The sequence below is a fragment of the Mus pahari genome, chromosome 13 (assembly GCF_900095145.1).
Source record: "Mus pahari chromosome 13, PAHARI_EIJ_v1.1, whole genome shotgun sequence".
Classification (NCBI taxonomy): domain Eukaryota; kingdom Metazoa; phylum Chordata; class Mammalia; order Rodentia; family Muridae; genus Mus; species Mus pahari.
Window position 1 is genome coordinate 27,926,243 of NC_034602.1, and position 69,857 is coordinate 27,996,099.

At 49.9% G+C, this 69,857-nt stretch overlaps 2 protein-coding genes and 2 pseudogenes across 23 annotated transcripts in view; 3 read left to right on the plus strand and 1 right to left on the minus strand.

Moving 5' to 3' along the window:
* The first annotated feature begins 6,642 nt into the window (after positions 1-6,642).
* On the plus strand, positions 6,643-45,540 carry Sh3bp2 (SH3 domain binding protein 2). 3 transcript variants are annotated; one of them, XM_021210404.1, is made up of 13 exons: positions 6,643-6,754; positions 33,100-33,239; positions 34,302-34,404; positions 37,093-37,210; positions 37,599-37,669; positions 38,534-38,622; positions 38,912-38,980; positions 40,621-41,269; positions 41,952-42,060; positions 42,297-42,352; positions 42,633-42,714; positions 43,714-43,773; positions 44,278-45,540. In XM_021210404.1, the coding sequence occupies exons 2-13, from the start codon at positions 33,104-33,106 to the stop codon at positions 44,413-44,415; spliced, it is 1,680 nt and encodes a 559-aa protein (XP_021066063.1). In that variant the 5' UTR covers positions 6,643-6,754; positions 33,100-33,103; the 3' UTR covers positions 44,416-45,540. The 3 variants fall into 3 exon arrangements, with proteins under 3 accessions (XP_021066063.1, XP_021066062.1, XP_021066061.1); XM_021210403.2 differs by lacking the exon at positions 6,643-6,754 and adding an exon at positions 24,758-24,916; XM_021210402.1 differs by lacking the exon at positions 6,643-6,754 and adding an exon at positions 31,636-31,846.
* On the plus strand, positions 11,564-11,706 carry LOC115065303 (annotated as a pseudogene).
* Positions 29,760-29,965, minus strand: LOC110330385 (annotated as a pseudogene). The gene has a single exon (XR_002380958.1). The product of XR_002380958.1 is annotated as a DNA-directed RNA polymerases I, II, and III subunit RPABC4 pseudogene (transcript).
* A 9,486-nt stretch (positions 45,541-55,026) lies between the features above and the next one.
* The window catches only part of Add1 (adducin 1), a 64,771-nt gene continuing 49,940 nt past the window's right edge, over positions 55,027-69,857 (plus strand). For 7 of the 19 annotated variants that reach the window (XM_021210701.2, XM_029545357.1, XM_029545360.1 and 4 more), the window contains exon 1: positions 55,027-55,147. The gene's annotated coding sequence lies outside the window, so the exon portion shown is untranslated. The remainder of the gene's footprint in view (positions 55,148-69,857) is intronic. The other 12 variants (XM_029545354.1, XM_029545364.1, XM_029545365.1 and 9 more) reach the window with 3 other exon arrangements.

Here is a 69,857-nt window from a genome sequence, read left to right on the forward strand (position 1 = left end):
GCCGTCCTAAAAGTCACTGTGTAGCCCAGACCGGCAATCCTCCTGCCCCAGCATCCCAAGCATGGTGATTACAGGCTTTCATGGTCAGGCTTGGCTGAAATGATGGAACTTGGTCTGAACCCACCTCAGGCTCAATCATCTTTGTGGGTCTGCAGAGGGAGTCCAGAAGTTACAGCGCCCGTTTTTGTTTTTTTGTTTGTTTGTTTGTTTTTCGAGACAGGGTTTCTCTGTCTCTGTTTCTGAACTCAGAAATCTGCCTGCCTCTGACTCCCAAGTGCTGGGATTAAAGGCATACAGCGCCCCTTTCTTAAGATGGTAAATAAGGAAAATCTATTTTCAGCCTTTGCACACTGGAAAGGGGACATCATATTGCCTGCCTCTCACCTGGGTACTTACTACCACAGGATAGGGCAGGTTCAGTCTCGCCTCTAGTGAGCCCCTTCTCCATCTCCTGCTGGCCTTCTGGGCATGTGTGGAAACTTTCTTTTGTGATGGGAAAGTCACAGCCCTGGGCAGGAGGTCCTTTGCAGGAAAATGTCTGGGTAGAGCATGAGTCTGGCTACTTGTCACAGCTGTTACTCTTCCAGTCCTACCTCTGTGAAGGGAGGTTGGTGAGGGGTGCGGGACCAACAGGGATTTTCTGGGTAACGCCTATCTGGCCTCCTATGTGTCTGGGGCCCGTCTGGGGGCATAGGAGGGCTCCAGTACAGGTATCAAGGAATGGACACAGTAGGGATCAAGGTATTGAGGGGTCAACACTAAGTCCCAAGGTTATGTAGCATCTGGGGTGCGTAAGGTTGCATCTGGGAGTCTTGGGTCTGGCCAGCATGGTTTGGGCTTCTCATGGGTGGAAATGGGGACCAATGTCTAAGAGTAGAGGGGAGAGGAAATGGTCAGGCTGTGCTGAAAATTGGGTGGTACCCATCTGGACCCAGTGCCAGGCCTGGAGGGGCTCGTGGCTCTGGAACTTTGTGGGTGGTCCCCACACTCACTTCTCCTAGGCAGATCTACCTAGGCAGGGTCTGGGGCTGGTCTAGGAGCCAGTCCTCAAGTCTCCTGGGCCAGGCTTACTTATTTCCCCTTTCCCCCCCCCCACCAATGGTTTTGGAGAACGTTTTTATTGTCACAGGGCCACTTTTCACCCCATGTCTCAGTGTCCAGTGTTGACAGGAGAAAGGCTGGCCATCCCTCTTAACAGAGGATTGGGTGATTGGTGGCACCTTCAGGAGATAATGGGGAACCACATTACTGTGAAAGTCCACAGCTTCCCTGCCCAAACCTGTGGTCTTCTCTTCGCAGACCCCATTACTGTCCTGGAGGTTATGTGGATGAAAGAGGGCAGGAAGAGACAGGAGGCGGGGTGGTGGGGAGGGCAGAGGGCAGAGCAGCCTGTGTGTACAAACACCGCCTCCATCACACCACCCAGGCCGGAAGTGGGTCCCAGAATAGAACAGGCTGCTTTCAAGTTCCAAATCGGGCTCCGGGGGCTGAAAGCATGTTTGGGTGCAAAAATAGAAATATCAGTACCTGTGAGGCCAGGGTCTGCCACCCACGCAGCTTGTGTGTGTGTGTGTGTGTGTGTGTGTGTGTGTGTTTTAAATAGAATTTTCTACTAAGGTTGGTTTGACAGTGTTCTAAATCGAAAACTGATCCAAATAAACTGTTCAGTTGGCAAAGCCAGAGCCAAGCTGGGCTTTATCACCAAACCAGGCAGCCACGTGCAGGTCCATGGAAGAGTCCTGGGGGGGTGCTCATCCACCTAGCTGTAGCTTTGGCCCCATCCTCCCTCTGTCCTCCAGGACAACATCTTCTCCAAGAAAGCTCTTCCAGGTCTGGTCCAGCTTGGTCCTGCTGTCCTCAGGAAGCCTCCTCCGACATCATCAGCTCACACCTGCTCTCTGGCTGGCCAGGAGGCCTGGCCTGGCTGGACAGGAAAGGTAGCGGAGAAGCCTGGCCAGATGCTCACAGTGGAGCAGGTCTGGTAGAGCCCTACCCTGCAGGGTGTGGTGAAAGCTGAAAGCGACAACTGGGTGATGCATGGCACAGCAACCTGAAAAGGCCTCCTAGGCAGAGATGCTCAGCTGACTCTCCCAGAGTGCTTGTAGAACTGGCACAGTAGTAGAGAACAAGAGCCATGGCTTGGAGTATGGCCCAGACCTGTATTGGGGATCTGTGTGTACCCCTTCTACAGCCTGGCCTTAAAAGTCCCTTCAGCTTCTCTCCACTCCCTACCCTCTGCTTCTCCCTCTGCCTTGATTCTGACTCACACCAGCAAAGGAGAGAACTTTCTGTCTCCCCTTGAGCAAGTCCAGTGTCAGAGAGTCACAGAACCTGCCCCCGGATAGAGGACGACCTAGAACCCAAGAAGAGAGGAAGACCTAGAACCCAAGAGGGCAAGATGTTAGGCCAGTCTCCCAGCAGAGGACCCAGCCTTGTTCTCACAGCCTGCAAGACGCCTACATTTGCCAGACATTTGAGGCCAACTCTTCTCCTGCCCCCCCCCCCACCTCTTTGCAGTTTGATTCCAGCCTGAGCTAAGTCATCTGAAAGGTTTCCAGGCCTTACCCATCCCTTCCCTACCCACTCTCAATGCTTTGGTCCCATAGCTTCCTGATGTCCCCCATAGGAGTGGTCAGTAGCCTTCAGCTTTGGTCCTACCCAGAAACAGGCCTGCCAAGGGGAAGCGGCCTTGGCCATACTTGGGAAGAGAAAAAAGGCAGGCAGTTCAGCATTTCCTAGGACAGAGGACCTGATTGGGAAGGCAGTCCCTTTCCCGGAGAACTCCACCTGTTGGCTTTTTATTTTCCTTCACCAGCCATTTACTTAGCATCTACTTTGTTCCAGGAAACGGATGAGCCCTGCGGTAAGCCAGGTCTTGCTCCAGTAAGATGGTATTCTAAAGGGAGTCTGGATGTGTCAGATGTTGGGGTTCAAAGGACAGTGGAAGAGGAAGGAACATAAGGAGAGTGGACAATCTTTAAAAGAAAAGGAGGGTTAGGGAGATGGCCCAGTCCATGAAGTGGACCCCAGCTTTGGGGGACAGGCTGAAACGGGGAACCCTGGGACTTGCTGGCTAGCCAAGCTAAGTTGGTGAGATCTATGTTCACTGAGAGATCATGTCTCATAAAATATGGCAAACTTCCGAGGAAAGCACTTGACATTGACCTCTGGCCTCTACATGCAGGCGTGTGTCCACGTACACACACAAACACACATACACAAAGAAGTGAAGAAAGAACTCTCTTTTTTTCAATTAAAGAATGTTTATTACTATGTGCATGTGTGCACGTTGCAGGAAGGGCACGTGCTATGGTATGCTCACAGAGGTCAAAATCCAAAGGATAGCTTTATGGGGTTGGTTCTCTCTTGCCATCTTTGCATGAGTTCTAGAGATCAAACTAAAGTTGTCGAGCTTGCATGGTAAACACCTTTACCCACCAAGACATCTCTCAACCTGTGGACTGCGACACCTTAGGGTTGTCAAATGACCCTTTCATAGGGATAGCCTAAGGCATCAGAAAACACACGCGTAAATTATGATTCATGTCAGAAACAAGATTACAGTTATGAAGTAGTAAGAAAAACAATTCGATGGTTGGGGGTCATCACAACATGAGGAACTGTGTTAAAGGATCGAAGTGTTAGGAAGATTGAGAACCACTGCTCTAGTCCAAGGAAAGAACCTTCTAGCAAGGAAATGGTGAGGCTGAGGACAGACAGACAGAAGTGAAGGCTTAGGTCTGTGTAAGAATCTGGGGGTGGGGGGAGAGCAAGGAGGGAACCACAGGATGGGAGGCCCTGAGACAGAAGTGTGCCTGGAACACGGGAAGAGCAAGCGGGCAGTGTGACCACTCAGAGCGAGGGCAGTGAACAGAGGTCCCAGGAGGGCCAGCGGGGTTGGGCAAGCTTGGGCTCACCTGTGGATAAGGTCTTTGCTCTGCGGAGATGACAGGCTATGGGAAATTCTGAGAAGAGATCATAACAGATTCCCTAGTGAGGGGCAGGCCAGAGGAAGGAGCAGGACGATCGATGGTTGGCAAAGGTAGTGTCCTGGTCATGAGCCGGTAGGACCTCCAGATAGACAGAAGCACAGACAGGACGTGGGATGGGAGAGGAGGGGGCAAAAGTGACCCTCGGGCTTTGCAAAGGGAGAAAGAGGTTCTGGGATAAGGGGACACAGGGAGAGCTGCTAAGGGGGCCTCAGGTGGCCAGGAAGAAGACGGCCTGGCAAGCCTGATTGCATAGGAGGACTGGCTCACTACACGTATGCTTTGCAGAGACCTGCTTTCCCTTCTTGTGCTTGCTGAGGGGCTTTGCATCCCTTCTGCTCGCCGGAAGCATGGGCTCTGTCCCGCACATCTTCTCCCTCTTGTCAGCTCCAGGTGGGAGCTCTGAGTGCCCAGGTCCTCGGCCTCACCACAGCTACATTTCAGGGGATGGTAGTCTCCTAGTCCATTCCATCTTCACTGAACGTGATATGTGGAAGCCAGCCCTGCCTCTTCCTTCAGTTAGGTTCCTGCAGGTGGCACCAATGTCTGGCTTTGCTCTACTTCCCTCCCACTCTGTCCCTCCCCTCAGCTTTGGGGACCAGAGATGCAAAGTGACATGATAGCATCTGTGTCCATTTTCCATTAGCCATAAGGATCGGAATTTGCCTTGAATCAGTGTCCCCAGGGCCCTCAATGAGGCCATGCATTTAATTAACTGAACTTGATGCAAGGGATAGATGTGTCTAGCCCTGTGCAACCCTGAGCCAAGTCCTAGGAGTAAGGCGGCTGTGTGAGGTGCTGATGGGGCCAATCAACAGTGAACAGAGGAGAAGCTGAAAGTATAGAATTCTGGGCCAAACGGCCTAGTGCTGTGCACCTGGTACTCTCCACAGGAGAAGATGGAGCAGCCTGGGCAAGCAAAGCATAGACAACTTAGGCGGCCAAAGATGGGGACGTGATGGGTACCCCAGAGGGCAGGAATCTCAGCCAGTTGGCACCTGTCTCGTCAGCCTCTGGGATCTATGAGAGCTAAACTGTGGGCAAGTGGTGTTGCCCTGGGAGCAGAGACAACCCTGAGGACTGAAGGGCTAGGATTCTGGGCTCCCTGCTCTTCTCCTCATTGCCTTCCCCAGCGGAGAGCCCAGTGTCCTGTTGGCTGAAGTGTCTCCCATGTCTTTTACTGCCTCCTTTCCCAAGCCCCAGGTTTTCTGGTCTTTTCCTAGTGGGCACCAACCTCTCTCTCTATGGACTCAATGCTTGTCCATCCTAATTTCCTGGCCTTGAGCCAGTTAACCTCTCTGCCTGCAGGGATGCATCACATCAAAGAGCTAAACCAAGACGCTAAACAAGGGTCCTTTGGATCTGGACAGCCCTGGAACGGACATGGACAAAGACGTGACTAACTCACACTTGTGTAGCTACAGCCTGGATGTCTGGAGTCCCTCCAGTAGCTCAGCATGAGTGACTCCTCAGTCCCCCAGCCTCAGCCTGGTCTGGAACATCCATGGGAGCGCCTATCTCTGCAGTCGTTGGGCTCCTCCACCTGGGAAGTTCCCTCCAGAATCTAACCTGTCCTTAGCCCATAGTTTCCTAGGTCCAGTAACTTGAAGTCCCCATGGGGATAATTCTCTTTCTGAAAATTCCACTCTTGTTCCGCTAGCCTGGCTCCACTCCAGGCTCATATCCCTGCCTGGCCCCAGGACTCTCTTAAGAAGCCATCTCCTCCTGGGAAGGCACCCCTCCCCAGGTCTCTGCCCCTTACATGTGGTCCCCCAGGCCTACAGATGGGCTTTGCCAAACTCTTAAATGGCTGTGCACAGGAAGCCTTGTGTCCTTGGCAACCCAGCGCTAGACTTGAATTTCCAGCCCTTGTTCCATAGGCAATATTTTCTTTATATGTAGCTGAGAACTCTCTAGTAAGACTCCAGAGGTTCCCGGCAAACCCTTCTTGACTGTGAGGGGTTAATGACCAGGTGACCTGGTGTCCTTACCTGGTGCCTAGATTGGAGCCAGCCCCACCCAGTAACAGGCAGACACGTGGCTATCTCAGATTAAAAAACAGACATTTTCTCCATGGAGGTCCCCAGGTCGAAGGTGGTTTGTGTGTGTGTGTGTGTGTGTGTGTGTGTGTGTAAGAGAGCAAGAGCGAGAGCAAGAGCGAGAGCGAGCGAGCGAGCGAGCGAGCGAGCGAGAGAGAGAGAGAGAGAGAGAGAGAGACAGAGACAGAGACAGAGACAGAGACAGAGACAGAGACAGAGACAGAGAGATTGCTTCCTCAGACACCTGCCTACATCTAGTGACCACCTAACCGCTTGCTAATTACAAACCCTACACCTTAGCCCACCAACCAATCTCTGACCAACTAGAAAAGGTGTGTTAGCCGGGCAGTGGTGGCAGCACTCGGGAGGCAGAGGCAGGCGGATTTCTGAGTTCGAGGCCAGCCTGGTCTACAGAGTGAGTTCCAGGACAGCCAGGGCTACACAGAGAAACCCTGTCTCGAAAAACCAAAGGAAAAGAAAAGAAAACAAGATAAGAAAAGGTGTGTTAAGCTGCCAGAGCAGGAGAGGGAACCGGTGGAGAAGCCAGGCCAGGGGTGGGGCGGAGTGGCAGTGCGAGGGTGGGGACCTGAACCTGGGAGGCGGGGCCAGATTGGAGGCGGGGCCTGCACTGGAGTGCCTAGCTGCCAGTCCAGCTGGCGGCAAAGCAGAGCAACAGAGCAAGGATCCGCCTCCCGGACGCAGGGTCCCTGGGCTGGGAACCGGCGGGTAAGGCACTGCATGGGTTTCGGAACGGGTCGTGGACATGCGCGGCACAGTCGTGTCTCAGAGACCTGCCTGGGTCCCTTGAACCTGTGTCCCGCTGTGAGGTGGGAGTGGATTCTCAGGGCGGACGGCGGCGGCAGTCTGAGCTCAGGGCTGGGCGTTCAGTCTAGGAGATAGGGCTGGTTTCGCGTGTGTCCTGTGTCCCTCCGGTTCCTCCGGCTCCTCTGGCACCCGTTGCTAGGCCCAGGTTACAGGGCATATCTAGTGGGGTTTCCAAAGACTTGGGAGGTGAATTTTTGCTTCCATTCCCTCCAAACTTCAGAGGCTCCATGAAGTTTAAGCGAAAAGCCACCTGTTAGTGCTGATTCACACTGACGCGTGAATGACTGAGTGGGTGTAGAGTTTGGAGATTTTTGAGGAGGAGTGAGTCTCTGAGAAGATAGAATAGTGTTCAGAGAGTTGTAGATTAGCGGATATGTGGGTTTCCACCTCCACCCTTCTGTGGACCTTGGCTGTTAACAGATTGAGAGTCCTGTTGGAGCCAACTCCCTCTGCCACCTCCCGTGACCCTGCGCAGCTCCTGTTCTCTCTCTGCCTTTCTGTTCATTCCTTGACACTGGTAGTTCTGTGCCTTTTGTCAGGTGACTCCATGAGAGCTCCAGAGAAGCCACCCCCGCTGGGCACAGCGTGGGACTTAGTGGGTTACTACATGTGACTATTAAGGATGCTAAATCCCACCTGAAGGGGCTCTGAATATCACCTGCTGGATCAACGGTGAAATGCACAGAATTGTTTCACAACAGAATGGGTTCAGGAGCTAGGCGCTGGGCTAGGAGCGAGAACATAGACTCAGGCTTCCGTCCCTCTAGACCACTGCGTTCTTTTCCTGGTAGGGAAGCCCAGCCTAGGGACCCAGATTTAGCTCTCCACTCCTGAGGCTTGGGAGGGCTCCAAGGAGGTGTCAACCTCAGGTCTGTCCACCTCCTTTCCCATGCCCCCTCTGCCTCTCTGGGACCTGGCTCTGGGTTCTGGGTGGAGACACACTCTGGCAGAGGGGGCAAACTAAAGGGAAGACAAAAACTGATGGGCAAATTCATCTGGCAGGAGAGGAGTAGAAAGGGAGACTAGCCTTTTGGGGGAGGCTGAAGTAGGAGAGACAGAAGGGAAGAGGGTAGACTCCAGGACTGCCTTCGCCCTTCCTTTTCACATGGATAGAGGAAGTGGGGGTGCTGAGTCAGCCCCCAGTATCCTTTTGTCCCCATATGGATGCATGTGCATATGTAGGCCTACAGAAATCCAAGAGGTCCAGAGAGTCAAAATGCCCTACTTTAGTCATAGAAGGGCAGATGGAAGGGCACAAATGCAGGCAGGCTGGGGGCTTGGGTTCAAATCCAACGACATGATATTCATCAGGCGTTTCTTCCTGCTGACCCTCCATTACATCTGTAACATGAGGATTGGCAAACACTTTCTACCCAGGGGTGGTTATAAGTGCCCACAGACTGTTAGTGGTGAGTAGCTGATAGTCGAATGCTGGGGGTGCTTCCTCTGTGTGCATCCTGCTCAGACAGGGACAACAGGCCATTTTGTCTTGTGGTTGAGGCGGGGTAAGGCCAGGCCTGGAGAGGCCTGGGGCATAGGGCAGGCTTCCAGGTTCCTGCCTGCATTGGTCCTGTCGGCAAACACCTGTGTCCACAAAGACTGACCAGTGTGAGTTCCGTCCTCAAAGCTCCATTGTGGGGACCAAGGGTCAGAGATTCTGGCAGACCCTACCGTGCCATCATCTGGCCGGTTCATGCCCTTCCAGATTCCCTGGGCACAGACATATATGGCTCTTTTATAACACTGCTTGGCAGAGGAAGTGGGCAGCCTGAGCAGAGGAGATGGGGAACCTGGAGCCTAGGAAAGGCAAGATTTGTGGGAAAGGGATTCTCTGGGCTAGGCATGGAACGGTTAGGTAGGGACAGACAGACCAGGGAAGGTGGCAAATCATTGATCAAAATGCCCTTTGTGGGGCTGGTGAGATGGCTCAGAGGTTAAGAGCACTGCTCTTCCAGAGGTCCTGAGTTCAATTTCCAAAGTGCCCTTTGTATGCCAGATGTAAAAGCATGGGGGAGTCTGGAGAGTGAGAAAGGGGGCCCTTTGTACCTCAGAGAGTAGAATACCCCAGTGTGCCTCTGCAGTCCTCCAGTAGTGCTATTTGGGCATTCAGGGGCTGGAGATGGTCCCGAGTGTGCAGTGTATAGGAGTTGTGGGGATTTTCCATGCCCACTTCCACCCCCTCACTGCCCTGTAGCCCAGAGAAAGGCTGATGGTTCAGGGTCCTGAGGCTCCCAGCCAATTACACTTCTTATTGTTTTAATGATTTATTCATTTTATTTACACCGGTGATTTGTCTGGATGTCGGCGTGAGGGTGTCAATTCTCCTGGAACTGGAGTTACAGACAGTTGTGAGCTCTCATGTGAGTGCCAGAAATTGAACCCGAGTCCTCTGGAAGAGCAGTCAGTGCACTTTGTTTTGTTTTGTTTTTGTTTTTTGTTTTTTCAAGACAGGGTTTCTCTGTGTAACCCTGGCTGTCCTGGAACTCACTCTGTAGACCAGGCTGGCCCTTGAATTCAGAAATCTGCCTGCCTCTGCCTCCCGAGTGCTGGGATTAAAGGCATGCACCACCACACCCGGCACAGCCAGTGCTCTTAACTGCTGAGCCATCTCTCCAACCCCAAATTACACTTCTTGACTCTCACTTTTCTGTTCTGTAAAGGAAAATGCAGGTGTAGGGCCACATGGCTGGACTTGGGCTTGATATCAGTGCCCCACCCCCACCCATGAACTCCAGGGACAGCAGGAGACAGAAAGCCGGCTGGGCTTTGGGATGGGGGCATGTTCTTCCCTCGGCTTTTTGTCTTCTTCGCCAGCGCTGACTCCCGAGGTTCTAGTTGGACTCCCCATTGCTCCATGAAGCAATCACTGCCTGCAGGATTTAGAGACAACTCCTTGGTCCACATGAGCTGGCCATAGAGGTCCCAGAAATACCTGAGTGATTTTTGCTAGCTGGCTTCCAGGAACAGCATTGGCTTGGTCACTTTGCTCAGTGACCCCAGGAAGTCAGTAGGCCTTACGGGCAAACAGGCACCCTGATAACGTAGACGCTCGTGCCCTACAGCCAGACTCTGATTCTGAGAATTGCTGTCTACTTCCCCTGAATCATGCTTGCTGCGCACCCACTGGGCATGGTGGAATGGCCTACAGCCAAACACCCTTGCTTTAGGCTGCTGAGTCGGGTGCAGGGCTTTTGCCTGCTTGAGCCTGCAGAAGGTGTGGTTCTTGGCCTGGGATCTGCCAGGCTGGTAATATGCACGACATGACCAGAGCTGAGCTCTCTCTCCCACGGCCCAGGGTTAAGCCAGCGCAGGCTGCTTTCCTAGGGTTCTGAGAGCAGAGGCCAACCAGGAAAGGCACAGAGCTTGTCACAAGAACCAAGACAAAAAGCCACACTCTGGGCCTTGTCCAACTTGAGGTCTTGGGCTTCAGCACCTTCCCTATGAAATGGGATCAGATCAAGATTAGCTAATGGGATTTAAATGACATTAAATGAAACTCCCTCAGACTTCAAGCACCAGCAGATGAGAGCACTCACCTGAGATTTCTCTCAAGGAAGTCTCCCCAGGCCTGAGCTGGGGATTCCTGCTCTTGTCCCTGAACAGACAACATGTCTAATTTGGGGGTTTCTATGACCTGGACCTCTGGATGCTATACTCTGTTCTGTGGTTTTAGAAGAGCACCTGTCTCCATCCCTGGGCTTCCTTCTATGGCCCTACTCACCTTGCTAAGATAGGTAAGGGGACGACCAAGCACTCACAGCTGCCTACTTATAACCAGGATGGGAAGAGGCTGGCCTGGGGACCTAGAATGCTGGGGTGGGTTTTAGCTTTACTTCATCGCTTTGAAAGCCTAGACCAGCACTCACACTTCACTTGGGGGCTGGAAGGGGAGCTGAGGATTTCCACTCCACATCATTCCCTGCGTCTATGACATTGGCAGACTCAACTTCAGTAAGCTGGTTATCTGGACCAGTACCCATTCCACGCAAGCTGTATGCTGTGTGTGCCAGGCCCAAAGCCAAGCCTGGACCCTAGGACTGGTCAGGCCCACGGGCTGGAGGGAAAGGATTGCTGACAGATGCTGTAACTCAGTGTCAGGCCCATCCCACAACACTCTCTGAGAAGGAATTTTTGTTCAAGACATAATGATCCTGCTTAGTGATCAGGGGTCCCTTCTTGGCTGCGGGCCTCTTCATAGCTCAGTATGCACAGCGGCCTATCTGTCCACCTCTCTGATCAGGAACTCATGCAGCCTTGCAAGTGTTGGCCTTGCAGTGAGAACTACAGGGCCTCCCTGCGTAGGGAGGTTCCTGCAGGCTGGGTGGGTTGGGCATTGCTGGCAGAGGTGGTGGGGGACTCTGCCAGGCTTTGAAGTTGGTTTGCCACTTTCCTCTCCGCTGAGCACCGGAGACAAACACGGCCGGGAACATGTTGCTGGGCTGGCGGTTTCCATTCAGACAGTAGTGGGTTGTTGTGCTGGGGCCTCTCATGAAACTCTCTAGGTTTCTGTCACAGCCCCTCCCATCTGCCGCTCAGCAGCAGGGGCCCAGCCTCTCCTGAACCTGGTCTCATTGGCTTCAGCGAGCAGGAAGGAAGACAGGGAATTTTTTTTTCTGGTTAAAAAAAAAATAATAGTTGCCACATGTGGCCCTGTCCTAAAATGAAATAGTGCTTTTCTCTGTGATTGCTCCTGTTGAAAGATGAACGTTGATACTTACCTTGCAGGGAGATATCATGGTTATGAAGGTGGTTTTCCCAGGGCAAGGTTTATCCTTCAGATGTGCTGACCCCTGCAGCTTCCTGGTGGCAGAGTCCTGAGTTGACAGAGTAAGGAGTGTGCCCTAGGGACACTGAGTAGGGCGAGGTACTGAGTAGGGCGAGGTACAGCAGAAACAGCTCTGGCCCCAAATGCTGCTGCTGCTTCTCCTGTTTGAATCCAGGAAGGGGGGAGCCCCTTTCTGGAAGAGTGAAGTGGTTGACATTGACCTTTCCCCGCTGACGACTAGGTAAAGGGTGTGGAGGGCTGGTCCTGGCAGGCAGATCAGTGGCCAGCGGCATGGGTCTGACCATGGCAGAGCAGGGAAGGGAGCAAGTCTCCTGATGCCACTATGTTCTGTTGTCAGAAGCCTCTAGGGACACACACACAGCTTCCTGCGCCTGGGTTGGCGCAGAGGCCTCCTACAGATGAGCTGTATGAGTGGGACACTTTATACCCTCTCTGTGAAAGGGCAGACATGGAAGGTCTAGCCTCATCACATACACATAGAAGGTATGTGATGGCGAGGGGAAACCCAGCCACTGCTAGCACTGGGATATAGAGTGGTAACTCAGTGGAAACTGGATCTACGCGGGGCCCGAGGACCTCCATAGTGGAGTCAGGCACTCTAGAGTTGCCCCCTGACCAGGGCTAATGGCACTAAGAGTTAGGCCTCAGCCTGAAGCTGGAGTTGCCGCTATCTCTGACCTGCACCCACTTGTCTCTGGTCTTTGAGCTCTGCCTCAGGCTGGCCTCCCTTCTCTGTGAATTCCTGCCAAAACCTCCTATCGCTTGTCTGTCCAATTCTACCAGGAGGGTGAATGTGCTGCTCCAGGAAACCTCGTTCCAGCTTTTGAGCCTGGAACATGCCAGGGCTGGGACTTCTGCCCAGGGTGGAACCATAGGGCAGGGACCCTCTAGAATAACCTGCCTTCCAGACTTCTCTAGAACTGAGCCCCGTCCCTTTCAGAACCAAGGCTATAGTTGCTCAGGAAGGTGGGGCCTGGCCCTGGTCCTGCCAGCTATGGAGTCTGCTGTTGGGCCCACTACACTTAAAGTAGGAACAGAGGTCAGCACTGAGTTCCCCAGCTCACTGCTCGGTTTCAGGAAAGTTTGATCTCTTATATCAACCTTCCTATTTTCTCAAAAAAAAAAAAAAAAAAATGTGACCAGGAGGGTGAAGCGCTGTGGCTCATGATGGCTGTGCCCACTCCAAAGACAGGAAGTTGCTTAGGAAGGAAGAGGGTTGAGAAAGGACATTCCCCTACCCCCACCTCTGGGTTCTGCATCAGACACCCCTTCCACAATCAGGGTTCTTCCCACTGGGTATCAAGGGAGCCGCTGTTTTGGGGTTGGGGGCTGGAGAGACAGGAAGAGATTCACAGGCCTCCGCCTACTCAAGATATCCAAGAATGGTACACAAGGTACCATGTGGAGTCGGAGCAGGGAAAGATTGCTGGTCAGAGGCACGGAGAAAGGAATGGTCCTGGCCAACTGGGGTCCTGTGAGCACAGAGGCTGTGTTCTGTGATGTGTGTGTGTGTGTGTGTGTGTGTGTGTGTGTGTGTGTGTGATTACACGTGTGTATGTTTTTGTACAGGGGACTTCATGTGCACGTATGTCAGGCAGTGAGTGGTGGTGCATACCTTTAATCCCAGCACTTGGGAGGCAAAGGCAGGCAGATCTATGAGTTTGAGGTTAACTTGGTCTACCGAGTGAGTTTCAGAACAACCAGGACTTCTCAGAAAAACCCAGTTTCAAAAAACCAACCAACCAATCAACCAGAACATTCATGTACACATATGTATACATACATGTAGAAGACCAAGGTTGATGTTGGGTATCTTTCTCAATTGTTTTCCACTGTATTTTTGAGGTAGGTTCTCTCACTGAACCTGGAACTTGCCAATTTGGGTAAATTGGCTGGCAACAGGGCTCGTTAATCCCCCTGTCTCTGCCCACCCTTCAGTACTGGAATTGAGGATGTACACTGCCTTACCCGGTTTATGTGGGCGATTAGGGATCAGAACTCACGTCCTCCTGCTTGGGTGGTAAGTGCCTTATGGTCCTTTGGTTTCTGTTTTTAAGGATCACTCTGATGTGGGCATGAGATGGTACATGCCTCTAGTTCTAGCACTTGGGAGGGAGAAGCAGGTTGCTGACCACAAGCCTGAGACCAATCTGGTTTACACAGCAAGTTGTAGGTTAACTGGGGCTACACAGTAAGACCCTGTCTTGGAAGGGTGAAGAGGTAAAAATAAAAGCTCTCTTTGAGGTCTGAAGATATCTCAGCACCTCCACCCTGCAGCAGTGTCCCCTGAAGAAGTTGGTGAGGAGTAGGTATAAAAAGACAGGCCTATGGAGGCCGATGGAGGGGTTGGGGTCAAGCAACTAGGAAGGGGTAAAGCTCTACAGAGGGACCCACAGATAGAGAACAAAACTGGAAAGAACTGGGTCTAGTGGTTCCGGCTCGGCCCAGCCCCCTCTCCACACAGCCCATGTCTCTCTGCTGGGGTTCCCTTTTTTTTTTATATTTATTTATTTATTTATTATATGTAAGTACACTGTAGCTGTCAGAAGAGGGGGTCAGATTTCGTTACAGGTGGTTGTGAGCCACCATGTGGTTGCTGGGATTTGAACTCAGGACCTTTGGAAGAGCAGTCGGCGCTCTTAACCGCTGAGCCATCTCACCAGCCCGCTGGGGTTCCCTTTATCGCTGATGACAGCTGTATCTCCAGAGGGAGGAGCCAGCCTTGTTAACCTGAGGCTGCATCTGCAGCACTGACAGAGCTGTGCTACAGCCCCTGTGGGCCATCTGTAGCCAGAGAGAGAGGCTGACTCGTAGAAGCATAGACCAGGCTCCGCTGACCACCAGAAGCCACATTACCTGTGGGAGTCTCCAAAGGGTAGGTGACAAGGCCAGGTGCTGCCACACTAGGCATGGGAACAGGGAGTCTGTCCAGATAGGAAAGCACCGGATCTGGAATTAACCTAGATCTGAGGCTGTGGTGGTCAAGGCCTCTGAAGGAGGGCTGGACTTGGAGAACCAGACTCAAGGAATAATGAAACATATACAGCCACCAGAGGCTGCCGTCTTCAGAAGCCTCCGTGCCCCTGCTGCCTGAGGGCCTTAAGGATATTGTCTCACAGCCTGATCCTGGGGTACCTGACTGGAAGGCCAGGAGTAAGTTTGTGGGTACTCGTGGAACGAGGTGGTCAGGGAACAGTGTGAGAAGGGCCCAGGATGTCATGGTACCGGATGAAGACCTTGAACCCCGAGGCTGAGTTCTTCCAGTCACCTTTAAAAGCTGCCTCATGCTGTGGCTGAGGCAGGCTGTCTCAAAACAGGAGGCGAGGTATAGGAGGCCTGGCCTTGGAAAGGGTTGAGCCATTAGATGGGTAGAGAGGATTCTCCCCTTGCCCCTGATTGGCCTCTTCTGGCTGACAAAGTCTAAACCAGACTTTTGAAAGAAGGCCAGGCCTGGGCCTCCAAACAATGGGGTAGTGTGAGGGTGCCTGGGAATGTTCAGGTCAGCTGGGTACTCTGTGGGACCATGCTGAAGGGTGAGGACAGGAGCCAGCTAGAGGCCGTGAGTCATGGTGTCCACCACCAGGCCTTTGAGGCCCTGGGTTCCCGGCTGAGGAGGAACAACCAGCTCTCAGTTCCGCAAGCCAGGGTCTGGCCTGCACCTCCTTCCTGCTTTTGGTCCCTCTCCACAGTTCTTCCTGTGTGTCCCCTAGTTCCTTCCCCCTGGTCCGTCTTTTTCTCTCCCTCACTGTCCAACCTGAGACCTGGGCCTGGCTACAGCAGGTCTCCACAGCCTCTTGCCTACTGAGGCCCCAGCAGAAGCCCAGACGGCCACCTGTGCTATCTTTGATGGCCTGTGGTTCACCCCAAGAGGAACCCAGTGGAAGGGCAAGGTGTTGCCTAAAGGGAGACCTAAAATTGTATAAAGTATGCCGCAGGGATTCAGACTAGTGTCTCAAGTTCAGGACCATCTGGGCGACATAGCAAGACCTTGCATCACCAAAAGGGGGTTTGGGGGTACACCTGAGTGGTAGAACACTTGCCCAGTGTGTGTGCACGCACGCGTATGTGTAACCACACTACTGTAGAAAACACATAGCAAAACTTAAACAATAAAAGGTAACAAAATCCAAAAGACTAAGAGATAAAATAAACCCAGAGAATAAAAATTAAACAACAGTTTGGAGCAACTTAAAAATAGCAATATTTAGCTGGGCGTGGTGGTGAATGCCTTTAATCCCAGCACTTGGGAGGCAGAGGCAGGCGGATTTCTGAGTTCGAGGCCAGCCTGGTCTACAGAGTAAGTTCCAGGACAGCCAGGGCTATACTGAGAAAAAAAAAAAAAAGCAATATTTGGTGGTGGGAAAGGGGGGAGAGCCATTGGATTAAAACAGAGCTGAGGGTAACATGGAGGGTGGGCAGAGGGGGCAGGTCAGCTGATTCAGTCTGAATGGGCCCTACCTATGGCAGGGTAGACAGGGGTCAGAACATTCACAGGAAACCATGGCTAAGAATGAAGGCCAGGTTTGGTGACTCTGGACCCTGGAGTTCACTGGGTGAAGTGCTGGGTAGTGCCCAGGCTGGGGTGAGGTGCTGGGTAGTGCCCAGGCTGGGGTGAGGTGCTGGGTAGTGCCCAGGCTGGGGTGAGGTGCTGGGNGTGAGGTGCTGGGTAGTGCCCAGGCTGGGGTGAGGTGCTGGGTAGTGCCCAGGCTGAACAGATTCAGGAAGCTTGATTTTGTGTGGCTCAAGGAAGCCAGCGTGATGTGAAAAATCCCCAAGTGTTGAGTCATAGAGGCTGGAACAGCCAAGGCCATCAACAACCACAGGGATCAGGGCTGGTGTCTGACCCTGGCAGACCCCAGCAGACAGCTGCCGTGGAAGGTCTGGTACAGTGGCCCCGGGCCAGCACTGGGACACTTCAGGTGCTTACTCAGTGTGCCAAGGCTGACCCCTGACCTCTACACATGGCTCTGGCAAGGATTGCCTGCCTCACTTCATCCCCGCCCTCCCTTGCCTGCGTGAACTTCACAACCACATACAATAAGCCCAGTGTGTTCCCTCGGTGTGTCTGTGCCCTTGTGCTGGGATCCCAGCTCAGCAGGGTACCCTTACCCCAAGGACTCTGGCACCAAGATGAGGCCCAGTGCCTGCGACAGTCTTTGTGAGTCGTTTGATTTAGTCCTTAGAATCCCATTCTCAGGAAGAGACGTGGCCTGCCGCAGTGCAAGGGGACAGAGTTGGGACTGGTGCATAGGCCTGCATGGGGCCCAGGCCCGGGCCCAGGCCCAGGCCCAGGTCCAGGCCCAGGCCCAGGTGCTCAGCCCTTGCCTGCTCCAGCTGAGCACTGTCCCCGTAGCACCTCTGTCTGGCACGTCTAAAGGTGTGTGCACCTTCTCCTGTCCTGACTCCAAGGCCTTCACGAAAGCTTTCCTCTATCCGAGGCGCTGTCTGTGCAACCCTCTGGTCTGGCTAGCTCACATGAAACGCTGCTTCCCAATGCCGGTTGATGTGTCACTGTGTCTGGTGGGATGGATGTCACAAGGATGTGAGTCAGAGGTGGCCACTTCCACAGGTTATTAATAGGCAGCCCCACATTCAGGATGATGCCAGCCTTGATCCTGGTCTTCAGGTTGTGGGATGTGCCCATAGACAGCAAAGCTCTGACTGCCTCCCTTTGCCCCTAGCACTTGGGTGCCAGAGTACCGCTGGCTGTGAGAGATGGGGCCTTCAGCTCTTCAGTACCACAGGTCTGCTTCACTGCAGACCGCGGTGAAGCAGATGCCTGTCCCTCTGTCCTGAGTCCCAATGGCTCCTTGGACTAACCAGTTTTTGAGGAGCAAACAGGTCTGGGCTTCTGCTTATTTGCCAGAGTTTTCTGGTATGTGCATCTGGTCCCTGGCCTCCTACCTGGAACCCCGCCTTGTTTCCAGAAACTGGGACCCAGCACTGCTGTCCTCAGGGAGGGTGGACTTTCTGCCTTTGGGGGAGTACAACTGTCTTTCCAGGGATGGGCCCCAAGGCTGCTCTGAGCCAAGCTTAAGGGGAAATGCCTTCCAGGACCCTGGGACTGTGAGGCTACCTCAATGACTCCATGGAAGGGACAGAGTTGGCGCAGGTGACTATGAGCTACCAAGTTTGTAGCCTTGGCACACGGAAAGATTCCTTGGTCTCCCTGGTCCAGCTGTAGGCAGGATCCTCTCTGGATTCCTGACTCCATAGCGGCTGCATCATGTGCCTATGATGTAGGTGTCCCCAGGAGGGGCTCGTGGATGGGAGCTCTATCTTCTCAGCTGCTGGATGTTGGAGAGGTAGAGCAGGCTAGACCTGGGAAGGCCCCGCCTTTGCTTGCATTCTTTATCCAACCAGTGCTCAACGTTGACCTCAGAGGAGACAGTGTTCCACAGTTATTAGTAGATTTTGCCCCGACTCTATTCCTATGGACTTCAGAGAATCAGGAGAAGCTCGGGGGCAAAGGGTGAATGTATGCTGCCCACCAGCTTGCTGCTCTTGTTTTATCATCACAGATACTGTGAGGAAAAGCTCACCCTGGGATGGCTCAGTGCCTGCTCCAGAGTGCATAGCTTCAAGGACATCTTTCATGTAAACAGAACCCCCTTTCCCCTCTTAGGTGAAGAAGGTGGATAAATGTGACTAGCCCAGTGGTTCTCAACCTTCCTAATGCTGAGACCCTTAAATACAGTTCCTCGTGCTTTGGTGACCTCCAACCATAAAACAATTTTCATTGCAACTTCATAGCTATAATTTTGCTATTGTTATGAATCCTATTGTAATTATCTTATATGTAGGATATCTGATGGGTGACCACTGCAAAAGGGGTCATTTGATCCCCAAACAGGGCTGTGGCTCATGGTTGAGAACCACTGTCAAGATGGTTTCATTTGGCAAGAGAGCACCATGAACTGAGTGCCATGGGGTATTGAGGTACCAGCTATTGGGAATATAGACAAAGCCTATAAGAAGAATCTGTTGCCTATGTCACACTGGACACTGCAGGCACATACCAGGACATACAGGGGATGGACTTAGAGAGATCCCTGTGCCCAAGAGCTGATGCTGGGGAGGATCTAGGTAATGGGAGGAATACAAAGGGAGCCAGACTCTGTGAGGGACTAGAAAGTGTCCTTCAGAAGGAACAGTGGTCTGCACATGGGGCCTTGGAAAGCAGGGAAGGTAGAGTTAATTCCACTGTGTGGCAGCCGGGCAGTGGTGGCTCATGCCTTTAATCCCAGCACTCGGGAGGTAGAGGCAGGCAGATTTCTGAGTTTGAGGCCAGCCTGGTCTACAGAGTGAGTTCCAGGACAGCCAAGCTATACAGAGAAACCCTGTCTCGAAAACAAACAAACAAACAAACAAACAAACAAAACAACAACAAAAATTCCGCTGTGTGTAACTAGGATGCATTTTGGTGTGTTTGGATCAAATTCAGACACTGTGGGGATGCACTTCAGCCAAAGGTTGTGGGTATGATGGAGTGCCTTGCCAGACCTATGGAAGTGTAATGGAAAAGTGTTGCCTGATGTCAAGCAAGAGAATTTCCAAAGCATTCTCTGTCACTTCCTCAATTCTCAGTGTGACTAAAAAAGGCTTTGCCAGTGGAAACTGCGTATCCTGGAGTAAGCCGGTCACCTCACTAGATGGCCCACACAGCGAGAGCTGTGGGATCTATTTCTCAGATGAAGAAACTGAGGCTGAGAGTGAGTTACAAGTCTGGGGATGGGGAAGCCAGGCCTGAACCCAGTGAATCTGTTGTCTAACCACTGAACCAATCCGTTCAGAGGTCACTCGGGTGGAGAGAGGCTCATTAGATGAGGAACTTGGTATGGAGTGCCAGTCTTAGGGGGCAGCGCCAAGTGTTTAGTGCTAAGGCCTGGATCGTTGGAATGCCCAGGCTACCTGCACTGGGTGGGGGAGGGGAGTAGTGGACTCCTCTGAAATCAAGCTGGGCAGGACCATGAAAGGTGCAGGCTGCAGTTGTGGGTGAGGTGCCGGGAACTCGGGGGTGGACCTGGTCTATTACGTCAGCACTCTAGAAAGATTTTTTTTTTCTCAAGTAATTAAAAGGTGGAAATTTGTCAGTGTTTGTGATGAACTGAAGTGTGAATCCTGAACCGCCTCTGCTGGCTTGTGGTTTGGGGCAGGAGAGCCATCGCATCAGGCCTGTCTCATTCTCCCCAGCCCCACCCACCGACAGAACCCTTCCCCAGGCGTCCTCCTTGAAGTCAGTGTGCTGCCCCCTTCTGGCTAGTGCGGATACTGCACCAAGTGTGGGATCGCCTGGAGCCCTGGAGCTCGAATTGCCAGCTTGCCCTGAGCACAGGAGTCATGCCACCATGCAACTCAGGCACACTTACTAGGAATAATGATGATATGGGACCTGGGAAAGGAGGGCCCTGCTCAGACATCCCAGGACGGGAAGACAGCGTGAGCGTCCTTGTTGCTATGCTTTGTGGTAGCAGCCTAGCACCCTGGCTCAGTCTTGTAGCTGGTATCACCCCGTCAGTATCCTAGAGCGTCAGTGAGAAATGGCTACAGCCAACATGGACATCAAGTCTACGAAAGACTCTTACACTCATCGGTTTAGTTCTGAGTCACACATTCTGGACTCAGGGATGTCCTGGGTGTAGCCATTCTAGAGATGCAGCCTGTGTACGGCCCAGGCCTACCTTCTAGTTCTTCATCATCTATCTCTTGGGCCCCTGGGGATTTAGTGGTGACATTGGTGGGGAGGGCTGAGCTGCTGATGCGATTCCCGAGAATGGGCAAGGTTCTAGATAGTTCTAGCCTCAAAGGAAGTGGCTTCCAGTTTCAAAATGTAGGTGTTGGGAATGGCCAGGCCCTGGGGCAGGAAGCAGTGGTCTTGCCACATGCCCTCAGCCAGAGAGCTGGTGTAGCCTTTGCTGTGTTGATGAAACAGCTTGATGGAGCCAAAGAAGAACAGGAATGGGGGAGAGATAGACACCAACAGTTTTGGTGGACTTGAACCAGGTATGGTACCCATACATGGGAAGCCAGCTTAGGGTCACCCCTTTGGGACAGCGTTACAGAGCTAGCCACTCCTTGATAGGGTGTGTCAGGGAGTAGGTCAGATTGAAATGGAAGGCAGCTGGAGGATCCCATCAAGAACTTGGGTGAGGCTCCATTCAGGACTACCTCCTGTATCTTAGCTGAAAACAACAGAAGCTTAGCCTTCACAGTTCAGCACTTATGGGTCCCAAGCCAAGGTAGAGGCAAGGCTACATTTCTTGCTTGCTTGCTTGCTTGCCTGTCTGTCTGCCTGCCTGCCTGCCTGCCTGCCTTCTTTCCTTTCCTTCCATCCCAAATGCTGCACCCCCACAAAGGCCCTCCATCCATCCCTCTCCCCTTCTCCTCTGAGCGGGTGGAGTGCCCCTGGTTATCTCCCAACCCTGACGCATCAAATCTTTGCAGGGTTAGGCACATCCTCTCCCACCACAGCCAGGCAAAGCTGTCCGTGTGCCAGGGACCTTGTCTCAAGGCTGGTAGAGGGAGCCTTCCCGGTTTGCTGTGGCTCCTGGTGTTTGGGAGGCCTCACTCCAGTCTCTTGTCTTTACATGGATTCCTAGGTCATCCTTCTTTTTAAAAGGCATGTCTCACTCTGTAACCCTGGCTGGCTTCAAACTCACAGAGACCCACCTGCCTCTGCCTCCCAAATGCTAGGATAGAAGGCATGAGCTACCATGCCCAACTACTGTATCATCTTAAGGGAGGTTTGTCATTGGCCAATCCAAGATAGGAACCTTAAATTACATGTAAGACCCTCTTCCAACCTAGGTTATGTCTACAGGTTACAGGGAGCTGTCATTGAGACCAGGGTACCATATGACACAGAGGAGCACCATGCTCTCTAGACCACCCACTCCGCCGCCCAGGACAGACTTCCTGGGAATCCTTGAAGCACTTCCTCATTGTGCAGTGGCAGAATGGAGCTCAGAAAGGGGAGAGGGCTCCAGATCAGGGAGGGTCAGATGGGTGGGCCTTAGACTGGCAGGGAAATGGACGTAAGTCCCGTAGGAGTGGCTGATATAAAACATCTTATTTTGAGAGGTCGAGGTTACCCTTGGGTGGTTCTCCCACCCTTACCAGGGCTTAGCAGCCATCCCAAGCCTGGAATATTCTTCTCCTTGCCCTTGGCACACTCAGTGCCTGAGCTGTGCAGACAGGTGGTCAGCAGACACCAGAGTGCTAGAAGTGGGTTTCAATCCAATACCACTGATCCCTGGCTGTGGGTCATATCTGTGCCACCCTCCAAATCTCTGTAGGGCACTGATGGCAGCAGGGCCACTCTCTTCTCAGGCTTGAGGTGCTGGGGCATGGCCAGCACTTGAGCCCTTTGGATAATGTCAGGTGCTCATCTCACTCCTGTACAGGCTGAGGCATTCCAGGATGTGAATGAAAGAAAGTTCTTTGTTATTTTAATTCTGATTAATCTTGGACCTCTGCTTAGCTTTGCCGGCTATCTCTCACCTTCTCTGGTAAGTGCCTTGAGTCTGGTCTGATGGAGGTGAGGGTTCCCAAGTTTGGGAACTTAAGGCACCAGTGCAGGGTAGAAGTCAAGGCAGCCCAGTGCTGGTAAGGATAGGCTCAGTATACACCTTCCTGCTTGGATTCTGGTGTTACCTCACATTGTAGCACAAGGTGAAGGTGGTGGAGTGACCCTCATGGAGGGGTCTTGAATGTCCTCTGTTTTCAAGTACATGACTGGTAGTGTTATTACCTGACTAGCCGAGTAGGCACTTGGAGAAATTGAGGCCTGTGGAGGTCACATACTTCAGAACTCTTAAAGGCTGGGATTTAACACTGGTCTGCCTCTTGCAGAGAACCCTTTGTTGGGGCTCTGACTCCCCTATAGACTTACAGGTCAGAGCCTGGGGTTGGAGACCTGGTTAGGGTAGTCAGGGTGGATGTGGCTCACTAGGAGTGTGAGAACAAGAATTGGGTATAGGTTTGGTGCATGCCTCTGCTGTAGGTTGGATCTAGCCTTTCATTTGTCTGGTAAAGGGTAACCTATCTTTAGAGAGCTGGCTGGCTCATCTCCTGCTGGGATTCAATCATCTCTGTCCCTAGAGACCCTGGCTTCTCATTGCTTGAGGAGTTCTCTGAGCTCCCCCATGCTGTTCACCCTGAGCCCTCCCTAGTGTGACTCCTTCAGCCTATTTCTGTTCTAGAAATCAGAACTAGGGTTCTTCTCCAGGAAATCTCCCTGAACTTCACACGTCCTCCGGAGCCCACAGCTCCTGGGTGCCCGGTGTCCTCTGGAAAGCACTCCATTGGTTTGTACTCAGTGCTGCATGCTTCGGGGCTCCTCAGCTGCCCCCTTAGCTCAGCCCTGCTAAATGGAAAGGAGGACAGTGAGAAGGACATCTGTACCCCCACATCCTATTCACACCTTGCCCCCAGCTTTCTGCAGCAGGTGGGGACTTGCCTCAGCGGGCAGAGCCTAGTGGCTTAGGGAGGCTGGGTATCCGTGCCTACCCTAAGGAGGCCCAGACAGCAGAGATGAAGCTGTCTACTCTTTAGGAGAGAGCCAGCGCTCTTTAGCCCACTGGCCACCTTGATGGCCCGGAGATCTTGGCTTCAGAGCTGAGGCTGCCGACATAGGGAAGGCGGGAGCTCTTTCATCAGCAAGCTGCCCGTTTTGAGTGGTTGACACACAGGCCTGTGCCTGTGAATGGTTGGGTACTTGCACAACCAGTCATGAGGTTGATCTTCAGGGCTATTGGCGTCAGAGGCACAGACAGAAAGGTGAACCCCTGGAGCCGGGGAGAAGGGCGCTCTCATAAAACCTCTTGGGCAAAGTAGAGAGGCTACAACTCTTGGGAACCCCGTAGTCTTTGACCTCAGTCCTGCCATGAGGTTGGCCCTCAGTCTCAGAGACCCCCCTTTCCATCCACCTCTTCCTATCCTGGAATTGGGGCTCAGACAAGGAGGAGCAGGGTACTCAGTGGCTGGGGTCGGAACTCCTGCTTCACCACTTAGTGGTTTCCGGGCTAGAGCAGGTGAAGACACTGGGCGTGTGGGAGCAGAAATGCCTGGAAGGGGCTTACTCTAAGTGAGCCACTGGAACAACAGCAGCGTGCTTGTCCCCGAGGCTGCGTGGACAGAAAGGCTGCTTTCCAGAAAGCCAGATGTTAGCTGAGCTGAGGTGGAGAGGTGACTCAAAGAGTCCTTGTAGGAAGAGACTGATGTCTGGGCTCAAGCTCCTTCCTGGGTCGCTCAGTTTCTTGGTGTCAAAGGGCACAGAAATACCCATCTTGAAAGTCACAGTGCAAGGCACAGTTCTGAGTACGTGCTTTGTAGGGAAGAGCCTGCTGGTGCGGGAATGAGCTCCCAATGGGAGCTATCAGCACCGTCTTCCTCGGGCCAGACACCCTAGTCTGTGAGGGGCTGTCTTAGTCAGGGTTTCTATTCCTGCACAAACATCAGGACCAAGCAAGTTGGGGAGGAAAGGGTTTATTCGGCTTATACTTCCATACTGTTGTTCATCACCAAGGAAGTCAGGACTGGAACTCAAGCAGGGTAGGAAGCAGGAGCTGATGCAGAGGCCATGGAGGGCTATTCTTTACTGACTTGCTTCCCCTGGCTTGCTCAGCCTGCTCTCTTATAGAACCCAAGTCTACCAGCCCAGGGATGGCACCACCCACAAGGGAACCTCACTGCTTGATCACTAATTGAGAAAGTTCCTTGCAGCTGGATCTCGTGGAGGCATTTCCCCAACTGAGGCTCCTTTCTCTGTGATAACTCCAGCTGTGTCAAGTTGACACACACTAGCCAGCACAAGAGCTTCATGGTCTGACAGCTGAGTTGGCCTTGAGCCTCTGGCCAGGAAGTTCCACAGGAAGCTATCTCTGTCACCACACAGCTGGCCCCAGAACTGAGTAACCTCAGCGGCCAGAACCCAGCAGGCTGCTGGAGTAGTGCGCTGGGCCCCAGGTGGCTTTTAAGACTTTGCTGTGGGGAAGTTAGGAAACGCCTTCTCCTTGGGACTGCCCAGTAACAGGAAGTCCCAAACTGGAAGGAAACCCTGTTGGCCCCAGCTTCCCCCACTCCGTGAAGCCTCCCGTGCTGCTCTGCAGGCTAGGCAGTGCTGGGAACAGCCAGGGCCTTGAGGATCTCATGTCTGGGGGATGCAGGTTGCAGTCCCTCCCCATAGCCCCTGGGCTGAATAGCCTTTCTGGATTTAAGGACACCTGTCCCCAGCAGGTCACAGGAAGTTGTACCATGTGTTGGGTCAGTGCCATGAGGTAAGTCGAACAGCTGGATTTGGGGTTCTGGATATGACTCTGGCCTAGCCACTGCAGGACTTGGAGCGGGGGAGGGGAAAGGGAAGACCATAGCCCTGACCAGGGTAGGGGTAGGGACTGATTGGGACTCAGGCCTGTGAGAAGCAATAAAGTCCGAGGAGATTGGCCTCTATCAACTTAGCCCTTATAGCTGAATGGTCCAAACGGAGCCCAAAGAGGAAACTGGCCATTAAAACCCTCTTAAGACTCCATTATATGTCACCCAACAGCAACTGTGGGGAGGTGGAAGACAGCTTGCCAGAGTAAAAGGCCAGGTCTATGAGCCCATCCTACTATAAGCCCTGTCTGGGGTGGTCTTGGGGTTAGGTTCTGTGTCTACACATGCGTGTGTGTGTGTGTGTGTGTGTGTGTGTGTGTGTGTGTGCATGTGCGCTTGAGAGGATTTGAGAAGTCTTGGTTGCTTGTTATGAGAGTGCTATGCTCAAGGTTCTCACATAAAGTGGATAATCCAAGGCCACAGAAACCTGACAGTGGGGGGCTGTCCTTGTGAAACTGACAGGGCCGCAGCCCCTGTGGCTGTCCTCCGGCCCCCCAAGTTATCTGGTATGGCTGGTCTTTGGACCTTTCTAGAATTTTGGTTTTGATTCTCTAACAACGATTCTGGGAAGAGGAAGGAAGAAAGAGAAACTAAGAGGGAAGAGCTTGTGAGGCCGTGTGAGCTGGGGCAGCCCCGGGGGTAAGGCCGTGCGCTGCGTGGGGAAGGGTAGAGTGCTCTGTCTTCCTGGATGAATACTGGGCGTGCGGCTTTGGATGAGTTGTCGGCTTCTTTGACTCTGGATATCTTCATTGGTGACGCGGGGATGGCCCTGGTTGGCATGTCAGGGTGTTGTGATGATGTGCGTTGGTCCCTGAAGAGCATAGAGTCTGGCCTATGGGGAGTGGCCAGTGCAAGTCCTGAGCCCTTCTGAGCCTCAGTGTCCTCGCCTGTAAAGTGCAAAGCAAAGCCTGAGTTCACGCACCCTGTCAAGGCTGATGAGCTGTCAGGCCGTGGGGCGGGGCCAGGCTAGCTTCTAGGGGCCACTCATGAAGGGTCTTAGGAGACTGTAAGTGTGTCTTTGTGTGTAGATGAGTGTGAATATCTAGGTGATTTCCATATATGTTTGGTATGACTGTGTCAGCAAGCACATGTGTAAGTATGTGTGTGAACACATGAGTATGCTTTTTAAAAAATGCCATTTTAAGCACTCGGGAGGCAGAGGCAAGTAGATCTCTGAGTTCGAGGCCAGCTTGGACTACAAAGTGAGTTCCAGGACAGCCAGGGCTATACAGAGAAACCCTGTCTCGAAAAACAAAAACAAAACAAAACAAAAGTCATTTTAATTATGTGTGTATACGTATGTATGTATGTATATATGTATGTATGTGTATGTATGTGATAACATATGCACATGAGTAAAGTTGCCCACAGGTCTAGAAGAAAACCATATCAGATCCCCTGGATCTTGAGTTACAGGCAATTGTGTGCTACTGATGTGAGTGCTGGGAACCAAAGGGACCCTCTGCAAGAGCAGCATCCACTTCTAACTGCGGAACCATCTCTACAGCTTCAAAAGCATGTGCATGAACACATGAATAAGTATGTGTGCGTGTGTGATTATTGTGTCTGGATGTGTGGTTCAGTTCCTACGAGAACAAAAATGTCTTAGTTACTTTCCAGTTACTTTCCAGTTGCGGGGACAAAAACCATGATCAAGGCAACTCATGAAAGAAAGTCCTTAATCTGGACTTTAATCAGTCCAGAGGGTTAGAATCTGTGACCATCACGCAGGAAGCGCGGTAGCAGGTAGACAGGCGTGGCATTGAAGCAATACCCGAGAGCTTACATCTGATCTACAAGCACAAGGCAGAAAGGACTAATTGGGAATGTTGTGGGGGTTTTGAAACTTCAAAGCTCACACCCAGTGACACACCTCCTAGAACAAAGCCACACCTCTTAATCCTTCTCAAACAGTTCTACTAACGGGGGACCAAGCGTTCAAATATATGAGCAATTGGGAGCCATTCTCATTCAAACCCCCACAATGAGTATATGTGCATGTGTATGTGTAATATGAGGGTTAAGTTGAGATCATGTATACATGTGTGTACATGAGAACATATGTATGCACAAGTGCCCCAGTGGTGGTACCTGGTTTCTTTTTCCCTGGGCTGGAACCCCCACCCCCGCCTTACCCTTCAGCTTCACAAAGAACAGCCCAGCTTGATCACAGGAATAAGTGTGCTTCACATAGGCGGGGACATATCTGCAGGTGTCAGGGGCTCTCAGAGCTTCACAGGCCACGCCCTGAACTCATGGATAGGCTCATATATGCATGTATACATGCACACGCATCAATGTGCACACACGTATGTATGTTGTGTGAATGTAACACCTGTGATGTTAACCAGGTGTGCAGAGCCACCACGAATGTATGGACCCTTGCATACATTTGCAGGTGGTGACCTCTCACCCCTGCAGGTCCATAGAGCCCCAGGGCAGGCACAAGCCACAGAGCTTGTCCTGGCTGCCTTTGTGGCACAGAGTGGTTTTTATTGAGTGGCCCAGTCCGTATCCTCTAGCAGCCTCTGGAAACAGTGTTACCTGAATCAAGACCAGTTATGAGAGAAGGGGAGGGAGGAAGATGTACACAGAAGCAGAGAGACTTGACTTGGAGAATGTGTGGCCGGTGTCCAGCCTTCCTGGTGTGCATGCAAGCACAGACATAAACTTACAGGCTCAAATGCATGTCCACATACACACATGCAAACAATGGTCTCACACCTTCTACGCGGTCTCATGGGCTCTAGCCACAACCACTGACTTGCAAAGGCCTGGTGTGGGGCCGGGGAGTGGCCTGCAGCTACAAGCAAAAGGATCTACAAAACACATTGAGAGCCTGGCAAATGAGTTCTGACCCTGCTACCTCAGCCTCTTACCGAGGGAGGGGATTTGTTGCGAGGCTATCAGGGGACCGGGCTCTTCCATGCCTCCTCTGCTGATAGGGACTCAGTGGAAGATGAGGGCCAAGTGGGGTTTGCACTTATGTCTCCATACTCTCCCTCAAATCTCTCATCCGCAGTGGCTTAGCCCACCGAGGTTGCCGTTCCTACAGAGAAGGGAGCTGGGCATCCCTGCTCCATGAACTGTCAGTTCCCCGGTATGGGTGAGTTGAACTGTGCTATCAGGTCACCGGGTCCGGGGTGGTGCTGTGGGTACTGAGGTGGCTAGTCTTGTCACTGAGCGGCTAAGAGTCTTCATTCTGTGCCCAGGCATGCCAGGAGTTCTTGAGTTTCTCTCCAGCTTTCCCAGACACAGGTGGCGCTGGAGTCTGCAGGCTGGGCTAAAACTCTCCGGGAACTCTTATCACAACATGGTAGTCACACACCCCCGCCCCCAGGTGGCACATTCTCTTTCTGCTTCCAGCCAGGATGGGCATTGGGTCCCTGAGCAGGGTCACCTGGTGTCAGGCAGGGCCTATGGGGAGAGGGGTTGTGATTCCGGTTCTGAAGTGCGAACGTTCCTAGGAGAGATGAGGTAGAGCATCACTTGGCTCTCATGACACCCTCTCCACCAAGGTGTTCACTGGCCGCCCGCCCACAAGCTTTCACCCTGCCCACCGTAGGGTGGTAGCTAGGCCTCCTCCTGCTGGCCGCTGAGTGGAAACAAGATGGGGCTGAGACTGCTTAATTCTTGCACTCAGTCCCACCCAAGCATGGAGCCAGGAGGAGGTAGGCTACATCTTCCCTTGCAGCAGCTCCAGACATCAGAACAGGGCTCTGTTTCTGCTCCCTTCCACAATCTTCAGTCCAACTACCCACCAGGAGCCACCGTCTAGTTTACTTGGGGTATTCTGGATTCCCACTCTGTGCTGGGCTTGCGGGTAAGTACGTTTGGGGGAGTGATAACCTACTATGGCCAGTGTCAGGGGGAAGGAAGGCTGTGTCACTAGCCCCAGGCTGGGGTCATGGGACCAGCCACCAGTCCTGGGTACTCAGAGGAGGGAATACTGAATCTCATTTGTACCCAGACTTGTTGCTAGCACATCCTTCCACCTTGCAAAACCCACTTATTAGTCCTGATAATTTATGACCTCCTTGGGATTTATGCTACATAAAGCCATCTAATCATTGCTTAGGCTTTTTTGTTTTTGTTTTTGTTTTTGCTTTTTTCTTATCTGGACACTTGATTTATTTGTGTCTGCACACCAAATGTATGTAGTGCTTGTAGAGACCAGAAGAGGGCATCGAATCCCCTGGAACTGGAGCTGCAGACAGATGTGAGATTCCAGTGGGTGCTGGATCCTCTGCAAGAATAGTCAGGCTCCTAACCACTGAGCTGCCTGTCCAGCCTGACATTCAATTTCTTTTTATTATATAGTTGCCTTGACCACACTGTCCGTACAATGTTGAAAAGAAGCAGTGGGATCAGACTTCCTTACCTTGTTCCTGCCTTTCAGGAAACTGAAAATGTTCGGCATTTTACTTCCGGTTGTAATAGCTGTAGGCTTTTCTTAGATGCCCTTCGTTAGGTTCAGAGAGTTCCCTTCTGTTTCTCTCTCTCTCTCTTTCTCTCTCTCCCTCCCTCCCTTCCTTTCTTCTTTCCTTCCTTTCTTTCTTTTTAGATTTATTTATTGAACCAAAATTTCCTTTATACAAAGTATTAAAATACAATTGCATTTCTAAAATGAAATCATAGGTATACAGTTGTAGTCCTAAAGTAAATTAAGTTAAACACTATACATTAAAGAGAAATGTCAATGAGGCAAAAGTATGAATGAAGACACTTCTGAACTCCCCCATTCCATCAAGCATCAAAACCCACCAATCTTTTAGTCCTTTTCTTGTACAGTATCCTGTATCCACATCCTCTGCATCTGATTGGATTCCTGGACTTTATCTCATTTTCCGTGTGACACTCTCCACAAATATATATCATTGGCTGCTGCTTTGGTGGTTGAACATCTTTCTGGGCGTCCATTGTTAGTGCCTCCACAGCTGGAAGAAGCGCCCCTTCTCTTAGATTTATTTATTATTGCATTTTTTTAAATGTGGTGTTGGATTCAGTTTGCTAGCATCTTGTGGAGAATGTTTATGCCTATGGCCAGAAGGGGATTTGGGGCTGGGGATACGGCTCAGTTGGTAGACTCCTGTCTAGTTTCAGTCCTCAACACTGCTTAAGGCAGACGTGGTCATCCTCGCACTTAGGCTATGGAGGCAGGGAAATCAGAAGTTCAAGTTCATCCTCAGCCAGCTAGCTAGTTCAAGGCCAGCCAGAGCTACATAAGATTCTGTCATAAAAAAGATACACAAACAGAAAACCTCAGAGATGTATTGCTCTGTAGCTTTCGTGTCTGTGACAGCTTTATCTGGGTTTGGGTATTGGGGTGATATTGGCCTCATTAGCTTTGCTCTGTGAGTTTGTATATGGTTAGTGCTCTTGGAATCTAACATTTAATCGCTAAATTACTTTACTTGCAACAGCAGGCAGTGGAAACAACCTGGACTAAGGTGAATTCTTATGGGCTTGGGTTAGCAGAGTCTGTGCACAGAGACCCAGAAGGTGGGGGCAGAGCAAAGCACATATAAAAGGTCGAAAGTAGGGGTGGGGCTGGATTAGGAAGTGCTAGAGTGTTGCCAGGTGTGATAGTGTACAGCAGCAATACTAGTACTTGGAAGGCTGAGGCAGGAGGATTTCCAAGGTAGAGGAAAGCCAGGACTACAGAGTGAGACCCTCTTTAATGCCCTCCGGCAGGATTGTGTTCATAGCATTTAGAATAAAGATGTAATGGGGATGGTGTGTTGGCTGGAAGGTGAGGAAGGGAAATTGGGGGAGGCAGAGAGAGGGAGAGGTGTGGCCTGCTCAGAAGCAGTGGAGGGGGGGATCTGAAGTGCGGAGTGGCTGGAAGAAGGAGGCAGCTTAGTATTCTGGGTAAGATGCTCCTCCAGAAACCAACACCTCAGGCAGGCAGACTCTTGGAGTGAAAAAGCTGTAGGAACTTCAAGGCTGCATATAGTAGGAAGGGGCCTGGAGAGCTTGCCTAATACAGAGGCTTGGGTACCAGGGAGAAGAGTCTAGAATGGCCAGTGGATGGGAGTGAAGCCTGAGGACTATACCCGAGCTCTCTGAAGGGCAAGTGTGCTGCCTTCTGCCACAGATAGTCCATCCTGGGGCAGCCTGTGTGATGATGGGAGATGGAGGAGGGAGGGTGCCTAGGGGTTCAAGGGGGCTTTACCACCCTTAGGCAGCCAGGAACACTCTTATGGGACTGGTACTCACAGAAGCCCAAGTAGGTAAGAGCTGCCAAGGGCTGGATCACTTCTTGGAGGAATGCTGTCCCGAGGGAGACCTATGGAGTGGACATCAACAAGGTGACATGATGAGGTACTAGCATAGGAAGTAGGGTGCCATAGAAGCTCATATCCAAGGTGCAAACTGGTGGAGATCCACAGGCAGGGACTTCGGGATCCTCAGATGTTGGGAATATGAGCGTGACTTCCTCGTTCGCATCGGTGGCTTCCTTGTTTGTCTAGATGGCTCTTAATTCTGGATTATATAGGCACACGTTCCCAAGTTTCCACTTCTAGTAGCCCACCACCCTCAGTGCAGTGGGTGGAGAAACTGACGTGCGGAGGGGCGGGTCCGCTTCCTCACCTGGCCCTTAGCCCTTACACCGCCGCCCGCGGGGGGAGGAGCCAGGGGCAGCTCCGGCCTGGGGCTCTACAAGCTATGGCGGGCTCTGGGTCGCGGCCACGGAGCTGGGGCTGGCGAGAGACAGGCTCCAGGGACGAGGCTGCGGCCGGTGGGCCCAGCTCGGGACCATGTCGCTGTTCACAGGGGAGGCGGGCGCTGGCCGCCCCCCGGAAGCCGGCTGTGCCCGCCGCGTGGACACCGTGAGTACTGATTCTGGGGCTCGCGATCTGGGGCCCCAGCCCTGGTTCTGAGCACCCACACTCAGTTCAGACTCCCACCCCTCAGATCTGGGCCCCCAGCCTCTGCACCACGACCCGGAGACCACAAGTCCCTGGAGCCCCAGGCGCTATCGGGCGTCTACTCTGAACAAAGACGAGCATGGGCCAGCCAGAGTTGGCTGGCCAGGGGGCTCCGAGAGCCTGGCACGCTGTCTGTCCATCTGCTAGCACGCCATGGGCATGGGAGTGGGCACCCTCCTCGCACTCCACTGCTGTGCTGAGACCCGTGGTTCCCCCTTGGCCCTGCGCGGGGGTGTGGTCGCGCCATTGTTCCAAACCTCCGCCTGTGGTTTGAGGGTTTGAGGACCAGTGGCTCTGACCTGCTGGCCTGGACCATAGACCAAGTGCACTTGAGTGTTAATGGATCTCTCTCTCTCTCTCTCTCTCTCTCTCTCTCTCTCTCTCTCTCTCTCTCTGTGTGTGTGTGTGTGTGTGTGTNNNTGTGTGTGTGTGTGTGTGTGTGTGTGTGTGTGTGTGTGTTGGGGTAGCCAACGGAACTTAATTTTCTAACACATTTGGTGGTGTGAGGTGAGCCTGGCCGTTGACAAGAGCTTGATTGATTTCCATCCTTTTTCCTTTCATTTTCAGATGCAGTAGGTTTCGCCCGCCTCAGCCTTCTGAATGCTGAGCTTTCAGACTTAGGCCACCCCGGACCTGGAGGGTTTTCTGTGGGTGTGTTTGGGGGGGGGGAGTGGTGGCACTGTAGAAATAGGAATCCCAGCAGCCTGCTCTTCTGGATCTGGCCCGAGTCATCCCACTTTGTTGAGAGCAGCCCCCCCCTTCCCCTCATGTAGCACCTCAGGGGTCCGAAGAGGGACCTGATGGGGTGAATGGGGGCACCAACAGAATAAAGCCAGGTTAGGGGCAATTGTGACTGGCACTTGGGGTTCCTTACAGGAAGGACCCTCTGAGTCTTGATACTCTGGGCTGATAATGTGGATATTAGCAAACCTGCCAAATGGTCCTCATGGCACTGATGACAAGGTGTGTGTGTGTGGCACGGTCACCCCCGGAGTCCCACTCAGAAGCCTGGGGACTTAAGAAGAGTCCTCCTCCACTGGCCTGACCCTCCACGTTGCCGTCTAGATCTCAGCCATGCCCTCCCAAGACCCCCTGCCAACAGTTCCCCCGCTGTCCTCCCTGGCTGAGTCCTGTCTCCTCTGCCTCAATTGCAGCTTCATGGCGGCTGAGGAGATGCACTGGCCTGTCCCCATGAAGGCCATTGGTGCCCAGAATTTGCTGACCATGCCTGGTGGTGTGGCCAAGGCTGGCTACCTGCATAAGAAGGGTGGCACCCAGCTGCAGCTGCTCAAATGTGAGTCACTGGGTCATGGGAGTTTCAAAGGGAGGACACGGTTCTGCTTCTCCAGGGCTCTAGTGGGTCTCCTGAGATTTCTTTTCCTTTTCTGGCAGCTGGCACACCTAGGAAACCTGATGAGTTCCTTACACTGGACCTTGTCACAGGATCCACCATAGTATAGCCAGGCAAAGTGAGGAGGGACGTTTGGTGCACGGCACTGACCAGCTAGCTAGTCATGAGTGCGTCAGTCTGCAGCCAAGGCTGGAGGTCCTCAGGGGGGCCTGATAGATCTGGTCCCTCAGTGCTGGTCTTGCCTTGTATGTGACTTGTGGGTGAGGTGGTGAGTCCTGTGGCACAGAATGGTCCCATGTGCCAGACCAGGAGCCAGCCGAGTGTCAGGCTGCTGAAGGCAAAGAGCGCGAGAGCCGTGCCCAGCTCTGATCAGCACGGACACTCCATGCTTTTGCCCCTGGGGTGCCCTCTGCCAGGGATGTCCTGCCCCTGTGTTACCTGCCTGAGACGCTCTAACTGGACCCTGTGTGATGGCAATGGACAGATGTATGGTCTCCAAGGAAGACCCCTAACTAACCTTTCCCCAGGGTTAGGAGGGGCTGTTCTGGGCAGGAACAGTAGAGCCTGAGAATAGCTCCACCTCGCTGGCTCTCATCAGCCAGCTCTGGGTGCCTAAGCTCTGCTCTCCTTGCCCTGTCAGGTCCTTACCTCCCCAATGGACCAATTGCTCCAAGCAAGGCTGCCATGGCCTCCTTAGGCCTCTGGTCCAGGCTCCACCCTTTCTTACTGTCCCTTGAGGCCTTCATCTACCCCTTTGGGGTCAGATTTTGTGGCCAGGCCTTCCCTGGGGCGGTGCTCCAAAACTTGCCAGTGTGCCAGTGAACTTCTTTATATTTGACCCCAAAGGAAGTCCAAGGAAGGGGCAGCATGCCAGCTCAGCTCCCTGCTCTACCTTCTGTAGTCTCGGAGGTCTGCTTCCAAATTGCCCAGGGCCTCTGGAGACCTCCCCAGAGTAGAGCTGACTGGTGGCTCCGTGGCTCACCTCTGCCACTGAATTGTCCCCAGGGCCCCTCCGCTTTGTGATCATCCACAAGCGCTGCATCTACTACTTCAAGAGCAGCACATCTGCCTCCCCACAAGGTGCCTTCTCACTGAGTGGCTACAACAGGTGAGTGTCCATCCTGTCTGCTCACCAGCCTCCCATGCAGACTGCCCTCCCTCTCAGCCTACAACACAGAGCCAATCCCTGGCTCTCTGAGATGGCCTTCATCTGCTTGCTGGTGTTATCCTACTACCCTGGCCTTTGCTGAGGGCAGGGGGTGCGACAATATGTGTGGGGTGAGGCTGTTACTAGCAGCTTCTTGGGGGTTCAGGTACCGAGGGCCTGAGTGGCTTATTTTGCAGAGTTCCCGTTCAATGGCCACCCTGTAAATTCTGTGTTCAGTCTCTGATCCTGCTCCTCACTCACCACACCCCTTTCCAGGGAGCCCAGACTCCATCTATCCCAGGCCATCCTAAACTCAGGCTCTTCATGGAATTTCTGGCTCTAGGGTCTTCCCAGACTCCAGTTCAGTTCCCTGCTACATTATGGGCTGGGATCCAGCCATAGTCCATGAACTTCCTTCCCCTCAAGGGCTTCTAGACTAATGGGCAGGTATAGCCTGAGCCTCCCGTCCCTGGGGCAGGGTAGTGGTGGAGTCACAGAGTAGGACTCTGGTGATGGCTTTAAAGTCTGAGGGTCTTGGGGCTTTCTAGCGCTCTAATTATACTGCATTGCTGATGATAACATCTAAAGAGTCCTAAAAACTGTCTTGCTCTTTCTGAGGAGAAAAGACTGGCTTAGGCCATTAACACCTGTAGCCTAACAGAGGCGGATTAAGCAATGCAGTCTTTGTTCTATCTCAGCAGGAACTGCTGGGCTCTAACTTTCAGAAGTCATAGGAAGGGAAGACACTTAGAGAAGTGATTATAGAATTTATTACTAAGTTGTAAAAAGTTTCCAATGAGAGCTATCTAAGGGGAAAAGCGAAAAGATCCTAAGCGGGGAAAGGGAAAAATTCTCTAAGTGGGGAAAGGGAAAAGATTTCTACTCTAAGTGGGGAAAGGTGAAAAATTTCTACTCTATAGATTTCGCTCATCTCTTTGTCCTCAGTATTCAAACATCTTTCAGAATACATGATCACATGTTACAAGGTTCATCACAAGTTCACACAAAAAAATCAAATCATAAATTGAAATAGAAGTTTACAACAGTGAATGTTTGCATGCATGTCTATTAGGAGTACTGGCTAAACGTCCATCACCTGACTCAGGCTCACTGAAGGTTTAAAACCATAACTAAGTTATTAGTAAAGTTTTGTATAGATAAATCCAGTCGATATTTTATCTTCTGTCCTAGCACCTATAATAAATCTTTAGTTCCCTTTTTATGAGCTTTGGTGAATTGTTTTACAACCTCTTGGAATGTGCTCTGAGTAGGAGAAAGTCTGGTTACCATCTAAGAGCAATTAACTGGTGACACCTGGGAGACTGGCAGAGTTCTCATGGCAGCTTTGATTATCAGGAAAGGACCTAATCTCAGTCCCATTAACAAAAGAGCTTAATAAGGCCGGGCGCGGTGGCGCTCGCCTTAATCCCAGCACTCGGGAGGCAGAGGCCTGGTCTACAAAGTGAGTTCCAGGACAGCCAGGGCTACATAGAGAAACCCTGTCTCGAAAAACTAAAAAAAAAAAAAAAAAAAAAAAGAGTGTAATAATCACAGATATAATTTTAGGAATTCTTATAGGATCATCATTAAGACTTAAGTCATCTATTTATCTGTATAGCATCACTGCAAGACAGTACCTCTTTGTGGATCTGCAGAGATCTGCTCCAAAGGGATGTGCTACTGCCTAGTGATTGTTATATATGTTTAATAATAACAGGAAAAGCATATTAATAGCAGTAATCTTTCCTAAAATGAGTCCCTCACAGCCTTGCTTAATGAGGGTGCACCTGTCACAGATTATATAATAATCCGAAGCCGGCCACTTCAGGATGATCACCTGCTAGTTATTAACTTGCCCCATTGTGGCTCCTGACAGCCTATGTGTTGGTTTATTGGTCGTCTTGAGTTCTTATGGCTTTGGGGGCTGTAGGGTACCCAGGCTCTTTGCCTTGTAGCACTGTAGCCCTGCACTCTGTTCTCCTGGGAAGTCCTCAGAGATCCAGCACTTTCCGGAGCTCATATTCTGCTAACTCCCTGAAGCATCTAGGTATTCTACTAAGACCATAAGCAGACAAAGACTTCAGATCCGCCCTTACTCCCCAGGGCGGAATCAGTTCAGGGGTGGGCTTTGTAGTAAGAATTCTGGAATTTTGGTTTCTTTAAAAAAAAAAAAAAAAAAGCACAGATCTAGTATAAGACTGTGTTTTTGTCTTAACCCCAGGTGTGGGGATATGGGGCTGCATAGCAGCAGCTGACTGATTTGCCCTGTGCTCTAGCAGGGGCATGGTTTTGCCCAGCTGCAGATAGTTTCTGTAATTGTGTGACTTTGGAATTCTGGGAAATTTTCAGAGGGCATATCAATGCTAAGTCCCTGAGAGGTGGGGTTCATGGTTGTTGGTTGTTCAGGGGGATTGGTTGCAGTTTGTTAGTAGTCTGCTCCAAGAAGAAACAAGGAGAAAGAAATTAGATTCAGACCTATCCCCCACCCCTTTCCTCTACAATCCTTTCTCTCCTACCTAGTGATAGTGAGTGAAACGGGGGATAAAAGATGGGAGAAGAACCCACTAAGTAGCAAAAGCCCAGCCATGGGGGTTGATAAGCCCGTTTCTTGAGTGGACAAGCTGGTGACTTCTGGCAATGTGCCCTCAGAGTGATGCGGGCAGCTGAGGAGACCACATCCAACAATGTCTTCCCGTTCAAGATCATTCACATCAGCAAGAAGCACCGAACGTGGTTCTTCTCAGCATCCTCTGAGGATGAACGCAAGGTGATGGGCAGGTAGCAGGGCCCCAGGAGCCAGGCAGCACTTGCTGGAAGTGCCACACTGATCATGAGACTCTGACCTCCCATGAGCTCTAGACAGAAGGCTAGGATCCTGAAGAGAAAGACTTGGTAGAGGTATATGGGCAGCCAGGTGGAATAGGCCCACAGCATGGTGCCTCTGCACACGAGAATATGCCAGCAGGGTATAGCCTGAAATGGGCTGGGGGTGGGGGGCAGTTGCAGCCCCAGGAGGGTGGTTTCATGTCCGAGCCACACGATCTGTGCTGGACCTTGGTGGCTACTGTATAGAGCTAGACAGTGATGGGAAGAAGATGGAGTGAGACTCCATTCTGGGCAACATCATACTAACTATGTCTGTTCCTAACCCACAGAGCTGGATGGCCTTGCTACGCAAGGAAATTGGCCACTTCCATGAGAAGAAGGAACTACCTCTAGACACCAGGTACGTCGAGGGATGTGATGGGTGGGTGGTGGTCCCAAGGGCTTCTTGGCAATTAGGGTTCCCTTCTAGTCCCTGAGGACTAGACTTATAATCACTTCCATAAAGGTTTTTCTGGAGGTGCCAGGCAAGCTTCACGTGTGTGGAAGCACATGCTGCTTATGTAATCATGTACAAGTGTGTATGCAGCATCTCTGTTCTTGTCTGTCTTCCAGTTCTGACTCTGTCTTAGTCTTTTGTACTTATTTGTAACTCCTGTGTGGGGCTCATATGTGCCTATTCCATTCCCCTACTGCGCAGGCCCAGCATTTACAGCTCAGTGTTGGATTCCTGGCTCCCTGGTGTCTACTTTGTCTCTGGGGGAGTGTAGTGTTCCTGGTCTCAGCATCCTCACCCATGAGGTGGCCCAGCAAACAGCAGTGGCTCTCTAGGGAACATAAGTCATTCCTATCGCAGTCAGTGAAACTGAGAGCCAGAGAGGGCCAGGAACACTCAAGGACCTGCCCCGGGGTCCTGGACTGAATCCAGAGCTCCTGGCCATTGGGTTAGACAAGACATAGACATGTGGACCCAGTTCTGACACACCGAGCCAGTCAGGGTGGCTAAAACCACAGTGGGGGCAAGGAGGTGGCACCCATAGATCGTCCCAAGCCTCCAGTCCCTATGTTTGTCCATGTATATACATATCCAAATGTCTCTCTCTGTATGACCTTTGTGTCCTTTTGTCCATACACACGTGAGGGATTATCCTTGTGTCTGTATATGTCCATATCCGTGTGTGGCTGTGGTGTTGGGAGTGTCCCCGCATGCTCACAAGGGCATCACCTAGTCTAGTACTCATTGCTTGCTCCTTTCTCTGGCTTCCAGCGACTCTAGCTCAGACACGGACAGCTTCTATGGTGCAGTTGAGCGACCTATAGATATCAGCCTGTCTTCATATCCCACGGACAATGAAGGTAAGACCATCGCTTCACCTGTGATGTATGTCCTCATGACTGCTGACAGTGACCCCGCTCGGGCTGCCCAGAAGGATAGAAATGCATATTTGGCTTTGTGTCCTGCACTATCCTCTGGCAGAGCGACGCAGCTTCTCTGCCTCTGACCTCGGGCAGTGTGAATTCAGGTTTCAGATCCTACCTCCTCATCCTCAACCCCTGCCTCCTGGGTGTCCCGTTCTCAGGAGTGGAACAAAGTGCAGTGGGCCCCCAGCTATGTTGTGTCTCATCTTCCATTCACTGCATGTAGATTACGAACATGAAGATGAGGACGACTCGTACTTGGAGCCTGACTCCCCGGGGCCCATGAAGCTTGAAGGTAGGGAGGGTAGCTGGGGCTGGGGTCTCCTTGGTCAGTAGAGACTAGAGACTGGGACCAAGAATAGAGCCTCTCCTAGGCTGGTGGGTCTTCATTGTTTGGTTGGGTCTCTCTGTAGCAGTGGCTGTCCTGAATCTTTCCTGAATGGGCTGTCTTCAAACTCTAATCCACCTGTCTCTGCCTCCTGGGTGCAGAATTAAAGACATGTACCACCACACCTAGCAGGTTGTGGGTCTTGCTCTGGGTGGACTCGGTTTCCTTTGCTGTGATCCAAGGATTCAGAGGCTCAGGGCTGGTTGGCTTTACTTGTTCGCTCCTGCCATCTCCTGAATGAACCTTGTATGGATGGAGGGTCAGGAGAGAGGGGTGGTCCTGGAGGCTGACAGAAAATGAAGGGACACTGGGAGGTGGATTGATCTGAGGTAGGCCCATTGCCCATGGCAACCAGTTCTCTGTGGATCATAGCTCTAGGCCAGGTTGTCATCTTTGGCTCAGTGTTCACTGCACCCCCTGAGGCACAGTCTCCAGAGCAGATGAGCGTGCAGACACGTATATACGAGTGACAGGGAGGGCCAGGGCTGGGGAGGAAGGCCATGTCTGTCCTTCACCTTCTTATACCTTGTGCTTTCTCTGCTTCCTCCTCTCAGAACACTCCAGCTTTGTCTTGTCTGTCATAATGTCTTGGAACAATTGCCCATTTCTATTTTCCATCCTCCGCTGACCTATCCTTCCACCTTCTGTCTGGCTAGCTGTAGGTGTTGATGTCCTTGTTGGCTGCCTTCCGGCCAACTCTGCTGAGGCTCCTTCAGCGAGCAGACTGTTGGCTTTTATTTCCTATTCATACTTCTTACCTCAGTCCTCAACTTGATTACCCAGCTCCAAGGAGTCCTTGAGCTGTAAGTAGGCACATTCAGGGTACCTGTAGCCTTCATTGAACAATCTCTGCCACTCTCCCCCCTAACCCCTAGATCTCCCCAGCCCCTCACTGGCCTCATTCCTCCGGGTTCCTGGCGTTCTGGCTCTTCTTGCTCTTCTGTCTGCTGCGTTTACCTCTTGAGGGACATCCCCATCCTCCCTGTGACTGAGGGACACCCAGGTCTCAGGTCTCATTCCTTTCATGTCATTCCCACTTGTCCCAGACCTACTGTCCTGATACTCCATGTGACATCTGGGCTGGATGTCACCCTGTGCCTTTTGCTCGTTATAAGCACAGGCTTCCATCCTTGCCCAGTGGTTCTGTCCCATCCTGTTCACCTCTGTTGTGCAGAATTCACCCTTCCTCTTGCTCAAATGAAGGCCTGGGAATACTAATTCTGCTTACTTCTATCTGTGGGGGGCTTGAAAATGCTTCATGTAACATCTAGGCTGTAGAAACCTTACCTGGACTGTCTTCAGGGGTATGGATGGGAAGGACCTGAGAGCACTGGTGACTCCGGCCCAGGGAAAGCTGGGTGGCGGGCTAGATATTGGGCATTAGGTAGGGCAAGGGTGAGACACGACGGATGCATACTGAAAGCATGGCCACGAGAAATGCATACCTGGTTGGCTCCTGCTGCCTGTTGCTAGTATAGGATGGTGGTGGTTCAGCCCCTATGTGATGCCAACTTGCTTTGATTTTTTTTTTTTTTTTTGTCCTGCAGATGCCCTGACCTATCCACCAGCCTACCCACCACCCCCTGTGCCTGTACCTCGGAAGCCAGCCTTCTCTGACTTGCCCCGTGCCCACTCGTTCACCTCTAAAAGTCCAAGTCCCTTACTGCCACCCCCACCTCCTAAGCGAGGCCTTCCAGACACTGGCCCTGCCCCTGAGGATGCTAAGGATGCATTGGGCCTGAGGCGAGTAGAGCCTGGCCTCAGGGTGCCTGCCACCCCTCGGAGGATGAGTGATCCCCCAATGAGCAACGTACCTATCGTGCCCAACCTCCGGAAACATCCTTGCTTCCGGGACAGTGTGAATCCCGGCCCAGAACCCTGGACGCCTGGCCATGGGACTAGCTCTGTCTCCAGCTCTACCACCGTGGCCATTGCCACCTCTAGGAACTGTGACAAACTCAAATCATTCCACCTGTCTTCCCGAGGGCCACCCACATCTGAGCCCCCACCCGTGCCTGCTAATAAGCCCAAGTTCCTGAAGATAGCTGAAGAACCTTCCCCAAGGGAGGCAGCCAAGTCTGCACCTGTGCCCCCTGTGGCCCCCAGGCCTCCTGTGCAGAAGATGCCCGTGCCCGAGGCTACCGTTCGGCCTGCAGTGCTGCCTAGACCGGAGAGCACACCCCTTCCCCACCTCCAGTGAGTCTGGCTTGGGTGGTGCCTCTGTCTGCCAGCCAATAGGTTTCCTCAGCCCAGTCTGTTCTCTATCCAGCATCCCTTACATTCTGAGGGGAAACATTAGGTCCCCTGGCTGATTCAGTGGTACAGGTGATGTCTAGCCTTGTTCATCCTGCCATAGGTTTGTATCTCAGAGCGTGTGTGACTTCCTTTAATTCTCCCTACAGGCTTGGAGACTAGGCTCAAGAGGACTGCCCGCTACTTGTGCAGTGGGCTGGACTCTTACCATAGGTGTCCTTTGTAGTCAGATTGCATTGTTCAGCCTCCCCAAGTCTGTCCACCTCCCTGTAGCTTTAAGAGAGCTGCGACTTTGCCGTAGTCTCACAGACAATCAACAGTAGATCTTGGGCCAAGGCAGTGCCCAGTGCATTTATCCACTATATGATAATACCTGAGTTCAGGTGACCAGCACCCCTGCTTACCAGTATTAATGGCAGCCCTGATTTTGAAGCTGTCAGGACTAAGGTAACTCTTCTTCCTCCTTTGGGCGGTGAGCAAGGGTCTCAGAGCTCTGCTGTCCCGAGCAGTTACAGCCACAGGGGCCAGAGAAATCTGGCACCAGGGTTCCGATGGAGGAAAGGAAGGGGTGACCTATCTATGTCCGAGAGTGCTAATAATCTTGTCTTCCTCTTTATCACTCCAGGAGATCCCCCCCTGATGGACAGAGTTTCAGGGGCTTCTCCTTTGAAAAAGCCCGCCAGCCCTCACAGGCTGACACTGGCGAGGAGGACTCAGATGAAGACTATGAGAAGGTAAGACTGAGTGGAGGGCCCTGGTCCCACAGCCTGCAAGTGGGCAGACATGGGAGAGCTGTAGGCCGGGGGGCCTCACTGACTCTCCTGCACAAAGGGCTCTATAACTGGGCTTGAGGGGGGCGGGACACCAGGCAAAGCCCTGGATCCTGATGCAGGTGACAGCCAGCTAGGGCAGCAGTGAGGTGTGCAGGGGTCATTCATACTTTGACAGTAACACCGTTGGCCTCTTTCAGGTGCCGCTGCCTAACTCAGTGTTTGTCAACACCACAGAGTCCTGCGAGGTGGAAAGGTTAGTGCTTCTTGTACTTGCTGTGACAGTGTGAGGTCCCTTGTCTCCCTTGTTCACGTTGGTGTTGGGTAAGACCTGGGCCTTAGCACAGCAGGAAATGATAGCAGTGGGTCTGAATTGGGTTTTTTATTCTCATAAGCTCCTACTCAGCTTTATATCCTCTATTACAACCGAAAACCAAGAGTGGCCAGAGAGCCCAGTGGTGGAGTGGGGCTGGCAGGCACATCTTATGAAGGCTGTCTGGGGAGGTTCGCCCACCAACATGGCCGTTTTATTTTAGGTTGTTCAAAGCTACGGACCCCCGTGGAGAGCCTCAAGATGGGCTGTATTGCATTCGGAACTCCTCTACCAAGTCAGGGAAGGTAGGACAGCTGCTGAGGGACAGCTGTGCCACCAGAGCCTTCTGTCCTCTTACTTGGCACCTTAACTGAACTCTTGCTTTGGGGTTCTTGCCCGGTAGCACATTCTCTCTCTGTTCTTGGAACTCAAAGATTTCTATAAGTCGGGAGTAAATATGGCTGCCTTCCACTGGAGCCATACAGTGTGAATTAAGATGGGGTTTGTGCCCATCCCATCATCAGCCACCAAACCCAGATACTAATGCACATGCCAGCAAGATTCTGCTGAAGGGACCCTGATATAGCCGCCTCTTGTGAGGCTATGCCAGTGCCTGGCAAACACCAAAGTGGATGCTCGCAGACAGCTATTGGTTGGAACACAGGGCCCCCAATGGAGGAGCTAGAGAAAGTACCCAAGGAGCTGAAGGGGGCTGCAACCCTGTAGGTGGAACAACAATATGAACTAACCAGTACCCCCTGAGCTTGTGTCTCTAGCTGCATATGTAGCAGAAGATGGCCAATTAGGAATGAGAGGCCCCTTGGTCTTGCTAACTTTATATGACCAGCACAAGGGAAGGCCTGGGCCAAGTAGTGGGAGTGGGTGGGTAGGGGAGCAGGGGTGGGGGTGGGGGTATAGGGAACTTTCGGGATAGCATTTGTAATGTAAATAAAGAAAATTAAAAAAAAAAAAAAGATGGGGTTTGTGCAGAGGGAGCGGGGCCGTGTGGAGCATTAGAAGTAGCAAGAGGCATGAGGATGAGTATCCATTAACCCAGTACCTCACCTCCCTCACTCATGTGAGAGATGGTTCCTACTACTTAGCATCAGGGTCTCTCTAAGGGCAGAGGGATGACCTCCAAGGTGAGGGGCTATCTCTGTACAGGCGACTATAGCTAGAATGTAGCATCCATTATCCCTGAGATAAGAGCATCTAGCCAGTAATTGCTGCTACTCTCCTCAGGCTTTGCCGGCCAGTCCTACTGCCTCCTTTAAGCCCCCTGCCCCATATTTCCCTCCTTGTAGGTTTTGGTCGTGTGGGATGAATCTTCTAACAAAGTGAGGAATTATCGCATCTTTGAAAAGGTGGGAAAGTGGGCCCTGCTCTGAGGGTGGGGTTAAGGACACTGGCTTCAAGGCTTAGCAAGAGCCAAGCGAGTCCCCGACAGGATTTGTCAGTGGGACACTGGATTGGTCCCTCCATAACATTAGCCTTTCCCTGTCCTTTGTCCTCCACCTCATCTCCATGGTCTCAGCCTTCTTCCTCTCCTAACCTTGATTTGTCATTAGCTTACTCTAGAAGTACTGGGTAGCCACCCTTGGCCCTTGGTTTTATTCTCAAACCCTGCTCTGAGAGCAGTTCTCACATGGGACCCTTGAGGCTAAGGAAAGAGGGTACTAACAGACAACCTCAAGAACCCAGGCCTGATGTGTGTGGACAACGAGGGAACATGGGCAGCTAGGAGCAAGCCTGACTATCAGTTTCATCGTTACCACTGACCTGCTCTAAAAAGCTGGGGGAAGAGGTCAGGGGGATATAGGCAGTGGGCTACTCAGTCCCTGCTGAGCCTGCTTCCTTTCTTCCTGCAGGATTCTAAGTTCTACCTGGAAGGTGAGGTTCTGTTTGCAAGTGTGGGCAGCATGGTAGAACACTACCACACCCATGTGCTGCCCAGCCATCAGAGCCTGTTGCTGCGGCACCCATATGGCTACGCTGGGCCCAGGTGACATCCATTCCACACAGCTGTTGGGTGGAAGCAGCCCCGGGGCCACAGCCCTGCCACAAAGATGGAGACCAAGTTGCATGGGAAGATGAACAGGAATGGGCTTGACGTCAGACCTCATCGACGTGACACCTAGCTGCAGTGAGCAGGCTGGGTTCCAAGCTGGAGAAGGCCACAATTACTAAAGGACTGGCTGGATGACTTGGCCCATCCAGCTACTCCATGACCCATCTCTCAAGAACCCAGGTCTGGTGACTAAGTGCTGCCTGGGCTTCGACGGCACACAATCGGGTCCCTATAGCATACCTACTCTGTAGTGGGTTGGGACCAAGCAAGGCTGGGTTAGTTGAATGGAACCTAAGCCTTGATCTAGGACCCATAGGAATGCTAAGACATAGGGATGCTCTAGGAGGGACCATTGCCTCTCAATAAATCAGAGATGACCTTTGTCTCAATGACCAGGGTTTGATTGGCACAGAGCGGGCAGCAGGCTCTACTGAGCACCACCAATGTCCAGGTAGAGAGCTACTGAGAGCAGCCCTAATGGGTGGTCTTTAGTGTTCCAGGGCACAGGCTGCTGAGTGACCTCACTGGGAGAGATAGCTAAATAATGGACCAGGATCCACCTGGATCTGTCAATCTTCTCTGGAGCCTGAACTTGAAATCCCCAATTAGCAGTTATTGAGCGACTGTGCGACTGGTCTGGTACTGGAGCGGGTTGCTGGCTGTGAGCAGCCCCTCATCCAGCTTGGCCAAACTTACTCTAGAGCAGGTCAGTCAGTATGAGGTGCTGTGTTCTGGGAAGCCACATGGGGGATCCGGGAGCTTGGAGTCCAGTTGGGGGGAGGGAGGAGGAGGTTGGGGGAGGTTCCAGTAAGACTTCTTATAGAAGTCCTGGCCAGAGTGAAGTGGGACAGGCCAAGGATGGGTGGGGGATAGTGGCATCCACGTACCCCCAAGTAGTTTGGTGATCCCAATTGGTCCAGGCCACACCCCTGGCACAGCCGTCTAGACTGAACTTTTTCTGTGAAAATAAATGCATTTGGAGGTCAGGGCAGCCATCTGACTTCATATGCACTTTATGTTGAAGAAGAAGAAGGTTGTTTTTTAATTTTATTATTTTTATGCACATGAGTGTCTTGACTGCATGGATGTCTGTGTATCATGTGTATGCACCTGGTGCCCAGGGCACATAGAAGAGTGTGTCGATCTCCTGGGATTGGAGTTATGAATGGTTGTGAGCTGCTACGTGGATGCTGGGAATTAAACCAGGCTCCTCTGGCAGAGCAGCCAGAGCTCTTTAAGTGCTGAGCCATCTCTCCAGCCCTAGAGGAGAGGAGTTTACATAGATCCTAGAGCAAGAACCCGGCTTGTGCTCAGTAGCCAGGGACTGCTGTCTAGTAAGGGGAGCCTTGGTTTGCGATGCTCCACCCCCAATTCCTGTATTTTGGAAGCTTCAAATTTGTCGATGTGGGAGGCTCTGTCCCCCGGGTATCATGGGGTGTGGTGAGTGACAGACATTGGATTCCAGTGGCCATCTGCTTCCAGGAACCAGAGTGAATCTCTGCAGATGTTTCTTTTTAGCCTGCCAGGGAGAGGGGTCAGGATGCCAGGGTCACATTTAGGGTGTATGGAACTTTTGGTATTTTGAACAATCCCTCAAGGGGCAATCATTTTTTTCCTCCCTTCCTAGACTAAACCAGGGACTGGGGTCATGGAAATGGCCACAGTGTCCATTTCTGTAAAATATAAAACAGAAGCAGATGATCCCATGCCTAGGAATCTGCTGAGTGTGCACCGGCCTGCAGAGCACCTGCTGTGGAGACCAGCTCATTGGCTAATATGTTTCAAGCCCAGGGGTAGAAGATTTAAGGATTCTCTGGGTCAGAGCCATGTGATGGATCCTCCAGGCAGACTAAACGTGGTGTTCAAGGCCTACCTAGGGGTTTCATACAACCTTGTTCTTTTGTACTCCGGACCAGCTGCCACAGCTATCTACCTCTTTGAACTGACCCAAGTCCAGGGCCTTATTTGCAAGATTGTGTACAGGGGTTGATGGTGGAGTCCTGCCCTTCAGCATGAAAGAGGAATTCACAGTGTGGTGGTTACTATGTATTGAACACTTTGGGCATTTGTGTTGCTGAGCTGGAGTAGTAGACCCATTTTTAAGTGAGAGACTGGAGAAGGCTGAGTTTGAGTCTCAGCTTTGCTACTTACTGTCATGTGAACCCATCACTGCTTACTGCTCTGAGTAGAGACTCCTACCTGGCTCCCTGACACTTCTCTAGCCACCACTAGTCACTGGGATATCTGGTCAGCTCCGCTTCCCTCCCATAGCTCCCAGGGACCCTCACCCACCCCAAGAGCCATAGCTCTGGGGGAGCAAATTTGCCTTCTGGATCCCAGTGTTTGGGGATGGGCAACAGAAGCTCCAGGTAAACTTAAACACTTCTTTCTACAGCGAGAGAAACTGAAGCCCAGAGACGGTTCTCTGACTTGTCTGCCATTATGATGTGTTCATAAAAGGCTTCAGTTTGGAGTCTGAGGAACGGAGGTCGCATGGGAAGCATCCCAGGGAGGAACAGTTTTATGTTTCCTGATATCAAAGTGTGGAGAGCCTTTGCTCTCTAAGATTTAGATATTTGTTGGTAAAAGGGTTTTCATTTATTGTTTACACGGCTAGAGATGGAACCCCAGAGTCTTGCTAGTGTTAGAGGTAAGTGTTCTACCACTGAGCTATAGTCTTGGTCCAGTAGTTTTATATAAGTGCCAGTTGCTCCCACTCTGGGTCATGTTTCTGGGTGTTCCCCTTATCAACTGGACCCCCCCAGATACAGCTTCATCCCCAATACAGGCCAACATAATAGAGAAGAGGCTTTGACGCCAGCCCTGGGGAGAATCCCTAGACAATGCCGGGGCCTACAGAGTAGATCTAGGGCCTGAACCAGATCCACGTGCCTGAGAACAAGAAAGGAGAACAGCACAGATCTGAACCTCACTGGACCCCTTGGATACACCCTGCAAGCATCTCCCTGCATCTTCTGTCTCCTCCATCTGGTTAAGACTGCCTGGCTATGGAGTCCTTAAGGAAACCTTTTCTTGGAGAAGGGGCAGCAGCAGGGAGACTGGAGAGGCAGGGCAGACCTCTGACTCATCTACCCTTCTACACAGGCACTCAGCTTCCTGACAGCTGTCCTCGGACTGCCCAAGAGCTGTTCCCCTCACATGGCTCTGAGCCCAAGAGCTGTCCCCTCACACGGCTCTGAGCTCAGGAGCTGCTCCCCTCACACAGCTCTGAGCTCAGGAAACTCCTTTTCTTCTTCGTTTCCTGTGAAATAAGACACACAGAAATGTAAATATAAATGTGCGGTGTGGCAAGCTGCAAAGGGTGTCTACGATGGCGGAGGAGCAGACACTTCTTATCACAGCCTCCCCTCCTCAGCCCTGGCTTTGGTGAATCTCATGGTCTTTTAATCTTCACCCATCCCGGCGCTTTCCTGTTTTTGTGTTTTGTAGCAACAGAATCCTACAGATGCAATCTTTGGCATCCCACTCCGTTGGCTCAGTATCAGATTTGCTCGAATTGCCACACATAGCTAACTTTGTTCAAGTCCGTTGTTGAAACAGTTCCCTTGTGTGACTGCATCACTGCTGGCAGAGCCAGTTCACTGTACATGGATGTCTGATAGTTTCCATTTGGGGACAATTACAGATAGTGCTGCCAGCAGCCATCTTACCCATGATGCATCATTTCTCTATGGTCTTTTGCCGTTTCCCCAGAATGGAGCTGAGAGAACCCCTTGGCTCTGGTCCCTTGCCAGTGCTTGGGGCTGCTGGAGATTTGATTTTTGCCAGTCTGGGGGCTTCTCTTACGGTGTGTGAATGTTTTGCCTGCATGTATGTGTGTCCACTGTCTGTGTGCCTAGTGCTCACAGAGCCCAAACTGCACTGGATCCCCTAGAACTAGCTTTTAAATGGTTTGAGCCACCATGTACCTGCTGAAATTAAATGTGGGTCCTCTGGAAGAGCAGCCATACTCTCACCATTGAGGTACCTCTCTAGCCAGTGTTTTTAGTTTTAGAGACAGGGTGTTGCTATATAACCCAGGCTGGCCTCTGACTTACTGTGTAGACAAAGCTGGCCCTGAACTTGTTGGTGTTTCTCTTCCCTGTGCCTCACAAGTACTGGGATTACGGGGGAGGGGGGTGCACCACCAAACCCTGGCTGTTCTTTTTCTATTCTTTTAAACTGAGCAATTAAAAAAAAAAAAAAAAAAAAAAAAAGGCTTGTCTATTTACTTAATTTATGTGAGCTGTCTTCAGACACACCAGAAGAGGGCATCAGATCCCATTACAGATGGTTGTGAGCCACCATGTGGTTGTTGGAATCTGAACTCGGGACCTTCGGAAGAGCAGTCAGTGCTCTTACCTGCTGAGCCATCTCACCAGCCCCTTGATCAACTTTTTTTTTTTTTTTAAAGATAGATTTTCTTTCTTTCTTTCTTTCTTTTTTTTTTTTGATTTATTTATTTATTATATGCAGGTACACTGTAGCTGTCTTCAGACACTCCAGAAGAGGGCATCAGATCTTGTTAGGGATGGTTGTGAGTCACCATGTGGTTGCTGGGATTTGAACTCTGGACCTTCGGAAGAGCAGTCGGGTACTCTTACCCACTGAGCCATCTCACCAGCCCCCTTGATCAACTTTTAAAACGTCATTCTGTTTCCTCCCCCCTTTTCCTAGTTAGAATGTCTCCTATCTAATTTTAGAGTTAATACTCTTCTTCTTAGAGATCACAAAGTCCTCACTGGGCCTTAATTCACATCCTTTATGACATTCATATTCTCTCTCTCTCTCTCTCTCTCTCTCTCTCTCTCTCTCTCTCTCTGTGTGTGTGTGTGTGTGTGTGTGTGTGTGTGTGTGTGTGTGAGATCTGCATGTGTGAAGTCAGAGGTCAATCTTGGGTGTTGGTCTTTGCCTCCTTTCATGGTCTCTGTCTCGGTCTCGGTCTTTCTTGATTTATTTTATGTGTATAGCCTTTTTTTTTGTCTGAGATCCTCTGGGATCTGTGTGCCTGGGAATTGACCCAGACTCTCCTGCAATAGCAACAAATGCTCTTAACTGCCAAGCCATCTCTCTAACCTGAGGCAAGGTCCCTTGTTTGCTGCTGCATATATTGGACTGTGAACTTCAGGTTTTCCTCTCTCTGCTTCCAGCCTTGCTGCAGGAACACTGGGATTACAGCTGCATGCTGCTGTGTCTTCTTTTCCAAGGGTTCTGGAGATTTGAACTCAAGTCCTCCTGTAGCCATAAGTAATATCCAATCTCTCTCTCTTCCCTACCCATTCTATGAGCCTTTTTTGGAGTGGCACTTGGTTTCTTCTAATTAGTTGATTCTTCTGCCCTTCTTGGGCATGTTGCTCAACTTGCCTGCTTATAGTTAATTCCCATGGGAGTGACCAGGGCTGTCTGCCTTCCTCCCAGTTGTCTATAGGCTGGGGCTGTAGCGCTGTAGTGGAGGAGCACTTGCTTAGCATGGGTGAAGCCCGTGTTTTAATACTCACTGCTGGGGTTGGGGAATGTTCTTGTGGCAGACATTCCTTCTAGTATACATTGTATATATTACATAGTTGTTACTCCTATTTACAAGAATGAGGGGCTGGTGAGCTGTCTCAGTAGGTAAAAGCAATTGCTGCCAAGCCTGATGAACAGAATTTGATCCCTGGAACCCACATGGTGGAAGGGGAAAAGTGACTTGTGCAAGTTGCTCTATGACCTCCACACACATGCCAGGCCATGTATGTGTATGTATAGACAGTAATTAAATATACATTAAAAAACAAAAAATGCCAGCCAGGTATATGGTGCAAGCCTTTATTCCCAGCACTCAGGAGGTAGGGGTAAGTGGATTTCTGGGTTTGAGGCTAGTCTGGTCTACAGAGCGAGTTCCAGAATCTCTAGGCTACACAGTTATTCCAGCCAAACTGGTTACCATTTTCAGTGATTACTAATTTACTTACATGNGTTCTAAGTGATTAGGTAGCAGTCAGCTTCGCCTTTACTAGGTCCCCTAGTAGACATGACCTCTCTGGTAATCAGGACCTCTAGACCTAAGAAAACTTAATGGAGCAGAATTTCCCAAGTGGGCCACTGGGAATTACAACTTCCGTGAGAGAGCCTCATAAAACAGTTTTTGGTCCAAAGTGCACTACTTACTGGACAAAGCCATTTTGTCTCCAGGTCTGTGCTGCATCTGAATCTTAATGCAGTTATTCTATTACCCCAGTGAAATGACTTCTGGATGGTGCAGTATGTGGCAGGAACAGTGAGTGTCACGTGCCTATTGCCACAATACCTTTGCATAAAAAAACCCTGATACTAGGCAGGTCTATTATGGTTCCATCTCAGCAAATCAGACTCTTTGTAAGTTATTTCAAAGAATTTAATTTTTAAGTTTATTTCTTCTCTTTTCTCTTTTGTTCTTTCTCCCTCTCTCCCTCTCTCTTCTCTCTCTCTCTCTCTCTCTCTCTCTCTCTCTCTCTCTCTCTCTCTGTCTGATAGAGTCTCATTGTGTACCTTTGGCTGGCCTCTATGTAGACGATACCAGTTTCAAACTTAGAGAGATCTTGCCTACCTCTACCCCCGGAGTACTGGGATTGAAGGCATGTGCCACCACACCCAGCAAGAATTATTTTTAAAGTATGTGCATACATGTATATCTGCATGTGGGTCTGTGCACATTTGAGTGCAAGTGCCCACGGAGTACAAAGGAATGTGTTGAATCTCCGGTCGCTGGACTTACAGGAAACAGTTCTAAACTTATGGACAGTTCTAAACTGACATGGGTTCTAGAAATCACATTTGGTCCTCTGCAAGGGCACTATGCTCTCTTAACTGCCGAGGTATCTCTCTAGCTTCCATTTTGTAAATTTTTGAATTATAGTTCTTGCTAAAGTACGGAAGGAAGAAAAAGCAAACACACACCCAAGCATGTAGTAATCCATGTAATCCATGTTAGCTTTGCCTTCTAGGAAGAAGGACCCCAGTGTAATCACCTTGTCCCCAAGGGTCGGTTGGTTTGCCAAGGGGTTCAGATACAGCTTTTGATGCTTACAGGATGGAACTCTGGTAGCATTAATACATGGGCCAGCGGGCTGGTGAGATGGCTCAGTGGGTAAGAACACCGACTGCTCTTCAGAAGGTCTGGAGTTCAAATCCCAGCAACCACATGGTGGCTCATAACCATCTGTAACAAGATCTGACTCCCTCTTCTGGAGTGTCTGAAGACAGCTACAGTGTACTTACATATAATAAATAAATAAATCTTTGAAAAAAATACATGGGCCAGCTTCTGTTAAAAGGAGTGCTTACAGGGCTGGAGAGATGGTTCAGTGGTTAAGAGTACTGACTGCTCTTCCGAAGGTCCTGAGTTCAAATCCCAGCAACCACATGGTGGCTCATAACCATCTGTAACAAGATCTGACTCCCTCTTCTGGAGTGTCTGAAGACAGCTACAGTGTACTTACATATAATAAATAAATAAATCTTTGAAAAAAATACATGGGCCAGCTTCTGTTAAAAGGAGTGCTTACAGGGCTGGAGAGATGGCTCAGCAGTTAGGAACTCTTGCTGCACTTCTGTAGGATCTAAGTTCTTTCCTCAGCACCCGTGTTGGGTGGCTAATAACTACCTTAACTCCAGCTCTAGATGATCTGACTGTCTCTTCTGGCTTCCACTGGCACCAGTATAAACATGGTACATAAATGGATACAAATACATACACATAAGTAAAAATAATACAAAGCAAATCTTGGGCTCAGAGGTTACAAGCCCTTGCTGCACTTGAAGAGGACCCAGGTCCAGTTCCCAAAACCCACATGGTGACTCACAACTATGTGTAACTCTAAATCTAGGGGATCCAGTGCTGCCTTCTGACCTTCAAGGGCTCCAGCCATCTACAAGGTGGTACGTGTGTAATGCACAGATCTTTATCTGGTCTGGTCGGGTATGGTGGCACATGCCTTTAATCCCAGAATTTGGGAGGCAAAGGCAGGCAGATCTCTGTGAGTTCAAAGGCCAGTGTGGTGTACATAGTTCCAGGACAGTCAGAGCTACATAGCGAAACCCTGTCTACAAAAAAACACACAAACCAAAGATCTTCATCCTTGTTGTCAATTCCCATAAGCCCATCCACATGCCTCTCCCTCAGACCAATCCATCTTCTCTAGCTTCTAGACAGTCACTTCCAGGCTCCTGATCAGTTAGCTGAGCCATTTACCACACAGCCCCTGAGTCCAACCCACATTCCTTTCCACACAGTGGCAGTGGCCAAGTTGCCTCTGGAATAATATCTCACCGTTATGTTCCAGTGGACACACAGCAGTGATAGACTCCTTTCAGCTTACACCAACAAACCAAGACAAACAGCTTTTTCCTCAGCTGTCATTGTTGTAACAGGGTCCTGGGCCTTAGCAGGCCCCGAGACCTTAACACAACAGACTCCATGATGGAAGTCTTGTTCAGGCTTTAAAGCTCATCGAGTAGATGGAGCCACCTGCTAAAACGAAAACAAAGGCCCAGTCCCTCAGAGTCCGTAGGTCTGGGAAAGTCTCCGCATGTACTAACTAACCTTGCCCTTTGGCTTCTGTAGTTCTACTGGCTGACTGTTCTTGTTCACTGAAGTGTGTCAACCTAGCTTAAAAGGACTCTAAAAAGGGCTCAGTGCTACCTGAGATCCCAAGCACCCAGTGTAGTCACCAGCCAGCCACTAAAGACTTTGTATTGACTTAAACCTATGTCCAAACAGCATTCTCTAGAGAATACACACACACGGTTGTGACATGCAGAATCCTTATATGTAGCACACATGCACATGAACTAGGAGACAGTGGATTATAGTAGTGAGGGGCTTGGGGTTTCTGGGTCAGTATCTCTGGTTCTGGTTGAACCCACTTCAGGGCTCAGTAGCATTTAGAAGTGACTTAACCAGTACCTTTCCTTTTGTGTATATGTATGAATGTGATATATGTATGTTGGGTGTATGTGTACACATGTGCTGAGGCCAGGTCAGGCCACTAGGTATATTTTCTTTATCAGTCTCTGCCTTTAGTCCCTTGAGACAGGGTGTCTCACTGAACCTAGAGCTAGTGTGGCAGCCAGCAGGCCCCAGTAATCCCCATCTCCACCTTCAGTAGCTGGGTTACAGGGGTGCATGGTCATGCCCTGCTTTTTACGAGTGCTGGGGATGGAAACTCAGGTCCTCATGCGTGGGCAACAAGCGCCCTTAACTGCTGAGCCATCTCCCCTACTTGAGCTCCTTGAATTTTTTACTTTAAATTTTCAAATATTTCTGCCCTTCCACCCCCCACTTCCATTTTCTGGGTCTCCAGTGGCACATCGATTAGGTCTACGAAGTCCTACAGTTCCCTGGTAAGCTGTACAATTTTTCCCAGTTTCTTCAAACTGTGCATTTGCCCCATGTCTTCAAGTTAAGAAATCGCTTCTTTTGCTGACAAATTGTCTCCTGACCCCATTCAGCGTTTTGTCACCTCAGACACTGTGGAGTTTTTCATCTGTACATGTCTGATTTATATTTCATTTTTATATCTGCATGTACGGGCAGGTTTTAATCACTCACCCCTCTCTCCCTTCAGCAAACTTTCACTGGCATCTCTTACGGGTCAGACTTGTTGCTGAGTGTGAGTGCTGGGGAAACTGAAGTGATAGAACAGACTTGAGGCTCTGTCAAAAAGGTCATCTGAGAACAGTCAACATGTAGGGCAAATGTTCCTAGGGCAGAGGGAACTGCCTGGAATCCACAACCTCTCTGACCCTTATGGCGTCAAACTCAGAGCTCCTGCTGTGAGGAGAGGCTCATACTTCTGGATACCATACTTCTGTCACTTGCCAGGCTCGAGGCTTCAACCTTTAGTGGTTTGAAGGAAACCAGGAGCTGGACCCCTTTGTTTCCTTTGGGTCTTTTAGAATTCCGATGACAGGGGAGACAGTAGTGACTTGGTCCTTAGGTTAGTTTACCAGGTCGCTGCCAGGTGGACAGGTTCTGCCAAGGCCTCACCTAGCCTCATTCCCAGCCTCTGAAGAGGCCTCGGTGTTTGTTAATCCACTCTCATCCGGCGGGCCCTTCCTGTCTGTGGAGCTTTCTTTATCAGAGCACACACAGACGTCGCAGTCCCGACTCCACCCTGATTGACAGCTCGGTCTCCCAAACTACCTACTGATCTTCTCGCCTGCAGCGCACCTAGACCGGGTCCGTTTGCAGTCAGTGGGAGAACTAGCGTTGCTGTGAGCAGATGCACCAGCCCGCCGTCCCGGACGCAGGCTGCAGCGGCCAAAGAGACCGCTAATCCCACGGTGACACTGCCTTCAGCCGGAGGCCAGAGTCTACCCTTCTCTCCGCCTCCCAGGGCCCCGCCCTTCTCCGGGCCTGCCCCTTGCTTAAGATTGACCAATAGTAGCGGGTAGTGCTGGACGGCGGTAGGGCGTTCAGACCAATGGGGCCGCGCATTGTTGGGCCGCAGCGCCGCAGGCCGCACCCAGCTCGGCGGCGGGGGCGAGTAGAGAGAGGGGTGAGGGTTGAGGGCGGGAGAGGACGAGGGCTGCTGCAGGCGGCGGGGGTGCGCGGCGGCCAGGGGGCGGAGCCCAGCGCGAGCCGCAGGCGAGGCGGCGGCCGCACTCGGACCCGGGAAGCCGTGCGCTCTCCCCGATTCTCCGCGGAGGTGAGGCCCGGCAGCGCGGCGAGGTCTCCGGGGCCCGCAGCGGGCGTAGGGCCGGGGCGGCGGTGCTGGGCGGGCAGGGCAGGGCTGGGCAGGGCCCGGGGCCTCTGGGGCGCCTCTGCTGCTCTGAGGAGGGCGCGGCGAGGTCGCTGCCGCGCGGGGTGCCCGGGGTCTAGGTGCTTTTGCCTCCGAGTGCGGGGGCGAGGACACTGCATCGTCGCTTCCCAGGATGGCCCGGACGGACGCGGGGTTCTCTGTGGAATCGGCTTGCTCGGCTCTGAGCTTGCCGGTGGGCCTCGAGGTCCTCCCGGGTCAGCATCGTGCTAATGGTGGCCCCAAATGCTGGTCACTGCAGAGATTGTGGAAAGGTGCATCTGGGTTCCGCTTGTCGGCTCTTTTAAAAACTGACACCTCCTGCCCCAAGAGAAAAAAGGCAGCTCTGTCCACGGATGGTAGTAATGAGGTGGTCGTGGGACTTCCTGGAGATGGGGCTTGCCTTTCCTCTGTTTTTACGTTCAGACCTCTCCCTAAAAACACTTCGTTTTTGTAGTTCAGTTCCTGGTTCAAGGTATTTGGTAGATGAGTTGTGTTTGCTTTATGCACACCCATCTTAAAAATAAATATTTTGGCTCACCTGAAACTGCTGTTGGTTTGACCATGATTTTAGGCCTAACGTTGTTAAACCCCCAAAGACCAAGAACAAAGCTAAAAGCTGTCTGTATGCATAACTGCTCAATAATCTCAGAGAGATTGTGTGTTTGTCAAAAGTGTATTGAAATCTTAGTCGGGATAGGAAGGGAACTAGATTGCTAAGGGATCCGCTATGTCTCCTTTGCAAGCAAGCTGGGAGTCGTGGGTAGATTCAACAGGCTCCAGAGAGGAAGGGTGCTTCAGGTCGGAGGTGACTTTTATGAGGGTGGGATTCTAAAAATTGCAGTCTTTAATTAAAGCCAGCGATGTATGAATCACATTTTAATTCTAAAACTTTGCTGTGCTGCTTCAATTCTGAGAATGGGTAGAGTTGTGTATATATGGTGCGTGAGCCTCCTGAAGACAGTCTCTTACTCTGAAGCCCAGAATGGTCTGGAACTGAAAATTTCCGCCTCTGCCCCTTAGTTCTAGGATTACCTTGAGGTTGACACCACACCCTGATAGTAAAGTTGTTTTTTGAGGAAGTATGAATGGTGTTGACATTCAAAACAGCTTTTTAGGGTTTAGATGTGGTTTGCAGAGGTGCAGGTGGCGTGGTTAGTTTACTAATGTGTGTGTGTAGGTTAGTGGGAGTCAACAAATGAAGTGAACCGAAATTCTAATCATTCCGCAAACTGGGATAGCGTCCTTTCTAAGATCTGTTTTATATAAACCATTGAGATTTTCACTTAACTCTTGGTATTATCTGATACTATTGTTTAGTTTTGTTGCTTTGCTGCACACACACACACACACACACACACACACACACACACACGCCATCCATTTCATATAATCATGTTGAGTCAGGACATTAAACACTGAAATGCTTCAGAGGGTACTGTGCTGGCTGGCTAGGGTTTTATGTTAACTTGACACAGGCGAGAGTAATTTGAGAAGGAACCTCAATTGAGAAAATGTCCCTACCAGATTGGCTAGGGGCAAGCCTGTGGTGCACTTTTTTGATCGATGATTGATGTGGGAGCTCGATTATAGGTGGTACCCTTGCTGGGCAGGTGATCTGGGTGCTACAGGAGAGCAGGCTGAGCAAGCCATTAGAGCAGGCCAGGAAGCAGCCCTCCTCCATGGCCTCTGCAGCAGTCAGCTCTTTTCCTGCAGAGTTCCTGCCCTGAGTTCCTGCCCTAACTTCCTCTGGATGATGGACTATAAGCTGTAAGGTGAAATAAACCCTTTCCTCCCCAAGTTGAGTTTGTGTCTTATTACAGCAATAGAAACCCTAACGAAGACAAGTCCCCAGGTATTTTTACTGCATGAGGCTGTTTGTATTGATTTCTCTTTTTTCCTTCCTCTCTCCCATGTTGAATAAACTCTTCCATATTCACACATTCACATTTGAGAGATTAGAATTAAACAAGTCATTATGCATTCAGTTTCAACAGTTGCTAGCTGGATATCTATAAAGTGTGTTAATTCTACTTTTAATGTATATTATGTACTTCTAGACATCTAGAAAGATTAGAAATTCCAAAAAAGGAATTAAGTTTGTCCTGTATATGCATATTAATTTTGAATAAACTACATACACAAAAGTGATTCTATCTGACACTGCTTTAGTCATTGTTAGAACTAAAACTACTAAGGGCAAAAACCAAGCCAATGGGCTGGAGTGGCACCTCAATTAATAGAGTGCTTGCCTAGCATGCATAAGACTCTGGGTTCAATCTTTGGCACAATATAAGCTGGGTGTGGTGGCACAGGTCTGTAATCTAAGTACCTGGGAGGTGAACGAAAGAGGATCAGGCCATCCTTCACTCTATATTGAATTTGAGGCCAGCCTGGAGTGTAAGATATTCTTTTCTCAGCAAAAATGAAACAAACTAACAGACACAATAGTAATTGAATCTTACATAAGATGTGGTTACTTAACAGATTAAATATTCCAATGCCTTTTTAGTTTGTCAGAATCATGTTTCTTAAAATAGGAATTTAGCATGATTTTAAACTTTAACAGAACTGTTTAATAGTTAATGTTTGTTCTGACCTTCCACAATTAGGAATCATGTGGAAAGTAAAAGGAAACAGTTCAGTTTGCTTGATCTTTATTTTTTCAGAAGTACAGTTTAAACCAGTTGATATGAGTAACCTGGAATGTATTGATAACTTGTTCCCATCTTGTGTAAAGGGGAAAAAACATTGTTACTGATACTTGGAGCTTAGAAGTGTTGGGCATGTTCAGGTCTGGCTTTATAAGAATCTGTGCTGCTTAGCAGGGAGAAACTACATCTTGATTGTAGGACTAGAGTCTATAGGCCAGCCATCTTGTGTTTTTAAAGAAAGATCCTGGGGCTGTAGAGGTGGCTCAGTGGTTAGGGAAAGCATTTTCTGATCTTGCAGAGGATCTAGCAACAGGTCCTATCACCCACATGGTGGCTCAAAACTATCTAATTCTTGTTCAGAGGATTCAGAGCCCTCTTCTGAACTCTCCACGCACCAGGCATACATGTGATATACATACATGGAGGCAAAACATTGACATAAAGCAAATCTAGAGGAAAAAACTAGGATGGGTTCCTGGGGCTGGAGAGATGGTGACTCAGCAGTGAAGGACACTTGCTCTTCGTTGGTTTCAGGACAGAGTTTCTCTATGTAGCCCTGGGCTGGTGAGATGGCTCAGTGGGTAAGAGCACCCGACTGCTCTTCCGAAGGTCTGGAGTTCAAATCTCTATGTAGCCCTGGCTGTCCTGAAACTCTGTCTATAGACCAGGCTTTCTCAGACTCTTAGATCTGCCTGCCTCTGTCTCCTGTGTGCTAAGATTAAAGATGTGTACCACCACTGCCTGGGTAGAGCACTTGCTTTTTGTAGTTTTTTCTGTGTAGCCCTGGCTGTCCTGGAACTTGCTCTGTAGACCAGGCTGGCCTCGAACTCAGAAATCCACCTGCCCCTGCCTCCCAAGTGCTGGGACCAAAGGCGTGTGCCACCACTGCCCGGCAAGCACTTGCTCTTATAGAGGGGCTGGGTTGGGTTCTCAGCATCTTCACTGGGTGTCTTAGAGTTTGTAATGCCATGATAAAGCACCACGACCATGAGCCCATGAGCGGCTTGGAGAGGGAAGGGTTTATTTTGCTTACACCTCCACTTCACAGCCCAGAAGTCAGGGCAAGAACTCAGGCAAAGGCAGGAAGCTAGAGGTAAGCAGCACCAGTGCAGAGTGCTCCACCCTAGTCTTCTGCCACGAAAGCGCCCCGGCCCGGTCCACAGGCTCCTCTGGTGGGGCACTGTCTCAACTGTGCTTCCTTTCCCCAAATGACTCCAGCTTGTGTCAAGTTGACATAAAATTAGTCTGGACAATGGGTGATTCACATTAAATCCAGTACCAGGAGTTACTACATTGTTTTTGGCCTCCTTAGGCACTTGTACACATTTTACCCCCCCCCCCCCCATTTTAGGTCAGGTGTGGTGGCACATGTGTTTCATCTTAGCACTTGGGACACAACGGCAAGCAGATCTCTTGGAGCTAGCCTTGTCTACACAGTAAGTTCAAGATCAGCCAGTGCTACATAGTCAGATTATCTCAAAAACAAAAGTCATCTTTAAAAAAATTATCCTGAGGGGACTGGAGAGATGGCTCAGCTGTGCACTAGCTGCTCTAACAGAGGACCCAGGTTCATTTCCCAGCACCTACATGGCAGCTCACTGGAATTAACAGCTGTTTGTAACTGGGATGCAACCCCCTCACATAGACACAGCAGGCAAAACAGGACATTAAAAAGAAAAAGAAAGGAAGGAAGGAAGGAAGGAAGGAAGGAAGGAAGGAAAGAAGGAAAGGGAACTGAGTGGCGGCAAGACTCAGAAAGGCAGAGGCAGGCGGATCTTTGAGTTTGAGGCCACCCTGTTCTTCAGAGGGAGTTCTAGGACAGCAGGGATACACACAGAAACTCTGTTTCAACCCCCCTATACCCCCCCCAAAAAAAAAACCCCAAAACAAAAAACAAGGAATAAAACGTTAATGGGAGCACTGTGTTGTGTTTTGTGTTTAGGCTTCTGCCTTCTGAGTGCTGGGGTTAAAGGTGTGCTCAGCTGGAGCACGATGGACAATAGTAAAATCCTGGAAACAAACAGCCATCAGCATGGCAGTGATGAGTACCTAAGGCCAATGCCTGAAGTTGTTAACTAGAAGGGGAAATGGGGAAATGCTACTAAGTATAAACATTTTTCTAGATACAGTGAAAGGAAAGAGACGAGATATCATTATGTTTGTTTATTTATGTGTGTGTGTACCCGTATTTGTGCATACTTTCAGTGATAGTGTTCCTTTATTGCTCACCCCCCCCCTTTTTTTTTTCCTGAGATGGTTCTCACTGCACCTAGAACTTAGCTGGTTTTGGCTAGCCTAGCCCACCAGTGGTCCCATGGAGAATGCTGTCTTTGCTTCTACTCAGTGCTGTGGTTACAGATCAGTACCACTGAGCCTGGCTTTCCCATGACTTCTAGAGACTCAGACCTCACAGTGCCATGCATGTGTTTCAGTTCCCTTGTATCTCCCTCTTTGACACTTACATTACTTATTCAGTTCACATAGTAACACTGCTCCTTTCGCAGATGAAGAAATGCAGGTCTGCAGAGATGGGCCTAAGGTTATATAACTAGTAGGTTGTGGTTTCAGTGAGAATGGCCTTTGTAGGTTTTATATTTGAGCGAACTCGGGGTTCTCCGCTGGTGTTTGTCTGGGAAGGAATAGGAGGTATGGCCCTGTTGGAGGAGATGTGTCACTGGGTGCAGGCTTGAGGTTTCAAAAGCCTCCCCTCAGTCTCTCTGTGCTCTTCCCGGCTACTTGCTGGACATGTGAGTTCTCACTGCTTTTGCTGCCATGCCTTTGCTGTACCATAATGGACTCTAACCCTCTAAAGTCATAAGCCCGGTTAGATGCTTTCTTGTATACATTGCCTTGGTCTGCTGTTCGATCACAACTATAGAAAAGTAACTAAAAGATCAGTGAACTGGGATCCGAACTCAGGTGGTCTGACTCTGGGGCGTAAACACTAGACATGTATCCAACACATTTTAAAATCCCAATTGGTGTGGTAATGGAATTTTTAGAAGGATTTAAATTGGAGCTGGAGGGATGACTCAGTGGTTAAGAGCACTGATTGCTCTAACAGAAGTCCTGAGTTCAATTCCCAGCACATGGTGGCTCACAACCATCTGAAATGGAATCTGATGCCCTCTTCTGGTGTGTTTGAAGACAGCTACAGTGTACTCATAAATAAATCTTTTTTAAAAAATTAAATTGATTCTTAAAAACATTTAATTTTTATACACTATTTTTGATTATATTTTTTCCTCCCCCAACAGCAATAGAATTCTTTTCTGTTCCAGTGATGACAGATTTTTGAAATATAAACAAGCTAGCGTGCATTAGAGTTCACTCCAATGTGTTCCTTTACAGATAAATGGCTTATCTCTAGTTGACTTACCCATTGTCGTTTTCAGAGCCACGCCTTTGAATGTTCTTTTAGGGGTTGAGTTGAAGTGAGAATCTTGTGGAATCTTGGTGCTACATGTGTTGATTCAGACAGAATCAGTTTACCTTAAAATACAAAAAGCAGAAACGGCACGAATATGTAGTAGAATGTTATTTCCAAGGGCTGGGCTTATAGCTCAGGTAGCCACAGGGCTTACCCAGTGTGTGAAAAGTCTTGGGTTCAGTCCCTGGCACTGTCTCCCTACAAACAACAATAGCAGCAACTTAAAATATTCTGAAGACAGTTTCAGATAGCTTAGTCTGGTCTCAAATGTGCAGTGTAGCCAAGGCTGACCTTGAACTTCTGATCTTCCTGCCTTTACCTTCACACCTGGTTTTAAGAATGGTGTTTGGTGCTGGGAACTGAACACAAGGGCTCTACCACTGAACTAAATCCTTAACCCACGGGTGAAATTTTTAGCATGCTATTAGTACATTCTTTCTTATCAATGGTAGAGTAATAAAAACATTTACCAATCCATATAGGTTATGCAGTCTTTATACCAAACACTGCTAGATATTTTATATTTACTATTATTACTTCTCTTCTTGTTGTTAATACTACTTTTTTGTTTTAAAGAAGAGATTTATTTTAGCTTACAGATCTGGTTCAGGCTTGAGAAGTCACATCTGGTAATGGTCTTTCTACTGGCAGAGCCCCAAGGCAGGGCAGGGCAGAGGCAGTTTGAAGTGGGAGACACCCTAGCAGTGTCTTGAGCAGAGCCTGGTGTCTGTGTTGGGCTTCTCAGTAGGAAGCCAGCCACCTCTCCAGAGCAGCTAAATTGCATGGGAATCCTCCTTGACTGTGCTAATGACTGTCTGTACAAACGCCTGGGAATGCAGTTGTGTTGAAGGAGAGAAGGTGATGACTCACCAGTTCTGTCTGCCTGATGATAACGTCCTATTGTCCCATCGGTGTAGTCCCAAGATAGAGTCAGGCATCACCCGAGGAAAGAGAAGGAAGCCTTTGTGCACCTCTGTCTGTCTGTCTGTTTTTGGAACACCATTTTGGTTTGAACTCCTGGTCTTCCTTCTTGCTTGTGCTGACATTGTAGGCATGAGCCACCATGTCCAGCCACAATGGAGAAACCGGCTCAAAAGATGATAAGCTTTCCAAGATTGGACTGCTGTAGAGGTGAAGCAGTCAAGGGCGCACTGCAGGAAGTGCAAGGTCATATGCTTCATGGACCGCTGGAGGGGCGAGAAGAAAACGAGTCGCCTCTGTGGGAAGGAGGGAGCATTGGCAATTATATAACTGGTGTACGTATCCATCAAAATAAATCTGGATTAAAGGGGAAGGTTTAAAATTGGAGGCTATAGGGAAAAGGCAGATAAAAATGTGTATCAGAAATAATGGCTTAAAACTTTGGCAGAGCATTTTATTTAATGGTGGAGTGGGAATTCTCTTGTTTGTTTCTTTGTGTTGATGGTGTTTCACTGTGTAGTTAACATTAGCTTGAAGCTCACCAGGCTGCCCAGGCTGTCCTCGGTCTGACCACTCTGCTTCAGCCTCCTAATGATGGGATTACACACGTGCAAAACCCTGCCTGGCAATAGCTTTTAAAAAAACATACTTACCATTATTATGTGGAGGTGGGTGTACTTGTGGGGGTCAGAAGCCATCTTCGTGGAGTTGGTTGTCTCCTGTGGACTTGGGGGAATCAAACTCGAGTGGGTCATTTGGCTTTTGTGGCAAGTGCTTGAGCCATCTTGCTGACCTAGCAAGTTTCTTTTTAAAAGTAGAAGATATGGACTGGTGAGATGGCTCAGTGGGTAAGAGCACCCGACTGCTCTTCCAAAGGTCCGGAGTTCAAATCCCAGCAACCACATGGTGGCTCATAACCATCCATAACAAGATGTGATGCCCTCTTCTGGAGTGTCTGAAGACAGCTACAGTGTACTTACATATGATAAATAAATAAATCTTTAAAAAAAAAAAAGTAGAAGATATCCTCATGACAAAGATGTACAGAAGTTGGGTTGGATGGTGTAGGCTGTGATTTCAGCTACTCCAGAGGAGGATCAAAATTTAAAATCTGCCTGGCCTATAGAGGGAGAATTTAAAGCTAGGATGAGATGGGCAAGTTGGTGAGAACCTGTTTCAAAAAAAAAAGTACAAAAAGGTAAGGCTGAGTGAGTGCTGTCCCACACTCGAGGCTGCAGGTTATTCTCCAGTGTGACAAAGGAAAAGAGTAGTTTGCCAATGTGAATATGCAAAATAGTAAACTATTTACTTAATGGAAAAGTGAAATTATAGGTGATACTCTGGGGTATTAGTTGACCTTCCCCCACAAAACAACCAAAAAAACAAACTAAACAAACAAAAACCAGTTTCTCTTGTAGCCCAGGCTGTCCTGGAACTTGCTCTGTAGACCAGGCTGGCCTCAAACTCAGTGCTGCACCCGCCTGCCGAGATTGCCAGGGTTAAATGCATGCACCACCACACCCAGTTTGTTTTGTTGTCAGAGTCTGTTTAAGAGAGCTTTACTGTGGAGCATGGAGCATTTGGCCTGGAACTCACAAAGACGGGCCTGCTCTGGCCTCATGCCATGCTGAGGTTAGAGGCATGTGCCACCACCCTGGTCCTTTTGATTGTAAAACTTAATTCTTTCACAATTCCATACAAGTAAACAGTACATCGTGATCATATGCACCCCAAGTTTCTTCTCCCACTTCTTCAAGAAAGCGCAGATTCCTTCCTCTCACTTTCCCCAGGCATCTCCAACACTTCCCTTCTCTTCATTTCCTCCCAGGTTTTGGAAATAACCTATGGGGTCCTGCTGGTTAGAATGCTGCCTGATCTTGTTGGTTTGATCTCATGGAGATTATCACAGCCCAGTGAGTTGGTGGCGCTGTGGCCACACCTCCTCCCAGTAACTGCATTTCCCAGCACTTCTCACCCTACTGGCTGCTACATTCTTTCTGCCTGTCTGCAGTGTGCCCCATAAGTGGAGTTGATAATAGATGCCCTGCTTAGGACTGAACGTTCACTCAGTAGACACTTCCCTTTAGCACTTGGACCAGCAGTGAGTCTTTGTATTAACTGCTGAAAAGCTTTTCTGGCCAACGTAGAGGGCAACTTTAAATGTATGTGTATAAGCATGTGTATTTAGAAGGCAGTTTGACAACATGTTTAACAAACAACAGTAATAGGTTCCTCCTTGGCCCTGTGGCCTCTCAACCCCTGGGCTTTTGAACAGTTTTATAGTACCAGGTATGAGTTTCTTCCTGTGGATCAGGTCTCATATCCAATCCAAAAGCTGTTGGTTACCCCACTAGCATTTGTGCCACAATGTTGTACCAGTGGGCACATCTTACGGGCAGGTTGGTATTGTAGCCAGCAGGGTTGGTTGAAGGGATGCCGTTGATGACTTGTCTTCGCCAACAGCCTGCATATCATCTTTTGCTGCTGTGAAAGGTTGTCAGGTGGGAAGAACGTTTCAGGTCTTTTCCAGCGTGATTTCTTTTATATCTTGTAACCAAAGTATATCTTCAGCAATACCATCTTACCATGTGGTTCTCGTGGGCAACCAAGAGCGTTGACAATAGGTTATGTTTTTTATAGGGTCTCTTGGGCCTCCACAACCAAGAACTTTTTTTTTTTTTTTTTTTTTTTTTTGAGACAGGGTTTCTCTGTATAGCCCTGGCTGTCCTGGAACTCACTTGGTAGACCAGGCTGGCCTCTAACTCAGAAATCTGCCTGCCTCTGCCTCCTGAGCGCTGGGATCAAAGGCATGCGCCACCACGCCCGGCACAAGAACTTTTAAGGAGGTATCCTGTACCTAGTTCTTTTTCTATCTCTGTCTTTCTTTGACTCAGGACAGCAGGCTTGTATGACAAGCGCTTTACTGACTGAGCTGGGTCTCACTGGTATCCCTGCCTGGTCTGGAACTTGGTTTGTAATCAGGCTGTCCTTGATCTTAAAGAGATCTGCCGGCTTCTGCCCCCTTAATCCTGGGATTAAAAATGTATGCCACCACATCTGGCTTCATTTTCTTTCTTTTTTTCCTTTTTTTTTTTTTTTTTGGGTGGGGCTGGGGATTGAACCAAGGGTATTGAAGTAATTGTTTTTAAATTTATAGGAATAAATACATCAAGATCTCAAGAGATAGAAAAAAGTAGAAAAAATAAATGGAAGAATGAATTTAGGGCCTTGTAACTTTTAAAAAAATTATAGAGATACATAAATATTTGGTCACCCTCCTTAGTTAAACCACCTCTAATGCCCTCCCTCACAGACTCACCCAGTGTAATAGGCGATTCTAAACCCAGTCAGGTTGATAAGGAAGATCAGCCTCACCCTTACTAGTGAGGGCTAATCCTGCTAGTCTACCAAGCAGGAAGACTTGGGTTGTACTTCCTGCTTCCTTCTCAGCATGTGTGATCCAGAGAGAAAGTGGCTTGTACTGAACCCCAACCCGCTTTCTGTGTTGGAACATTCTTCTGTTACAGATGTTTCCAGAATCAGACAGCTTGCCCTTCTTAATGTGCTGCTGGGGCTTCATTTTTAGCAGCTCTTGAGCTGCTGTAGAAGCAGCTCAAGGTCCAAGAGCTGGAATTTTAAAGAGTGGCTGCGCTTTGAAAGATCTTTATGTTCTCTGTTACCCTCTTGGAAAGTGCTTTCCATGTTTATTGACTCAGACTTGATGACGGTTTGCTCGCACTACTCATAGAATGTCAGGTTACAGTGGAGACTAGTTGGAACCAACTGGTATTAAACCAGCAGATGGTTGATAGAAGTTACAGAAAGAAGATGGAGACAGAGTGTTGTGTAGCTTAGTAAATGTCCTGGTTCTTGTCACTCTTGTGTATCTACCTACTCTGTGGCTGCAATATTTTGTATGTGTGTATATGAGCATATGAATTCCAGTGTGTGCATAAGTTTGCACACAGATGTGGAGACTAGGGCTCGAAGACAAGTGTCGTCCTCATCTTCCTCAGTTGCTTTCTGCCATATTTTTTTAAAACAGGTTCTCTCAACCTAGAGCTCACCAGTTCAGACAGCAAGTCCCAGGGATCCACCTTTCTGCACTGAGCTGTGGTTATAGATGTGCCTGCCCTGTGCTGGGCACCCAGACTCAGGACTGCAGGCTTGTATGACAAGCACTTTACTGACTGAGCTGTCTTACTAGTTCCTGTAGTCTAGTTTTGTATATACTATTTTAACAACAAATTACTGGCTATGCCCATTATAAGGTCATTTAAAGATTTAATTTATTTTTGAAATAGGATCTTAGTCTATAACCTAAGTAAGCCTAGAACTGTTTGAATCTTCCTACCTTAGCTTCCCAGATGCCACCTCATTTGGGTTTAAGATCACTTATTATGTAATATTTTCATCCTGTTCTATAATTATCAAACCATCCCTATATATAGAATCAAATATGTTGACTATTAATTGCACATTATATATAGTAGGAATATGTAGGTATATCTTGTGCTTGTATTGTATGTGGTTCTTGGGGACATATTTGGCAGGTTATACTGAATTCTATCCCTAGTCTTCTGTATTTCCCACCACAGATATTCTCACTTTAGGCTAGTGCTGTTGTTCCCCTAATGTGTTTAAAAAGACTGCAGAATGATCCCCTCTGTCTAATCTGTTTAGATTTCTTTATGTTAATGTATGTAGTCAGCCCTAGCTTTCTGACTTAGCTGGTTCTTCTTCTGCAGTTTTGTGGGTTCACTGTAGTTCACTGTAGTACCCTGTGTACCTAGTTGTGGTACCTGTTAAGTCTAGAAGTGTCCTTTTCTTATTTCCCTCCCTCTGGGAGTTATACATGCTCTTGTCTCCAAACCTAGTCAGCTAGAGACAGATAAAGCTGCTTTTGTTGTACATACTGGCTTTGGAGATTGACGTAACTCTTTGAAACATAAAACCCAGTTACAGAGATATACAAAGCCTACTTTCACACACAGATTTGTGTACTTGTGGTCTGGAATTCCCGTTTAGATGGTAAACTGAAATTTGGAACCTGTTTGTTAGTGGATGATGATCTGTCCCCAGTGCCTTTTGAATGGTGTGTCAGGTTGTGATTGAAAGAATTGAAACAGTGACTTTCCTCAGTCAGCCGCTCTTAAAATCCAGAGTGCGCTGGACATTGTCAGTCCAGAATGCTAGGCCAGGAAGTGTAAGTGTCCTTTAATGTGTACTTATTAAGGCCTTGTTATTGATTGTCTTATGAGTAAGGCCGAGGGGTCAGACACACAAGTTTCTTGCTGTATGGGGACTTGCATTCTAGTGAGGGAGATAGTGCATTTTTGACTTGTTACTAATACTTAACTGCCCCCCCTTACTGGGGGGGGGCTACTAGAGGTTGAATTTAGGGTTTTGCTTTACCACTGAGCTTTTAATATCCCCACCCCCCAACCCTGCCTAAAGAATTTTTTTTGGAGACAATGTCTTGTGATGTTGCTAAAACTGATCTTAAAGTCTTTATCCTTCTATGTCAGTCTTCCAAATGATGGGATTACCATCCTAAACCGTTACAACCCAGCTTAAAACAGCTATTGTAAAGGTGCTTAATGTGGACTGACAGGGTGGCCTAGTGTGTAAGGTGCTTGCCATGTAAGACAGGTGAGCTCAGTGCTTGGAACCCGTGGTGCAAGGAAAGAACAGATGTCCAAAGGTTGTTCTCTCCTCCACATTTGTGTACACACATGAAAAAAGTCAGGAAAATAGGCACGTATAGAACTGGAGAGACAGCTCATTGGTTAAGGGCATGTACCACTCCCGTTGGATTCCCAGCATCCATCTGTCACTGTAGATCAGGGGTTCTAACTTCCTAATGCTGTGAACCTTTAATATGGTCCTCATGCTGTGGTGACCCTAATCATAAAATAATTTTTGTTCCTATTTCATAACTGTAATTTGCTACTGTTATGAACTGTAATGTAAATGTCTGTGTTTTCCAATGGTTTTAGGTGATCCCTGTGAAAGGGGACCATTTGGGCGTCCTACCCCAAAAGGAGAAGCGACATGTTGTGAACCACTGTCTTTATGTCCAGGGGATCTACTGCCTCTGGCCTCTGTTGGTATCTGTGGTTCTGTGCATACATCCCTGCCCCCCGCCCCATGGATTGTTGCTGTTGTTGTTGCTTTGAGACAGGGTTTTTCTGTGTAGCCCGAACTGTCCTCTAACTCACTCTGTAGACCAGGTTGGCCTGGAACTCAGAGGATCCTCCTGCCTCTGTCACCCTGAGTGCCGGGATTAAAGGTGTACACCACCACTGCCTGGCTGGAATTTATAAAAATTTAAAGAAAATGGGTCAGATGTAGTGACAAATACCTGTAATGCCAGTACTCAGGAGTCTTCGGCAGAAGGATCTGGAGTTTGATGTAGCCCTTGGCTGTGGAGTGAGATGATCTCAATCCAATCCTAACAGGCTAGAAAGAGAAGCAGGCAGGGCAAGGGTAAACACCTGTTATCCTTGCGAGTACTGGAGAGGCAAGAGTCTGAAGTCAGGCTGGACAACAGATAGAGAGAGACCTTATTAAAAGACATTTTTAAAAAGCTGGCCTTCGCCGGGCAGTGGTGGCGCACGCCTTTGATCCCAGCATTTGGGAGGCAGAGGCAGGCAGATTTCTGAGTTCGAGGCCAGCCTGGTCTACAGAGTGAGTTCCAGGACAGCCAGGGCGACACAGAGAAAACCTGTTTTGAAAAAAAAACTAAAACAAACCAAAAAACCAACAACACCATGATCAAGCCAGTTGGGAAGGAAAGGGTGGCTTACACTTCCTATCACTGGGCAGGAGCTGATGCGGAGGCTATGTAGGGGTGCTGCTTACTGGCTTGCTTCTCTTTGCTTTCTCAGCCTTTCTTTCTTTCTTTCTTTCTTTCTTTCTTTCTTTCTTTCTTTCTTTCTTTCTTTCTTTCTTTCTTTCTTTCTTTCTTTTTATTTGTTATATGTAAGTACACTGTAGCTGTCTTCNGACACTCCAGAAGAGGGTGCCAGATCTTGTTATGGATGGTTGTGAGCCACCATGTGGTTTCTGGGATTTGAACTCAGGACCTTCAGAAGAGCAGTCAGTGCTCTTAACCGCTGAGCCATCTCTCCAGCCTCCTCAGCATGCTTTTTTATAGAACCCAGAACTACTATCCCAGGGATGGCAGAACTCACAATGGGCTGGGCTTTCCTCCACCCATAACTAATTAAGAAAATGCCCCACAGGCTTGTCTGGGACCCAGTCTTACTGGTGTTGCTTTTTCCTCATTGAGGCTCCCTCCTCTCAGATAACTTTCGCTTGGGTCAAGTTGGTTGGTGTAGGGCTATCCAGTACACAGCCTGCCCCCTCCCCTCAGATTTATTTTATATATGTGAGTACACTATTGCTGTCTTCAGACACACCAGAAGAGAAGAGGGCATCAGATCCCATTACAGATGGCTGCTGGGAATTGAGCTCAGAACCTCTGGAAGAGCAGCTAGTGCTCTTAACTACTGAGCTTTGTCACCAACTCCCTCTGTGGTTCTTTAAAAATATGCTGTTTTAGTTTTTTGAAATAGTTTCATGCAGTATAGTCCTTGGAATTACTATATAT

Excerpts from the sequence above, each read along its gene's own strand:
- Sh3bp2 (XM_021210402.1), top strand. The coding sequence starts at position 31,683 with ATGGCGGGCTCTGGGTCGCGGCCACGGAGCTGGGGCTGGCGAGAGACA. Across the intron at positions 37,670-38,533 it reads GAACTACCTCTAGACACCAG|CGACTCTAGCTCAGACACGG; the intron begins GTACGTCGAGGG and ends TCTGGCTTCCAG. Across the intron at positions 43,774-44,277 it reads ATTATCGCATCTTTGAAAAG|GATTCTAAGTTCTACCTGGA; the intron begins GTGGGAAAGTGG and ends TTCTTCCTGCAG.